The following is a 71,457-nucleotide window of genomic DNA, read 5'->3' as shown; positions in this document are numbered from 1 at the left end:
TCAGTGTCTTTGATCAAGCAACATCGACCAATTTTTTCCGAGCTTTGCATTTCTTACAATGAAAACCATCGAGGATGCAAATGCAGCAGCTAAGAAACTCAATGACACTAAGTTTCAATGCTAAAGTTCTTTCAACAAATTAGGTTTCTTAAAGGACTAATGAACTTCATGTTTTTACGGGGAAATCTGACCTATATGTTTTTTATGACAGGAACTCTTGAAACATTGAAACTAACAACGGTCGATTTGTTACTCTAGGCAAGCTAAGGAAATCTGAATTTGTTGACAGTCCCTAAAATATGTATGTGGGTAATCTGGATTCTGGCCTACAATGTAACATCAGATAGCCTTAAAAATTTCATCTCGGAAAAAGGAAAAAGTTCTTTGTGCCAAGGTTTTAGGGGACCTCAAAATCCAGCGGGTTCTTAGGGACCATCGCACATGGTTTACATCTACAACCTGCTTCTGCCCAATTTCCCCTCACCATTAAATCTTGCTTCGATGCTAATTTCTCCTTTGGACTGCACCTCCGGTGCTTCTATAATTTTAATTTCTTCGACCAAATCTTTTTAGTGATCCAAAAGGAAAACAATTGTGGCCAGATCCATTAGCACCATGGCTGAATATTTTCAAGTTCAACTGCTGCATGTAAGAATCTGCGATTATCTCGTTTTGTAAAATTCAGTAGTCCAGTTTCTTTTCAATTGTCACAAGATATAGTATGAAAAGTTTTCATACTGTATGTTGTGACAATATGAGTTTAGTTTCCCTTTCTCACGACCCAATACATAATGCTCACTAAGAATATGGAATTGGATTATTTTTGTTTGTTCGAGAGAAGGCTCTCAGAAAATGTCTGATATCCTGCATGAGCTCGTTTTCAGATGGATGATATCCTCAGGCTGCAGTTAGAGTAGAAGCTGCTATCTCATCTTTCCACAATGCCCTGATAGTTCAATATATGGCAATATGTAGTGGAGATTTACTTCATCAAACTTTGCTTGTAGACAATGATACTAATCTAAGTAAATACCCAAAATTTGGTATTTAAAATTGTAGGACCATATCAACGTTATCTCCTATTAGTATTCTAAAATGATATATGAAATTGAAAAATGTTGATCAGGTTGGTACCTCTATCTGGACCTATTATCAAAAGCATCCATGATATCATTTTAGGATATTGATCATGTGAATATATAAAATGATATAGTCATACAATTTTAGGAACTAATTTGGATATTTATTCTTTATTTTCAAATATTGAATTCCCTCATGATCAAGTTTTCTTAAGGTTTATGATTATATCTTTCATGAATCATGTTACAAGTGTCCCATCTCCAAATATTTCATAGAATATCGTAAGATGACCTATTATCACAACCCCAATTTTATTCTTTGCATTTTTATTCCTTGCATGTGATGAATAAGTAATGATCTAACCCGAACTCAAGGTAAGTCAGTCAATACTGTGAATGTGATGAATAATGATCTAAGCACAACTCTGGAAAGGTATGTTTTTCCTGAATAAAAAAACAAAGAATAAATTTGGGGTTGTGATAATAGGTCATCTTATGTTATTCTTAGCATGTTTTTCAGTTATTTTCAGTAGGTTTTACCAGCAGAATATAGGAGTATTAAAGCAATTGCAAATGATTTTGGGGCATTTGTAATGTTTTCTATATTTGAGTCTATAATTTTGTTCTTCACGAGACATAGATATTGTAGGATGTTTTAGATGTAATTCACGAATAAATCATGCATATCGGCAAAGCAAGACATCTGATGATTTGTGAAGTCCTTGGAAAGATGAAAAATGAATATTAAAGAGACCTTAGAAGACTTTACAGGGGGGGGGGGGAATTTTGTTTCAAAGTACCAAGATATCTTACATAGAAGCAAACACATAAAAAGGCGAAGAAACAGGCATTTTCAGCACCGGACGCACTCACAAGCGCCCCGATGCCCAGAAGAGGGCGCCAGGCACACATGAACTTCCACTAAGGTGCCTGGCGAATGGAAAGGAGGTACCCGACGCCTAGAAACAAAACACATGCCCTTGGCGCTAATGCCTTGCAGCCCAAGGCATTGTTTTGTTACTTTTTGTGCCCAAAAACCCGTGTTTTTAGCCTAAAATCATGTGGAAACTTTCCCTATAAATACCTGCTTCCTCATTCATAATTTCTCATTCAGAACGAAGCGGTTCAAGAGGAAGGAAAGAACTAGGAGTTTCAGGAAGGAGTTTCTCTCTCCTCACTCCAAGTTTTTCTGGGGTATGTTTTATTTCTTTTGTAATTTGTTTTTAGTTACCATGAGTAACTAAATCATTTTAGGCTAGGGTTCTAAGATGAACCTCTATTTTATTTGTTGGATATTTATTTTATTCAATTATTTTATGTCAGTATTTAGTTTAACAGTCGTGCGTAAAATTTGTCTCCTCTAGAGCATAACCTTGATTTAGGCACTTAGGTAGTGGTAGGTCCTAATAATGATATTTATATCTTGGTATCTATATATGTCTAGGGGTGTAACAGTTCGGTTTGGATCGGTTTTTGGTCAAAAAAATGTCTAAACCAATGAAATCTTCATAGGATCGGTTTGGTTCGGTTTTTACTATTTTTCAAAAAAGAAACCAAACCAAATTAGTTGGCTTGGTTCGGTTTGGATCGGTTCGGTTGATCGGTTTGTTTGAAAATACAATTAAAAAAATTCATATTTCTACAAATATTTCATGTATACAACATATTCAAATATTTCATAGAACTTTGTTTTCCTTGTTCTTTGTTTTTCGAACTACTTTGTATAATTAACATGAAAAAACTAACATGAGATGGACAATCTCATCGACGGTGAGGAATGGTAGATTAGGTGTGAGGGATGAGATAAGATGATGATTGGAGAAAGTGAATGAATTAAGGAGAATTTTATGTTGGAATTTAATTTTGAGTTTAATCATAAGTGTGTGTGTGTGTGTGTGTGTGTGTGTGTGTGAGGAAGGATATTATTACTAAAATGGGGAGTGAGGTTAGCATCGGTTCGGTTTATCTGTTCTTTGGATCTCAAAATTAAAATCCGTGAACTGAACCAAACTATATCGGTTTTGGTTGGTTCGGTTTGGTTTTGAACCGAACCAAAGAAGGTTGGATAATTTTTCGATTTGGTTCGGTTTGGATTTTCGGTTTCATCAGTTTTGTCCAAACCACTTACACCTCTATATATGTCTAACCAAGAAGTAATTAATTATTAACTAATGAAACAAACTGAAAGCGAGTGTACCCTGATAGTAAGTACTTAGGGAGGTGACATACCTGATGTGCGGATTAAGCAAGAGTACCAAATCGTTTACCAAGTAATAAAGTGATATGTAGAGTATCATATCAACAGGGATTTTCGTTTCGTCCAAACAATTCGCGTTACTTATTTTTAAGTTGACAATATAATAAAAGAGTTAAGGGTTAGAAGCTTGCAATTTTTATCTGTTTGCAACATAACAAGTTTACCTGTTTTTGGTTAAAGAAAATTAAGCAGTGGTTAGAATTCTTCAAATATATCCCCTCTATTTATATTGTTGGATATTAACTAATAGTCATGTCACATTTATTTATCTTAGGTAGACTATACAAGTGATGAGGCCGTTGGGACATTACTAACCTAATAGCTCAGAAATTGCACCTGCTGATTACACGATGATCCTTACGTGTGGGATCTATACTTCTCGGTCAATTAGGTCTATCCCTCCAACATTTGGTTGCACCTGCTGGTCACACGGTGATCCTTACGTGTTGGGTCTTACCACCTCAAACGTAATTGAAAACATAGAATTTATGTTGCTTTCAACCATTTCCCAAGGCAATGAAGGCCAAGGTTCCTTAAATCGACTCATCTATGCATCTTAGGACACTCATAGCACACTCTCTCTCGCACTTAGTAGTTATATAAATAGGCAGCCCTATCAGCGTCTACCTTACCAAGGGTTTAAGAGAATGGTTCTATTGGGCTACGACATATTTCCTTCAAGAAAACACTTGTTTCCTTAATTACTAACTAGTTACCTCCTAGGTTCAGTAGATTTTACTCAATATTAGTAATGTCACCTTCTAAGTACTTACTACCATATGGATAACTCGCTCTCGGTATCTTTCGCTAGTTATAACTAATTACTTCCTAAACAGATAGATAATAGTAGCAAGATATAAATATCAAGATATAAGCATCAGGATAGTAATATCAATATTTTGTCATGTCTTAACCTAAGTATCTATTATAGGAATGCACCTACTACGTAAATAAAGTAAGGAGTTTCCTAATAAAACTTAATAGCGAACAAAAGATAAATAAAATAAAAATGACATTAAATTAAATAAATATCCAACAAAAATAAATAGAGGTTCATCTTAGAACTCTAACCTAAAAAGAATTAGTTACACATGGTAACTAAAAACAAATTACTAAAGATAAAAACATACCCTAGAAAATCAAGGAGAAGATAGAAACTCCTCCAAAGCTCTAGAATTGTCTTCCTCTTGAACTGCCGCAATTTTGAATGAGAAATTATGAATGAGGAAGGCTGGTATTTATAGTGAGAGCTTCTACCTGGGTTTATGCTAAAAGTGCGGGCTTTACCCACAAAAAATAGGAAAAGACACTTGCGCCCTACACTTTTCTGATGCATGGGGCGCATGGCTAGCATCCTTAGAAAAAGTGTTTAATCTGAAGAACAAGTGGAGAGAGAGGTTTGGACACTCTAGAGAGAATAGATGTAAATGATTCAGTAGTTTGGGAGTTGTGAGGATATGACTATTTATAGAAATGAGTGCCAAGTGCAAAGTTTTAACCAAAAACAATGTGTTGAATCGAATCACACATATTCTGAATCGTATCAAACATGTGGAAAAGAGTGAACTGGAGATACTAAGATTGACACGATTCAGACTATATTTGAATCGATTCAACCTTTCCCAGATGAAGGTTGATACAATTCAATGGTTTGTGAATCGTATAAATGTCTTAAAAAACAAGTCCATAAAGAATTAATGATACGAATAAGAAGATTTTGAATCGATTCAACAGTGATACGATTCAAAAACATCATGAATCGCATCAAAATGCATGATACAAACCCAACAATGGAATATAGGAAAATTTAAACAATTCAAAATCCTTTGAATCAAATAAAACACATAGGAAAAAATATTCCCACTCAAACTGAAGATTTTTATGCATATTAAAACTTTTAATTGAGATCCAAGAGTCATATGACATGACGACAAAGACTGCTAGGTGATGTGACAAGATTCTACGCCATAGCTACTATTTATATAGACATCATTAAAATAAACTATACCTAATTATATATCTAAACATCATGAAAAATAAACCTAATGTTATAAGCAACTTCAAAAACCCTTAACCTTATCCAGCTTCTTCTCAATATCTCTCTGATCCTTCCTAGCAGCTTCGATCTTCTGGTTGGCCACATCCTCCACTTCCTTAATCTTGGAGGCCCCCTCAGTCTTCAAATTTTTTAGTGCCTCCACTTGACGCTTCTTAGCATCCTCCAGGGTCTTGAGAGCCTTATCCTTATCGTCCTCCCACATAGGATCCCCAAAGACACTAGTATCATTGGTAGTCAGAAGGGTGGAAAGACAAACCATTTGAAAAGAGCTCATAACGCTGTCTGCAAGCATCTTCTACTTGGCAACATGATCTCTGGAGCTAAGAAATGCCTTGTCATGCCCTCTCAGAACATTACTAAATTCCTCCTTTGTGGGGGAGGCTTCCCCACAAATAGACTCGAGAGCCAAAAGGGGAGGATCGGGTACAAAATTCTTCCAAGTCAAGATCTATTCAGCTCCCTTTCCAAGTGAGGATCTCCTATAGGGTTACCCACAAAGGACATATATATGAGAGAAATAAATAAGTAAGACTTATTTATAAAATAATAAGTAGGGCGTATTATTAATTACATAATTAAGTATGACTTATTATTTAATCTATGAAAATAGAGAAATGTGGTCCACCGTATGGTACGATGGGTTTAAGTAAAATATGGTGAGCATTATGGTACGTTGTATTTAAGAGTTTGGCTTGAAGACCACACAAGTGGTTCTATAAATAGAGCCCTTGTGACCGAGCATATTATAGTTTTTTTAAGACACTTAACATAAATCACAAATTTTAGAAACCCTAACCGCAACTCTCTAAACCTAGTCCCTCCGAAGAATAATATAGTTAATGTAAGAAGATGAGCATGAGTGATATTTCTTAGTGATTTAGAGTTAAGATTACTTTAGTGATGCTTCAAGCTCGTCTGTTTTTTTTTTGTTGGAGTGTAATCTATTCTTAAATCTTTCTTGTCTATCAATTTAGCTTTTCATGTTTTCATTTATGTTTCATTTCATCTTCATCTTCGTGGTCAAGCTCACCATGAGTTAAACTCCTTCTTGTGGTTTACATATGATGAGGTTTATATTATTCGCTTAAGATTTAAAGAGCTATAACTTCATGCTTCTTTCAAACAAACTGTTTTGAATCAAAATCCTTGAAAGTAAAAACTTGATCAATTTTATTTTTAATGCCAAGTTCCTCTGAAAGCTACCTTTTTTCATTGTTCATCGCTATTATTTCTATTTAGGTATTTTGACCCTTCTTTATTATGAAGAGTGAAAAAGTAAAAAAAATCTAATGAATGTTTGTTCGAGATCAAAGTATAATTGGTTAATTGAGTGAGCTAAAAGATAAACTTGACGCACCGATCTAGCTTCGAGACATTTAACAATAACTTCAATTTAATAAACATTTTTTTAACTCTTAAGTGTTAAAAAACATTGAATTGATGTTAAAAAAACATCAATTCAATAAATTTTTACTTATAAAATGTTTCATCCATTTTTTACTGATTACATGTAAAAGAAGAAAAAATGACTCACATTTCAAAGTTTGTTTATGCTTTGATAATCTTTCTTTCTTTATATCTCGTGGTAACCGATGGCAGTAAGTAATTTTTGACATTATTTTCTCATTTTCTTATTTATATTAGAGATAACATAATATTTCATACTCCTTTAATGAAAATTCTTTTTTGTTATTTGACATTGCAGTGCGAACATCACCTATGAAATGCAAATATCACTTTGATTGTTTCGAAAATATGCTAGAACTTGGGTGTAAATTTCCTGAAGAAGAGCCGTTTTGCAATTCCGTAACTTTAACTTGTGTGTGCTTAAAAATGTAACTGTTATAGTATGTATAATAATTATGTTACATATAATTTATTTTTATGTCATAATGTTCTTACTTTAATAATATCCTATGCACTTTGATCTATGTTTATGTTATCTTTGTGTTGTTTAATTGCTCTATACTTTTTTCCAATACTCAGGTTTTATCCTTAATTGGGTTTTGGTCTAGTCCCCCAATATTTGTAATTATCATTTTCCTTTTAATTATTATAATAATTTTAGAATGCTGCAAATTATAGATTATAATAATAGGAGGCCAACATAGTTTAGATGTCATGTTTTTCATTTGAACTTTGTTTTTCCTTTAAGAAATGTTTTGCCCACCTTTAAATCTCTTTGACAAAAATAATGTAAAAAATAACAATGTTATTACATAATTATTAGTCACTTTAATTAATAATGCCGATATATGATTATTAATATTTAGTATTTATTCGTGGGTCACAAATATTTATTATCTATTCTACTTATAGTTCAAATTAGTCAAGGTTGAGTTTGTTGAGAATAAGATACTCAACAAGGCCAACCACTATTTCAGGGCCAAAATTAATTTCATGGAAATTAATAATTTTGAATTAAGAATGTTATTGGCAACATTTAAAATTTCATTGACGACATATATAAAAAGAACTCATTTATCTCGTTTTTTGCATAACTTCTTGACCAATTATTGTTTATTTTGTGGTTTTGTATGTTTGTGATGACTAATGGTTGATTTTTAGCATTTTCAAAAAATTTGGCCAGAATGGAGGGTAAGTAAATTTTCATGCTAATAGTTGGATTTTACTCATGTTTGACCCCTACTCACTAAAAAGGTCGTAACATGGTTGAGCCTTATCCAATCGAAGCATGTGACCATGTGTTTGAAAGCTAACAAGCATAGCTACGACTTCGGAATTTCGAAAGATTGATTCAAACGATGAAATATGGGATTTTTTTGCCACATCCAATAGAAAGGATTGAAATCCTTTACCCTTTTTAGATTTTATCTGCGAATATCGGAGAAATTGCTCCAAATGACTTTTCTTAACACCGAGAGGCAAAATCGAGCCTCAAAACTGAGAGGCAATATCTCGTTTTTTTGCATAATTTCTTGACCAATTATTGTTTACTTTGTGTTTGACATTTCAAGGAAGAAAGGTGGAAATGTAGAGTTGAAGAGCCAACGTAGTGCTTGAGGAGAAATTACTAATACCTTAAGTAATTAGTTTAAATTCCCCTAACAACCATAATGTAAACATAAAAAGTTCTTACTCAAAGGCTAACAATAATACAAAATCATGTTATATATTAAGTTAATTATATTGTTTTAGTATAATATTTAGTCAATATACTTAGGATTCAGTTTTCTCAAGTCGTGAGTTGTGATTTTGGATTCACATTTTTTGGAGATCGGTCGATATATTCGCAACAGTTGTCGTGTTGTGGTTTGTGGGTAATGCTCCTATCGTGTTGCCTCATGTAACATCCCAGCCTGCTTTTAGGATTGCCGACTGACACCATAAACCAACATGAGTCTTTTCAACGTGTTAAATTATTCTACATAATTCACTGGATGGAAAGCATTAGAAATACATGTTTTTCTTAAACTTTTCTCTAATCTAGTTTAACAGTAAACTACCAACAAACCCGAGCTAAGCACGGGGTTTGTGTTCCAAACAAGATGAACATTGAAGCGCGAGCTATGCGTTAACGCAATTAAAAGTGAGGATAGAAGGAAACGGAAACAAAAACTAACCAATTAAACCAATTTGATCAAAACTTAAACATAAAAAAACTATAAAAAAACGGAAAAGAAAACTTACCTAACCTAACCTAATTATTCAAAAAATAAACTCTATTGATTACCTTGGAAATATCACCAATCTCCGACAACGCCGCCCAAAACTTGTTGTTTGATTGACAAGTGCACCAAATCATACTCAAGTAATAAACTAGTAAGTTATCCTCTCCATATGGATTGTCGTTCAACTTGATAATTAACTAAATTTATTAGAAAAACAAATAAAGTAAAAGATTGATAGTGGTTGGAGGGTTTTAATTGTTTTTTTAAAGCCAAAATTTTAAGATTAAATTAAAGAAAATTTGAACCTAACAATCAAATTTTGCACTCTCTTTTTTTTCTTCTTCTTTTTAAGAGGAACTTTGTATAATGATATAAATAACTATGTAAAAAATCTTTTAAAAATTTACAAGTTTATGTATGATTTAATTTTACAAGGACTAAAAGTATGTGTTTGTCCCAATTAAATTGAAATTTGTTTAATTATACTTAAATTTTTATATTATTAAATAATTTTTAATAGATTTGTTAAAAACATTATAATAATCTCGTTTATAAAAAATTAGAATTTTTTTAACGTGTAATAAATTAAATATGAATTCTTTTAAACGTCAAAATTTCAGGATAAAACTAATTGAAATTGGACTAAAAATGAATATCATATGACGATTTAGTTTGTATTGTTGCGGATTAATGAGTTGTTTTCAAATTTTATTATTTCTCTAACCTAATGAATTGTTTTTACTATTTCTCTAGCCTGATGAATATTTGTCATTTCATTCTTCAATCTGCATTTTGCATTTTTTTTTACGTATTTATCTTTTTCATGGTTACATAATAGATTGGTCGAAAAAAATGGTTACATAATAGATAAGTTTTCTTCAATATATGATTATATTTTACATGTTTGTTTTGTCAGGCCAAGCACTAGAGACATTTTAACAACAAATATACATTCGTGGACCAATTGAAAAATTAACCTAATCATGTCTATCAACATGTGTGTTCTAGATTCATATGGAAACATTTTATAGGGTGGACTCCTAAACACAAGGAATATTTGTGATAAATTGAGGTGATTTTCTATGCTTAGCTCGGATATGAAGATAATATATGAAAACTCTTCCTCTCACTTATTCAAATTCACTTCTATTTAATGATGTGAAAGTTGATTGTTTACGGATGTGAAATGTAATTATTTAATGATGTGAATGATATATAGATATACATATACATATATATATATATACACATATATATATATGTATATATATATATGTATATATATATATGTGTGTATATATATATGTATATATATATATATATATTTGATTGATGATGTTTTCTGCATTTAATCTCTGAGTCTATTCATTATGTTTATGCAATCTTCTTATTTTAGATATACGCACCCCGATTGCGGATTGGACGCATGTACCCTTTGTTGGTACAATTATTCAAGACGAAGAACTTTAGACAATGAGAGCTTGGAGTACTGATGGTTGGATATGGCAAGTGCACCAAATCGTTTACCAAGTAATAAAGTGATAAGTAGAGTATTGTATCCACATGGATTGTCGTTTAGTCCAAACAATTTGCGTTACTTATTTCTGTAAGTTTGGCGATATAAAGGATAAAGAGTTGCAATTTTTATCTGTTTATAACAGAACAAGTTTACCTGTTTTGATTGCAGAAAGGTAAGCAGTGGTTAGGATTCCTCGAAACCCCCAAGTTTATATTGTTGGATGTTAAGTAACAGTAATGTCGCGTTGATTTATCTTAGGTAGACTATACACGTTTTGAGGTCGTTGGGACGTTTCTAACCTAATCGGTTTATCCCTCTGATGGCTAATTGCACCTGCTGATCGCACGGTGATCCTTACGTGCATGGTCTTGCTAATTCAAAGGTAATTGAAATATAAATTTCAATTGGCATCCCAGTTTTTCCCAACGCAATGAAGTCTAAGGTTCCATTAGTTCAACCCATCTATGAATCTTAGGACACTCATAGCACACTCTCTCTCTCCGCTCTTAGTAGTTCTACAAACGGGTAGCCCTATCTTGTCTACCTTACTAAGGGTTTCAAGAGAATGGTTCGATAAAGGTTTATTCCCCGGATACTCTTGTTCCCCTAATTACTAACCAGTTACATCATAGGTTCAACAGAGTTACTACTCAGTCTTAGTAATGTCACCTCCTAAGTACTTACTACTATGGTCAACTCTCATTCAGTATCTTTCGCTGGTTACGAACTACTTACTTTCTAGACAGATAGTTACTAGTATAATGCTATAAATATCAAGATATAAGCAGCAAGATAGTAATAACAATGTTAGGTTATGTCACAACTTAAGTACCTAATTTAGGGTTACCCTCCTTTGAAATAAATCACTAAATTAGGAACTTAAAAGCGAACAAAAAATAAATAAAATAAACAACATTATATTAAATAAATATCCAAAAAAAAATAAACAGTGGTTCATCTTAGAACTCTAACCTAAAAAAATTTAGTTACACATAGTAACTAAAAACAAATTACTAAAGATAAAAACATACCCTAGAAAATCAAGGAGAAGATAGAAACTCTCCTCCAAAGTTGCCTTCCTCTTGAACTGCCACAGTTCTAAACGAGAAATTCTGAATGAGGAAGACTAGTATTTATAGTGAGAGTTCTACCTGGGTTTGAACTAAAAGTGCGGGCTTTACCCAAAATAAAAGCAGGAAAAGACGATTGGGCCTCTCATTTTCAGATGCACAGGGCACAAAGCAATTATACTGGTTCATTCCACAATCCGGAAGTAGTCCACTCCCCCTTGCACTTCCAAGGAGATTTCACTAAAATGTAATATCTGATTACAATTGCTCAAGCACACAGCAAGAGACTTCCTTTGCTCAAGCACACTTCGCAAGAGTCTTCCTATGCTCAAGAACACAATCAAGAGACTTCTATGCTCAAGCATAACTGCAAGAGACTTCTAGACAAACAAAATTACACAGAGTTCTCATGCATTAGGGACTTATTGATATATGATGACATCCTGTCATTATGTAATATTAGGGACTTATTGTGACATTTTGATAGAGTTCTCATGCAATTTATACTGTTCTGGAGTGCAAAAAGCTTAAAATTTGAAGTCTGTTCGAAGGAAATCGCGCCACGCCAATTTCAAGCCGTGCTGCGATTTTTGAAGCAAAATTACACACTTCCTGTAAAGAGGAAATCGCGGCACGCCTATATACATGGCGCGGCGCGATTTTGATGGGTCAGGCCCATGACTTCTATAAATACTGCACTCAATCTGAAGAACAAGGGTTACGATTTTGGAGAGCAAAGTGCGATTTTGAGACATCAGAGACGGCTAGAAGGGCGATTTCTTCAACCTTTTACCAATTCATGTATGTTTTAATTATTTCATTGATTATGCTATTTGTAAACTCGATTATGAGTAGCTAAATCTCTTAGAGATTAGATCCGAGATGAATCTTTGTAACCCTAATTGACACATGTTGCTGTGAAACTCTATTTTGTTTATGAATTCAATTCTAGTTTATTCAATTCAATTGTTCTTAATGCTTTTTATATCTTGATCACATATAACTTGATTTCGTGAGAATGAATGACCACTGACCATGGCTTTCAACTTAGACCTAATTGAATTGTTCTAATAAACAGGGTTAGTCTAGGAATAGATAATCGTTTGTTAGTGATAATAGGTTAACGTTCGGTAAAACCTTCAAGAATTATTAGACCACCTAAGGAATTAGGGGCTGTAGTTTAAGAAGAGGGTCCTAACTCAAGGGATTGATTAGGGCTATTTTGTTAATCATCGTAAATTAGAAAAGGATTCATAACAAATAGGTGTAGTAGACCAATTAGGGGAACTTAGAGGATTCGACGGATCTGATCTCATCTTTCTCTCATATTTTCTTAACAAATCTTTATTTTCTTTTATTTGATTTCATAAAATCAAACCAAATCTTCCGCCTAGTGGCAAACTAAAAATAAACTTTATACATCCTAATTATATAACGCAATTGAATTATTGAAGTTAAAAACAGTCCTCGTGGGATCGATATTTTTACTACTTCGATAGTATTTGGTGCATTTGCCAAACGTCTATCAAGTTTTTGGCGCCGTTGCCGGGGACTGTTGAATTATTTCAACAAGGCAATTACGTTATAATTTAGGGTTTTTGCAATTTAATTTTCTGTTTTTAATTTTAATTTTTCTGTTTTTATATTCACTTGATTACTTTGCGTTGTGCAGTGCTACTAAGGTATTTTGCTGTTTATGCGAGGTAAACAGAGCTCAGACGACTTAGAGTACGATCCGGAAATTGAAAGGACTGCTAGAGCACTTCGGAAAGCTGTCCGGTCGCGAAGGTTAGCTCAGTCCGTTCCACCGGGTGTTCGAGAACAAATACCGGAGCCACTCTCAACTGAATCTGAAACGATCTCTTCTCCTAAATCTGCAACTATGGAAGGAGAAGGAGTTGTACCACCGAGACCTAAGCTAGGAGACTACGGATTAGCCACTCATCGCGGTCAACTGACCCATACTTTTCAACCAGCTAATCCCGTCGCTTTCAACATCAAGACAACTGTCCTTAACGGTTTGAGGGACAAGCAATTCGATGGGACTGAAGCTATGAGTCCTCATGAACACTTGAGCCGCTTTGCTGAAATTTGCGAGTTTTGTGTGCAACCAGCCACCGTGACTGAAGCACAAAAGAAACTAAGGCTATTTCCTTTCACCTTGACGGGAAGAGCAAAAGATTGGTTGCTAACAATTCCAAACGAGACTGTCCAAACATGGGAAGAGTTGGAGCTGAAGTTCTTGGAGAAATATTTCCCTATGTCTAAATATTGGGAAAAGAAGATGGAGATCTCTAACTTCAAGCAAGGAGAAGGTGAATCATTGTATGATGCTTGGGAGCGATTCAATTTGCTTCTTAAGAGATGCCCTAATCATGAGTTCACCGAGAAGCAATACCTCCAAATCTTCACTGAGGGGGTGACACCAAACACTAGAATGTTCTTAGATGCTTCCGCGGGAGGTAGTCTCAAAAGCAAAACTGATCATGAAGTTCAAGCTCTAATTGAAAACATGGCTGGTAATGAGTATCGTGATCAAGCTAAGAAGAAAGAAAGAGGAGTGTTTGGGGTAAGTGAGCAAACTGCTATCCTTGCTAACCAAGCAGCTATGAACAAACAAATCGAAGCTCTAACTAAGGAGTTTCAAGGCTTTACCTTGGCTCATAAGCAACAACAAGTAGCTGCAATCAAGTGTGACTTATGTGGTGAAGAACATCCAAACGGTGAATGTGTTCCAGAAGGATCAAGTGAAGAAGCTAACTTCATGGGAGGTTATCAAAGGCAGAATCAATACTACAATTCGGGCATCAATAAGCATCCCAATCTAAGCTACTCAAATAACAATGCTTTGAACTCTCAGATGCTCACTCCTCCTCAACAACAACAAAGGAAGCCATCAGCTCTTGAGGAAACTATGATGAACTTCATGAAGATGACACAAGGAAACTTTGAAGAGATGAAGAAGAGTCAAGAAGCTGAAAGAAAGAACAATGAAGCTTCTAGGAAGATGCTTGAAACTCAACTGGGGCAATTAGCTAAGCAATTGGCTGAACAAAATAAAGGCGGATTCTCAGGTAACACTAAAGACAACCCTAAGAATGAGTCTTGTAATGCTATTGAATTGAGGAGCAAAAAGGTTTTGACACCTTTAGTTCCAAAAGCTCCAAAGAAGGTTGATGAAGTAGTTGAGGTGGAGGAGAATGATGTAGTTGAAAAGAATGATGAGGATGTAGTTGAAAAAGACAATGATCATGGAGTAGTTGAAAATGAAAGGAAGAAAAAAATAGAGGGAGAAAAAAGTGAGAAGTTAATTGATGAAGATTCAATCTTGAGGAAGACGAAGAGTCAAATATTGAAGGATGGAGACAAACCACAAGTTATTCCAGCATATGTGAAGCTTCCATACCCCCACCTTTCAAAGAAGAAAGAAAAGGATGAAGGTCAATTCAAGAAGTTCATGCAACTTTTCTCACAACTTCATGTGAATATTCCTTTCGGCGAAGCTCTTGATCAAATGCCGTTATATGCTAAGTTCATGAAAGACTTGTTGACTAAACGAAGGAAGCCTAAGGATGATGAGAACATTGCACTTTCTGAAAATTGTAGTGCTATTCTTCAAAAGAAGCTGCCACCTAAGCTGAAGGATCCTGGTGCTTTTACTATCCCTTGTTCAATTGGACCGGTAGACATTGGAAGAGCTTTATGTGACTTGGGAGCAAGTATCAACCTGATGCCTCTTTCAATGATGAAGAAGCTTAAGTGTGGGGAACCAAAACCAACAAGAATGACCATTACTTTAGCTGATCGGTCAATCTCTTATCCTTTCGGTGTGCTTGAAGATGTGCTAGTCAAAGTTAACGACTTGGTGTTCCCAGCAGATTTCGTGGTCTTAGACATGGCTGAAGATGAAGACATGCCACTCATTCTAGGAAGACCTTTCCTTGCAACTGGTCGTGCTTTGATTGATGTTGAACGTGGAGAGTTAATGTTGAGGTTCCATAAGGAGCAGGTAGTTTTCAATATCTTTGAGGCAATGAAGAACCAAGATGAGAACCACAAGTGTTACCGGATTGACGTTGTTGAAGAAACAGTCGAAAAGAACTCCCTTGAATCTCAACCTATTCAACCTATGGAACGAGAAATTGTTAAGCCTATTGAAAGTAAGGAAGTGGTTGAAGATGTTGGGGTGCAAGAGTGTGTTAAGCAACTTGAAGTAAGCACAGATCAAATGCAACAACAATCATCAGAAGACATCATTGACAATAAGTATGGGGGATTTGGAAGTTGGAACAACATGCCTAAGACTACTTTCACTAATCCTTGTAGCGTGTTTGCTTATAAGAAGATCCCCTTTGGAATGCATAATGGGCCGGTTAATTTTCAATGGTGTATGCTTTCTATCTTCTCTGATACAATAGAAAGAGTTAGGAGGTACTGTGACAAGCCTGTTGATGAAGCTGTGGATCTAAGGAAGTCTGGTGCACAAGGAACTTTCAAGGGTAAGGAACAAAAGCTGAAACGGTACCATAAAGGAGGACTCCCAAACAATGAAGAGGGAGAGACATCAACTGATCCTTAGGGATAGTCATCAGTCAAGCTAGTGACGGTAAAGAAGCGCTGGGTGGGAGGCAACCCACTATTTATTTTTCAGGTATGATTTTATTGCTTTCAAAAACAAAAACACAAAAATATTTTTTCTTTTCTTTTAATACAAGGCAGGAAAGTTTTAAAAATTTGTTCAAGGATACCTCTTGCCAAGAAAATCATGCAAGGTACTGATGTCTTGCATGATTCTCTCCTAAAAAGTTTTTCAACAATTCAATGAACTCAGGCAATTTTTCAAGAAAACAAAATTTTTGGCCTGAGGAAGCAAAGAAAACTCCATGTTTGTTCAAAATCGCGCCGCGCCTATATATGGCCGCAGCGCGATTTTCCAAGAGCCAAGCATGACTCCCTGTTGTACCAAAATCGCGGCACGCCTGGTCATTACCGCGACGCGATTTTGGCTGTTATATGAAAAAAATAGCCGTTGGACTTATAACCGTTACTAGCCATTACAAATTTGCCCGTTATTGCCCGTTAAACTCAAAATCGTGCCGCGCCTATATATTGGCGTGCCGCGATTTTGCCCAAACAGCCCTATAAAAACCTCACTGTTCATCATCATTTTCATTCCATTCTTCCTACCTTTCTCTACCAAAACTTCCCTAAACTTCCATTCACGAATTTTTCTCATCTTCATCTCCTTTTTCACTTCCTAAACATCATCTACCCACAATCCTATCATCAATTCATCCATCCAAACCACCACCAAACCCCCATCATTCCCAACTTTCCCAAACTTCACAAAACTTCCCTTTCACCATCTTCCTAAACCACAAATGGCCTCCAACCAAAGAAACACCCGCTCAAAGAAAGCCACTAACCCCAAGCCATCCACAAGCAAATCCAAACGCCCTCGTGCCGCATCCGAACCACCCGAAAACGCCATCCATTTCATCAATGACCAAGCACAAGAGTTCCATCAATCTATGAAGAGTTTCGAAGTCATAGGGGAGAGGAAGTTTGATTTCACAAAGCTTGTGAAATATCCTTTCTTTGAGTCTGAATTACGAAGGAGGGGGTGGACGAGGTTGAATGAGATGATCGATGAAGCAAACAACAAAACGGTGATCGTCGAATTCTTTGCAAATGCAAGGGTGTCCGATACACCCTTTCAATCTTTTGTTCGAGGAAAGTATATTGATTTCAGCCCAGATGCTCTCAATGCATGGCTGAATGTTCAAGCACCGGAGGAGTGTTGGGTTGAAAAATTGAGGAGGGAGAGATTTGCCATTACGGAGGATACCTTTGATGAGATCATCACCACCATGTGTAGGCCTGGGTCGACTTGGAAAAAGTCCCGGATGCTTACCTATGCAGAGATGCTGCCGATACCCAAGGCGTGGGTATCCTTTTTGGTCCAGACCCTTGAGAGTGCATCTTGCACTTCTGAAATTCCTCTCAAGAGGGTGCTTGCTGCCTATGCCATCATCAAGGAGTACCCTATAGATATTGGCCGCCTCTTGGCCAATAGTCTTCATGACCTAGCAACCGGGAACACCACACAATTGGGGCATGGAAGCTTGATTAATTGGTTGTGCGAGCAAGAGTTGGTGCCAGCTTATGATAGTGATCTCAACACCAGCAATATGAAGCCAATCACTGACTCAGTCATTGATGGGTTTGTGAAGAAATATGAGGGCTACATGAAAGAGAGAGAGAGGGAGGCAGCAAGGCAACAACAAATGGAGCAAGGAGGGAGTAGTAGCCAAGGGGGTTATGCTCCTCTTCACCCAAAGCTTGAGGAATTCATGCATGTGCAAGCTAATTGGATGAATGAGACTTCGGACCAGCTGTGGGTGAACCGTCCTAGGTTCTCAGCTGCGTTTGCTGCGGAGGCTCAATTGCATATGGGTCCGATTAGTGGGTCTTATGAGAGGTTTGGAGGCTCCCGTGAGCGCATGGAGCAATATTTTACACATCAAGAAGAGTATGGGCTGCGCATGAGGAGGGAAATCACTGATGATTTCAATGCCACCGAGCAAGATCACGGGGATGGCATTTTTGAAGGATTGAGGACACCGGGGGCTGGACACTCGGATGATGATGTGAACATGGGCTGATCTACTGATGGATTAGCATTTTCTGCTTTGTATTTTATTTTCAGTTATTTTTCTTTTGATGTATTTTCTTTATTTCTTTTTAATGTCGAAGTCCATTGAACTTATTTCCCTATTGTAATTGCTCCTGCACTTGTTTATTATTAATGAATTTGTTTTGTTTCATGTGACCTATTCCAGTTTAGTAACAGTTGTTTGATGAAACGGTATTCCAAAAGTTCTAAAGGAGGGGTGACTTGATTCAAAGGCGAAGTGTACGGCGTTGCTAGGTAGTCACATACTCCCAGAAATCTCAGCCATAAGGTTCATTGCCAAATCTTGTTTTTCAATTTACTTATATTTAGATTAGTTTTCCATGCAACTACATTTCTAGAACTTGCATTGTTTCTCTATTATTGATTGGTCTTTGTCAATTACACACTGAGGCAAAAGTGCTTGGTCCTGTGAGCCTTTTTGAAGCCTACCCTGTTTAATTTGTTGAATTTATCCTTTCTTAACCAATTGTGAGCCGGTAGGATTAGAACTTTTTGTTCGGTGACAAACTACATTACAAGCCTAGAGACTTTTAGGACTTGTCCCTTAATGTATTTTCTGAGTTAAGGCATTGTAGAATGTTGCTAAAGATTAAGTTTGGGGTTGCTATTGGAATTTGCAACCAACTAAGTTTGGGGTGGGGGTACTAGAGAATAAGAGAACAAAAAAGAAAAGAATTATGAAATTGTCATGCAAAATATACACAAAAATGGTGTATCAAAAAAAAAAAAGAAATTGAATGATGAAAAAGGGACAAAACATTTAAAATCCGAGTAACTTCAAACTCGATTGTCTCTAAATGTTAAAAATATTCTCTAGTACCTTTGCATTGATTGTTATTCCACAAGGTGAATGATTGAAGGATTGAATTTTGTGCTTTAATTTCCGTAGGAATGCCTAACTCAAATTTTGTGTAGCCTACTTATCCAAATATATCCCACCTTTCACCTAAGCCCCGTTATAACCCTAAAGACCTCAAAAGTGTGTAATGATATTGACTTTGATTGATGTTTGGAAACTTTTCAAGCGTATGGTAATATGTAGACCTGCATGTCGACTGGTAGAACCCTGTTTCAATTTGATGCGAGGAGTTGTGAATTGGTGGATGCGAACAAGTCAAACTAGCTCATCTTTAGCTAGAAGGAGAATGAACTTTTTGGTACTATCGTTTTGTCAGGTAACTGTTATTTTACTGTCGTTTGTCACGGTTGCAAGCAAATTCCTTGAGGACAAGGAATGGTTTAAGTTTGGGGTTGTGATGACATCTTGTCATTACGTAATATTAGGGACTTATTGTGACATTTTGATAGAGTTCTCATGCAATTTATACTGTTCTGGAGTGCAAAAAGCTTAAAATTTGAAGTCTGTTCGAAGGAAATCGCGCCACGCCAATTTCAAGCCGTGCTGCGATTTTTGAAGCAAAATTACGCACTTCCTGTAAAGAGGAAATCGCGGCACGCCTATATACATGGCGCGGCGCGATTTTGATGGGTCAGGCCCATGACTTCTATAAATACTGCACTCAATCTGAAGAACAAGGGTTACGATTTTGGAGAGCAAAGTGCGATTTTGAGACATCAGAGACGGCTAGAAGGGCGATTTCTTCAACCTTGTACCAATTCATGTATGTTTTAATTATTTCATTGATTATGCTATTTGTAAACTCGATTATGAGTAGCTAAATCTCTTAGAGATTAGATCCGAGATGAATCTTTGTAACCCTAATTGACACATGTTGCTGTGAAACTGTATTTTGTTTATGAATTCAATTCTAGTTTATTCAATTCAATTGTTCTTAATGCTTTTTATATCTTGATCACATATAACTTGATTTCGTGAGAATGAATGACCACTGACCATGGCTTTCAACTTAGACCTAATTGAATTGTTCTAATAAACAGGGTTAGTCTAGGAATAGATAATCGTTTGTTAGTGATAATAGGTTAACGTTCGGTAAAACCTTCAAGAATTATTAGACCACCTAAGGAATTAGGGGCTGTAGTTTAAGAAGAGGGTCCTAACTCAAGGGATTGATTAGGGCTATTTTGTTAATCATCGTAAATTAGAAAAGGATTCATAACAAATAGGTGCAGTAGACCAATTAGGGGAACTTAGAGGATTCGACGGATCTGATCTCATCTTTCTCTCATATTTTCTTAATAAATCTTTATTTTCTTTTATTTGATTTCATAAAATCAAACCAAATCTTCCGCCTAGTGGCAAACTAAAAATAAACTTTATACATCCTAATTATATAACGCAATTGAATTATTGAAGTTAAAAACAGTCCTCGTGGGATCGATATTTTTACTACTTCGATAGTATTTGGTGCACTTGCCAAACGTCTATCAATATACAAAGAGAGGTGCTCACAACACAATCAGATACAGACTCTAAGACTTAAGAATTTCTAAGATAAGAACTTTGAGAAACAGAAATTCTAAGTGAATGCAGAACAATTTCAGCAGAGGTTTGGCACTTGTAAAAATGTTGAGAGTCTTTTGTTCAGCATTGCCAAAACTCTAAGTCCTCACTCCTTTATATAGAGGTGTGAAAGAGACGTTGTGAAATTTCCAGCACATCCAAAGAGTCGTTGTTGAAGCTTAATCTTTCACCAATGATCTTTTGCCTGATTTCGTTGTTGTCCTATGAAGTACCAATTTGAAATCCATTCCCATTGTTAAGGAACATCTTTGCAGGCATGGCTGTATTCTGGAGCTGTTTTCTTGTCTTGTAGCGTTGACACAAAACAGAGTAGTGGAGAAGGTGGTTGTACAGTTCGTACATAGTACAATGTCAACGCTTTTGATCCTTTTGCAAGCAAATGCCTTCAAACACCTTTGAAATGACCGTTTCAAAGTTCCACATGTCTTCTGCAGTGTTTTCGAATCCAATAGACAACTTTTGAAGTGTTGCTCATTGAATCTTCAGCTTGTGGTGATAATCAGCTTCTGATGAGCTTTAGCTTCTGATGACGTCGCTTCTGAACTATCCGCTTTTGATGAACTTCAGCTTCTGATGACTTTCAGCTTCTGATGACGTCATCATCATTCTTCAGGAGCACTTCCCTTCAGATGCTTTAAGCTTCCTTTTTGTTGATTCCTTAGCTCTCTTTTTGTTCTTCAGAACCTTTATATGATGTAAATTTTTAACTATGGTCCTGTACACTTGAACAAATATTAGCTAGTGTAATTTAAAATTTTTAATACCTTGTTATCATCTAAACTCTTTAAGGTTCATTGTTAAACACATATTATTCCAACATACTCTTCTTAGCAGGCTCATGTTCATTAAGACTGATCTCATGAACTTTGAGAGAGCTGACAAGATCTTCAACACTTAAAGTGTTTAAATCCTTAGCTTCCTCAATAGAAGTAACCTTAGGTCTCCATCTAGCAGGAAAGCTTCTTAGTATCTTGCTGACATGATCAGAAGCAACATAACACTTCTTCAGTATTTGTAGTCCAGAGACTAAGGTTTGAAACCTTGAGTACATCTACTCAATAGTTTCATCATCCTTCATCTTGAACAACTCATATTGATGAACCAGCATAAGAGCTTTTGCTTCTCTGACTTTCTTGCTACCTTCATAGTTTGCACAAAGAGAAGCAAACATTGCTTTAGCAGTGGATTTGTCACTCATCTTCATATACTCTGCTTTAGGTATAGCAGTGACAAGTGCTCCTCTGATAATATGATGTTTCTTGTAAAGTTTCTTCAGAGCAGGAGTATGTTTCTTTCTGTCAACAGCAGCTCCTTCTTCATCAAGGACCAAGTCACCAACACCATCTTCAAGTATGTCCTATAGTTCTTCATCTAAACCCATGACATAGTTGTAGAAGTTGGTTTTCCACCAAGAAAATTCTTCAGGATCTCCATTGAACTTGGGAATCTTTCCAAAGTTAGATTTCTTGCTATCACCATAGTTATATGGAACAACATTGTTGTGCGCAGGTCCAGCATTGGACGAATCATCAGCCATGTTTTTCTCAGATCTTTCTATGTTACACTGTTAAGTGTTAAGACAACAGACCAAGGCTCTAGATACCAATTGAAGCTGAGAAAAACACAAGAAGGGGGGTTGAATTGTGTTAGCTTTTTTTACGTTTTATCCTAAGCTGAAACTCACTGGCCAGAAGCAAATAGAGACTGCTTCTAAAGTGATGTTCAGGACTAACTTGCAGTGGATTAAAACACACACAGAGAGAGAGAGAGAGAGAGAGAGAGAAAGAAGAAAGACACAAAGCAATTATATAGAGACTTCAAATTGCTCAAGCACACAAGCAAGAGACTTCTGACGCTCCTGAGCACAATCAAGAGACTTCTAATGCTCAAGCACAACTGCAAGAGACTTCTAATCAAACAGAATTACAAAGAAAAATGTTTGAGGTTGAACACTTGATATACAATCAGTGGTGTTCACAATACAAATCAGATACAGACTCTTAAGACTCTAGAATTCCTAAGATATGAACTTTGAAACAGAAATTCGAAGTGAACTTTGAAATGCTGAACAATTTCAGCAGAGTTTTGGCACTTGTAAATTGTAGTTGAGTCTGATACCAATCTCTAAGTCTTCACTCCTGTATATAGAGGTGTGAAAGAGATGTTGTGAAATTGCCAGTACATTAAAAAGAGTCGTTTGAAGCTTGATCAATCACCAATGATCCTTTGCCTGATATGGTAGATGTCCTATGAAGGATCAATTTGAATTGCATTCCCATTGTGAAGGAACATCGTTGCAGGCAGAGCTGTTTTTCTTGTCTTGTAGCAGAGACAAAGTCAGAGTAGTGGAGGTAGTGGTTGTACACTTCGTACAATTGTACTTTTGTCAACGCTTTTTGAAGATAAGCATCCAATGCCTTCAAATCCATTCAAAATGACTGTTGCTTCACATTTCCAGTCTTCCACAATGCTTAGACGACTTCGAATCCATTAAACAGCCCTTGAAGCTTTAAGTCTTGCATTTCCTGATGAAGTATAGCTTCTGGTGATCTTTAGCTTCTGATGAACTTGCTTCTGATGAGATGCTTCTGATGACATCATCACTTCAGGAGCACTTTGTCTTCAGGAGCACTTTTGACTTCAGGAGCACTTTTCTTCAGACGCTTTAAGCTTCCTTTTTGTTGATTCAATAACTCTCTTTTGTTCATCCAGAACCTATTTAAGATGTAAAATTTTTGTCTATGGTCCTGTACAGTTGAACAAATATTAGCTTATCCAATTGACAATTTTTAATACTTTGTTATCATCAAAACTCTCAAAGGTTCATTGTTAAACACATTTTGTTCCAACATTCATAATTCTTCAGATGTTCTTGATTTGCCGTTTTGCAGAATTTCTTCGTGAATTACTTCAAAAAAAACCCCTAAAATTGCTATGTTTCGGAAAAACTAGAATTATAGACTAAAATATAGAAAACATTACAAAAATCCCAAAATCATAGGCAATTTCTCTAATACTCCTTCTTTTTACTGCTAAAATCTACTAAAAATAACTGGAAAAACAAGCTAAGAATAACGTAAGATGACCTATCATCACAACCCCAAACTTAGACTGTTGCTTGTCCTCAAGTAATGAACGAAAAATATAATTTATTCTTTTCATTTTTTCAGGAAAAACATATACCTTTCCGAGAGTTGTGCTTAGGAATCATTCATCACATTTATAGCAGAGCAGCAACTAACTTACCACGGTATATTCAAGCAGGTTCATCATATGTGTTAGATAAACTATCTCAACATTTACCTGGAGAACTCCCATCAACCCAATCTAACAAAAACTCACAAATAGCCTCTGAAATAGTTCCTGACATCATTGTTTCATAAATCCAACAACAACCTTTACCTACACCACAAAAAGTGTCTGAACTATGCACTGATATCATAGTTTCAAAAAATCAACAACAATCAAACTCACCCCACAAATAGCCTCTGATACAACAACTTCTGAACAAGTTGTATCAGAAAACCAAACAACAACAACAACTACATCTGAACAACCCTCTCATCAATCAGTCTTTAATACATCTTCAGTATCAGAAGACAAACCCTTTATTATTCAACCATTACACTTTGTCAAACCTGAAACCATACTTCATCATAACAACATTTATGATGTAAGTGTAATGTTTAGAAACCCCTTGTCACCTAGGAGTCAACCTATCCTGACCTTAGCCACTGATGACAATACAAATGCTATGGAATTATCTGATGATGAAGAAGATATTCCAGAAATCATTGTCACAGAAATCCAAACCATGCTTGTAGCCTCAACAACACACCAAATTACCATTTCACCTCCATTATCCTTAACCTCTAACCTGGTTCTTAGAGAGATGTGCAATAATATTTTCAATGATCTGGAAGATCTTGTGAACTCAAGGAATAAGACTAATCACTTGGAGATTTATGAAGATAAGTGGAATAACCTCAAAGAGCTGGTGAATAAAACTTTTGATGACCTTCTGACCCTGTCCATTCAAGCTCAGAAGCAGGCTCTAAGAAACTGGTTTAAAGAAGTGGTCAAGAGTATGGAAGTTGTGGAGCTCAAAAGTTCAATCAAACAATTATCAGACTCTCCACACTTCATTGATCACACTAAAGAAATTCCTGTAGTAGTCAAGATTGGCCTTGATACTTCCTGGATTACAAGCATGTTTATCAAACCAGAGAAGGTATTAATTAAAAGTCTGAATCTTGATGATCCTGAAGAAGTGAAATTGATTGAGAAGCTGCAAGAAGACCTGTTAGAGCAGAAGATGATTTCTGAGAATTTACAGACTCAATTAGATGAACTTATAGAAGAGAAGAGGACACACAGTTTGAAGCAAGAGGAGCTTGAGAGGAATCTGAAGCTGCAACATGAAGAAGTTATGGCTAAGCAAGAAGCTCTGGGAAAGAGAATTCAGGAGAAAAATTTGGAATCTTTGAGGAAACAAGATGAAAACAATGTTGGGATTGCTGCTATTATGAAGATGATGAAGAATCAGCAATGTTAGACCCTTAGTTACACAACCTTGTTGCTTATGCTTATGATATTTTAGCTTATGATATTATGTGTTTATGCCTCTTACAGCTTTGTCTCTGATACAATATTATTTCTGATGCTTTAATATTTTGTTTTTATTTTATTTTGCATCTGATATATATTGCTTAAAATTATTCATGTTTTTATTCATCTTTTCTTACTTTTTTTCTATCTTTAGTCTTTTTGTTGATGACAAAATGTGGAGTAAGATATAATAACATTTAGGCACTCATTCCACTAAATTAAATAAAATTAATTTAGGAGAATCTTCTTCTCATCTCTTAGTTTTTGGATTTCTTGTGAATTAATTATGAGTGACGTTTTTGTGCTTAAAATGAATTTAAATTGAATAGAACTTAGGGGGAGCTTACAAAACTCACCTTAAGGACTATAAGACTCAAGAGGAGCTTACAAACCTCATACCCTAAAACCAAATTGTTAATTAGATTAACAACGAATGACTACTAATACTAATGTTTGTCATCATCAAAAAGGGGGAGATTGTTTGAACAAAATGTGTTTAACATTGCCTCTTTAAGTTTTCATGATAACAAGGTGTTAAAAGTTCAATTAGATATGCTAATATTTGTTCAGGTGCGCATGACCATAGACTAAAATTTATAAGTCTTAAAACAAGGCATTGGTTCTGAAAGAACAATAAAGAGCACAAGAATTTTCAAGAGAAGCATTGTTGCAAGTCTGAGTCTGAAGACATCTGAGTCCGAAGACCATCAGAAGCTAACTGCCAGATTCTAAAGTCACCTAGAGTCTGAAGTTCGTCAGAATCTGAAGTGAATAACCTGAAGTTAGTTAAATGGATATTTGAAGACACAAGTGTGCAAAAGGAATAGAAGACTAACTCAAAGGCTATCTATTTTAGAGGAATTAGAAAGCATTGGATGCTTATTCACATAGAAAAGATAGTGGAAGGATAATAGTACAATTGTACAACCACCACTTCACTACACCAACATTTCATGCGCATAGTACAAGCAACAGTTGTGTGTCTGCTGGTTAATTCTCCATACAAGGAATGGTTTTCAAATTATTCCTTCCTAGGACATTAATCAAATCAAGCAAAAAATCATTCGTGATTGATCAAGCTTCTAGACCACTTTTTGGTGTGCTGGCACCTTTACAACGTCTCTTTCATAACTCTATATAAAGAAATGAAGACTTGAAGATTAGTAGAGACTCTATAACATTTAAATTGTGCCAAAACTCGTTGTAAATCAAACATTTAGAATTTCTTACCAACTTTCATATCTTAGAAATTCTAGAGTCTTAAGAGTCTGATTTGTTTTGTATTTTGAACACCACTGATTGTATATCAAGTATTCACACCAAACTTATTTATTTGTAATTTGTTTGTTTAGAAGTTTCTTGCTTTTTTGCTTGAGCATAGGAAATCTCTTGCTTGTGTGCTTGAGTATTTGAAGTCTCTTGCTTGTTTGCTTGAGCATTTGTAATCAAATTGAATTATAGTGAAAATCTCCTTGGAAGTGCAAGGAAGACTGGACTACTTCTGGATTGTGGAATGAACCAGGATAATTGCTTTGCGTCTTTTTCTTCTCTCTTTTTATCTTTACTCACTACTACAAAATATATATTTTACATCATAGGGATTTTAGTTTTCACATCAGTGGCAAAATAACTGAAGGAAAACATACACATTGTGAATTTTTACATCAGTTGAAATATGCACATGAGGGGAATTCTTAATAGCATGGACCATTTACATCAGTGGATTATTGGAATGAAGGGAAAAAAACGCGGTGGCATTTTCGCAATATGAGTAAAAACTTTGTCTATTTTTTTTCACATCATTGGGTGAGAAATGCCTGATGTAAAACCACACTTTTACTTTGACCTTATCCTTTCATGTATCGTAATCCACTTTCCCTTCACTCATTCAATCACCGTTCCATTCACTTTCCCTTTCACTACACAATCCACCACCGTCCTCTTCTTCTTGTTCTTGTTCGATTTTCTGCTCAATCAATCGCAGCGCAGCCTTGGTCAATTCACCACCGTCCTCTTCTTGTTCGATTTTTTTTAGGGTTTCAAAGAACAACAACACACCAAAACACTCGCGACGTTCTCAACTTTCTCGTGATTTCTGCTCTCAACTTTCTCTCTCGCGACGTTCCTCTTCCTTCTCACCTTCTCGATTCCATTTCTTCCATTCGCGATCTGTTCTTCAATTCGTTTCTGGGTTTTCTCAAGGTGAGTTTCTAGGTCGATTCCGTACTTCCAGTTCGTTTCAAGTTCTGATTTTGAGAGGTTTGCTGAGGTTTTAGCTGGGTTCGATTGGATTTCTGGATTTTCTCTCTGATTTAGATTTCTGACTAGCTTCTGCACTATCAAACAATTCTGTTTATTTTTGTTGTTGGTTGTTGTTGTTGTTTGGCTGATTGTGATTGTTGCTATATGCTTCTTTGCTTACTCTCTTAACAATTGCGAATTTGTTTGTGTTTGAGCAGGATGGAATCACAGATTAAGCACGCTCAAGTTGAGAAAGTTATGGGTCGTACTGGATCCAGAGGACAGGTCACTCAGGTTAGAGTCAAGATTCTGCATGAGAATCGCTACATCATGAGGAATGTGAAGGGCCCCATTGGAGAAGGAGATGTCATTGCCCTACTTGAGTCTGAGAGAGAAGCAAGAAGACTCCGATAGAAGAGTAGCTTTTCTCAATGGTTTGGTGCAAGATATAATAAAGCAATGATTGTAAAATAGCCATAACTTATTTATGTTATTTTGCTTGTCTTCCACACTATATTGTTTTAACTGTTGAATGATATGGTTAGTTGAATTGTACCAGTGATTGTAGGGATTCAGAAGGCAATTACGCTGAAGATTATGTTGGGTCAAACAAGGTATACTATGATGTGTTGCTGTTATATTTGTATAACTTCACAACAATGCTTTTTTTTTTTGTGTGAAGGCGTTTTAAATTGAAGTCACAATATCATGATATAAATTAGTGACTAAAATTAATTTTGTCGAGAATTCTCTTTGCTCACTATTGCAACTTATTCTTCAACTAATGATCAAACTCAAATCAGGTGATGCTCATCAAAGCATTGATGGCTGCTCATGATATCCTGCTTGAAGATCTGAGAAGAATAAGCACAGGCATTGACCAAGCTATTGATTTGACTGAAATCGCGTTTGAATCAGATGATACAAAATGGTTTGATTCAACTCCACCAGCACGTGTCCAAAGTATTGATGGTGAACAATCACCTCAGCTGCCTGATAGGGAAGAAGTCAGTGTCGTGGTCCTATTCTTTCAATGTCAATGTTGTCATTATTTGTTTCTTCTTTGTGTTTTATGCTATTTGCTAATTTAATACTTAAATCTTTTCTTAAACAGGATGCTACTCATAATATCAATTATCTAACCGAGAAATCAGTTCAACCTTTTTCTTGGGATGATCATTTGTTAAACTCTTTTCAGTCTCTAGCGAATCAGCTCTTATATCTCTGGAATGTATTTCTGAAATTCCACAAGTTTGTTCACCTATGTCTAAATAATTATTTAAGTTTGACATTTAAATCCTTGTAGCACTTTTTTTCCATAAATCATTGTTTCTTCTTCAGTTTTACATTTCATTCTGATCATAATAACATACTGAAAACTATATTGATAATTTTTTCTTGGTTTGAGATTTATATTTGGCATATTATAATTTTTAATGCAAGGTTTCTATTAGCAACATGAAGGCATAGCAAGAATGTTATCTTGTGAGAAAAGGTGCAAACTTTGAGCTTAACATCTCTTTTCAATCCTATTCCTTTACTCAGGGAAAACAAAACAAAAATACTTGAATTTCTGCGCAAATCCTGGGCAGTTGATCGGGGAACTGAATGGTCAATATGGATGGTGTACTCAAAGGTTGCGATGCCGCATCAATATATGCACAACAAAGTTGAGGGGACATCATTGCACCATAGCTTACACAGAAGTTCATTAAATACAAGAAGGCTGATCGATGATGTAATTATCTATTATATGTTGTACAAGATTCAAAAAATTTATTATTGTCTGCTCTGTTTGAAATTAACTATTATATTCTTCAAATATGTTATTTCTTTTTTTCTTCTGTTCAGCCTATTCAAACTGCAATAATGCGTGCAGAACTTCATAGGCGAGGTATATCACAAATGAGGGTAAGTGATTGTGTTTGTCTAGAATAATTTATGATCTTCCTGTTTCGGCTAGCTGACTGGAATTTATAACATATGATTTCGATGCAGATCAACAATCGGGCGCTTCAAGACATATATATATTTGGAGATCCTTTGCTTGTTCCTATTATTATCGTAGAACGCGTGACAAACGTGTACCGTTCTGCCAGTTTGAATTCAAACTTCATTTCTGTGGAGAATGATGCAAGGCATGTCCTAACCAATGGTTCCAGGTCCACAAACAAGTTTAGTGGGAGTATCCAGCAAAATGGGCATGTTTTGAGAGTAATTGTTTTTGTTCATGGGTTTCAGGCATGTTTCGCACACCTGCAGTCTCTTATATCTTCTTGATCTGTCTTTGGTTTTCTTTCCTTATCTTGTTACTTCGTCACCTTCAATTTGTAGGATTTGCAAACTACTATCTTGGGCCCCTTGTTTATATTTTTTTGTGATGTTAAATTTTGATCCTAATATTACTTTTAGCACTAACCACCAAAGGCTTATACCACCAAGGCTTAGGGGACAATTTCATTGAGTTCATGAGTATTTAATTTCACAAAGCAAACAAGTGTTGTACATTGTAATCTTGTTTTAAAGCACTTATTGTTAGGTATGTTGAAGTGCCTAAATGAATACCGACCATCTTGTGAATCCGAAAAATATAAATATCACCCTTTTTAATGGACATTCAAGTTATACAGCTCTGAAATGTGATCCTAGGTGTGGATGTATAAATGTTCCCTTCAATAAACTTTCGCTAAATCATTAGTGACCTATAAGTGACATGGCTTTTTTTATGTTTTAATCTTGATCATTTATGATAAGATCCAATGGTCAAGATTAACTCTTCTCATTTTCGTATAAAAATATCTATCTCACTTGATATATCTCTCTTACACACACAGACACACACACTGCTAGCTATATATTTATGCAACTTTGCCTTTAAACTTGATCAGTTTTCAAGAAGACCTAGACTCGGCACAGGAAATAGAGACGAGAGCACAGCCATACAATCTGACTGCGCGCTGTGATGGGACTGCAATTCTCATTCTATACGGTCTTCCAAGGTAATAATTCGATGTTTTTGTTACTTTTACAACTTGTATAACAAGCACAAACAATTCCTCCTAGTTGCAGACTGTTAGACCCAGATAATATTTTACGTTTGTCAGAAGCACTGTGTTTTACATGGTACACAATTTATATCTGGTTATTAATCTGAAACTTACATGGCTGAATAAAAAAAGAGGTGCTAAAATTGCTTCCCCCTTGATATCCATGGGGTTTAGCTTTTGTGAATGAGTCCATGAAAGAACCTTTGCGTTCTTTTGCAGTTAGGAAATAGAAATAAGATATTTAGCAGCGACTTTTTCTCATCGACAATCAATTTGTTGTCAATAATATGCCTATAGCAACGACTTATTTAAGTCGTTGTATTAAGTTGTTTTTTTTCACAACAATTTCGTTATCGTTGGGAAAAATGACTTATTCCAACAACAATTATTATCGTTGGAAATAATACAATTTTTTGATATACATATAGCAACGACTTATTTAAGTCGTTGTAATAAATTAATTTTTGTCACAACAATTTTGTTATCGTTGCTAAAAATGATTTATCCCAACAACAAATATTATCGTTGGAAATTTATATGCATATAGCAACGACTTATTTAAGTCGTTGTAATAAGTTTTGTTTTTCCTAAAATAAGTTTTTTTTTTTTCACAACAATTTCGCTATCGCTGGCAAAAATAACTTATCCCAACAACAATTATTACTGTTGGAAATAATATAATTTTGTAAAGTCTATTAAGTTTATCCAAATTGGTAGACTTTTTTTTATATTTTTAAGGAATCCAAGTTTGTAGACTTGTTCATTGCCACTTAGTTTTAAACTGTAATTTTGTTCTATAAAAAAGGATATGGAGGACAAGCATCACATATGTTGCAACTAATTAATATTAAAAAAAAAAATCAAAGAACACGTATTAGGAAGAAAAGAAAAAAAAAAACTAAAATTCACCCCAACAAACATTGAGAAAAAAAATGTTTCACGTGACATAAAAACAAAACAAAAGAAAAAGAAGAAACTAAGACTTCTCCCTCTTTCTCTTCTTTCTCGCCAGCCATCTCTAACCCCAACCCTCAACCCATTCTTTCACTCAAATTTCTCCATGCATGTCTTTTATTCAAGCTTCTTCTCCACCTAACTGAAGGAATCAAAGGGTAAGTTGAAGGAATTTTTCTATCCCCTTTTCTTCTCTCAACTTTTCCCTCAAAATCTCATGATTTTGTGTTGAATTTTTGTTGTATTAACTGAAAATTGCGATGACAGGGATCAGTATAGAAGGAATTGGAAAAGGCAAGGAGGTTTTAGAGAAAAAAGTAGAAGTTGGAGGCCTTAGACATCAAGAGAAGCTAATTTGAGGTGAGTTCCCTAATTAGGCTTAAATTTCTTAGTTAGGGGATGTAGATTGAATTATGATGAAGAGATATTAGATTGTGTACGATAATTGAAATCTCATGAGCAAATATTAGATTATGTGAATAATCCTGCTGAAGTAACAAAAGGGTCAACAAAACACTTATGATGCAAGGGAGAGTCTATAGCTCAATAACGTCAGAAAGCTCAAAAAGTGATTATTTACGAAATTGATAGCAAGGGAAAGTCTATACCTCAAAAGGGTCAAGATCAAGGAACTGTATTACTTTTGTAATAAGAAAACTGTTTACCAGGTGAGATGTACCTTATCAAAACCTCCAAAATTATGCATCGTATCAAAATAAAAAGAAAAGATAGCAGTATAAGAAAAGCTATTAGTTTTCTAGTAGCAAAAGTTGGATGAAAAATCCAATCTAATACATTAATAATAACAAAAACTACTTTTCATTCTTTGAAAACCAATTTAGAGAGATATGCAAGTTCATACAAGCATACAAACATCAAAGATAATGATCTTTGCACAATGATCTTTAACTTTTCCAGTATCAAATATTAACACGCACATGCATTTTACTTATGCTTTGATTGAGAAATTAAAATTGAAAAATGCATATGTTGTTCACATTAAAATCGAATCAAAACCATACAAAGCAAGCCATAGTTGTGAACTAGATAAACGCGAATGCAAGAATCAACGAATCTGGTTGTATAATAACTAAGAATAACATAGCAATTTCTCAAGCAAGCATTCAATCGACCATTACTAATTGAAACAAAGGCTTGAATCAAAATTAGACAATTATTAGATAATTGGTGATTGGATTATTAATTTAATTTCCTGGACTATATATGTATATATAGTGAGCTGCTGTGTGCTTTTAGAGGGCTGTTTTGAGGGTTGCTGTTTTGGATTTTGTGGTTCTGTTTTTTCTGTTTTGGCAGCGTAGTGCCCTTGGCAATCATGCTAGAGGTGCTTTGTGTTTTCTGGCTGGGCAGCAGGGCCTGTTTTCATGAGGTTATATTGTTGAGGTGTTGGTTTTTTGTCTTGGGCCGCCTTTTAGCTCATACGCTTGGGTGTTGTATTGCGTTTTTTTGGACCAAATTATTTTATGAGAATTACTTTTGAATATTTTAAGTTAAATTTATGATTTGTTTCCATTAGGTTTATAACACATTGAAATAAAAACAAGCTTTTAATGCATTGAATTTGTCACATATTTTTAATGTTGTGCATATTTTATGATTGAGAATTATGTTTTTTATGGTGAATTTGTCACATTCTTATGAGAATTATATTTTGTATAGTCAATGTTTCATTTGTCACATATTTTTAATGTTGTGCATATTTTATTTTTGAATCGCAGGATCGTGTGATAATGCCTAAACAAAATAAAAGATGGATCAACCTTAAAGATAGAAGTTTACCGGAGTATTTAAAAGGAATGGATGACTTTTTAGACTTTGCTTTTTCTGGGCCCAACCCTCCAAACACAATCAGGTGTCCCTGTTGTAGATGCAATAATATTAAATTTAAGACAAGAAGTGAAGTGGATCGTCATTTACTTGATTTTGGATTTGAACCAAGTTATGATAATTGGGAGTATCATGGAGAATCGTCGGATGATTCATCAAGTGACAGTGATTTGAAGGATGCAGATGACATTGGCTGTGGTGCTGATCATGAAAGGAGCGATGATGCTCAGACGTTCAACATGCTTTATGACATGCATCAGTCATTTAATGCGAATAGAGAAAATGTGTTTGATCATCCTACATCTAGTAATAGCAATGAAGAGCCAAATAAGGAAGCTAAAAGATTTTATGGATTGGTAAAAGATGCTGAACAAACATTATATCCAGGTTGTAAAAAATTCTCCAAATTATCTTTTATTATACGCCTTTTTCAAATGAAATGTCTGTATGGATGGAGCAATACCTCACTTGACTCACTTCTAAAGCTATTGGCTGAAGCTTTTCCCGAAGGTAATGTGCTTCCTGACTCAATGTATGAGGTTAGAAAGATTATCAAGGATCTTGGACTTGATTATGTCAAGATAGATGCTTGTGATAATGATTGTATTTTGTATAGAGGAGAAGACTATGAAAATCTTAATGAGTGTCCTATTTGTAAGAAAAGTAGATGGCAGAAAGATAAGAAGAAAAATGTCCCTAATAAGATACTTCGCTACTTTCCCATAAAACCAAGACTACAAAGGTTATTTATGTCAAAACAAATTGCAGAAGACATGACTTGGCATAAGAAGAAGAAAATTGATGATGGGGTTTTAAGACACCCAGCTGACTCTTTGACTTGGAAAAGATTTGATGATCAACATAAATCTTTCTCTAAAGATGCACGTAATGTGAGACTTGGCCTATCATCAGATGGTTTTAACCCTTTTGGTATGATGAGCACCAATTATAGTATGTGGCCTGTGGTTTTAGTTCCTTACAATTTACCTCCCTGGTTATGCATGAAACAACCCAATCTTATGTTATCGTTACTTATTCCCGGTAAAAATAGTCCTGGAAATGACATTGATGTTTACCTTCAGCCACTAATCGATGACTTAAAAGAGTTATGGGATGTGGGTATTGAAACATATGATGCTTTTTCAAGATGTAATTTTCAATTGCGTGCAGCCTTGTTATGGACCATTAGTGATTTTCCAGGTTATGCGATGCTTTCGGGATGGAGTACTAAAGGAGCACTAGCTTGTCCTTGTTGCAATAAAGATACTACCTCTTGTCATTTAAAATATAGTTTCAAGCAATGCTACATGGGCCACCGTAAATTTTTACCCAGTGACCACCCGTGGCGTAAAAATAAGAGCTCATTTGATAATACAAGGGAGGTTAGACAGGCACCACAGCCATTGACTGGAGAGGAGGTCATAGCACAACATGAAAAAATACAGCCGGTTATCTTCGGTAAAACTAAACAAAAATGAAAGAGAGAGGAAGGGGAAAAGCATAATTGGAAGAAAAAAAGTATATTTTTCGAATTACCTTATTGGAGGACTGTATTGTTAAGGCACAATCTAGATGTGATGCACATAGAAAAAAATATTTGTGAAAGTGTTATTGGAACATTGTTGAATATTGAAGGCAAAACAAAAGATACTTTCAAGTCTCGAATGGATTTGAAGCACATGGGATTCAAGAAGCCACTTCATCTTATTAGGAATGGAGATAAGTATACCATGCCCCCAGCACGTTACACAATGTCAGCGGCAGAAAAGATTAAATTTTGTCAAGTGTTGAAAGATATCAGGTTTCCCGATGCTTATGCCTCAAATATTAGTCGTCGTGTAAATGTAAATGAATGCAAGATTTCAGGACTTAAAAGTCATGATTACCATGTCCTTCTTGAGAGAATCATTCCACTTGCCATAAGAGGATTACTTCCGAAAGATGCGTGTGACCCATTAATTGAATTGTCTTTTTTCTTTGGTGAGTTGTGCTCTACAGAGTTAAAAGTGGATGAATTGGAGAGGTTAGAAAAGAATATTGCAGTGACTCTTTGTAAACTAGAGCGCATTTTTCCACCGTCTTTTTTTGATGTTATGGTTCATTTATCGATTCATTTGGCAAATGAAGCAAAGCTCGGAGGTCCAGTTCAATATAGATGGATGTATCCTGTTGAAAGGTTAGTTTACATAACATTTTGATGTCTGCATTTTAATAAATCTCTCTCTCTCTTTCTCTCTCTCTCTCTCTCTCTCTCTCTCTATATATATATATGTGTGTGTGTGTGTGTGTGTGTGTGTGTGTGTGTGTGTGTGTGTGTGTGTGTGTGTGTGTGTATGTAGATGTATGATTATGTATTTACCTGTAGATTTTTACGAGTACTAAAAAATTATGTGCGTAACAAAGCACGTCCAGAAGGTTCCATAGCAGAAGGGTATGTAGCTGAAGAGTGTATGGCATTATTATGTGCAAGATATTTGATTGATATGGATTCTAGATTAAATCGACCAGATAGATATATGGACTATGTAAGTGATGATTGCACAAATTTATCCGTGTTTAAAAACAATGGCCGGCACATTGTGGGAGAGTCTTGGGAAAACATGAGCCTTTCTGAAATTCAACAAGCTCATTTTTACATATTACAAAATTGCGAGGAAGTTAGACTTTGGATCGAGTAAGTATGTTTACTCTAATTTTTAATTAATATAAAAATTATAATTAATAGTATTTCTAATTAAGTTGTATATTTTAACAACGCTAGGGAGCACATGATGAAGGTAAGAAATGAAAATAATAGAAATGTTGAAAAGAGGCACATGGAGCAATTTCCCAAATGGTTTGAAAATGAGGTAACATTCATCTATTATGAGAATTTGATGGCATTAATGTTATATTGCTAACTTAAACATCCTTTTATCAATTGAATTTTTTTAAACAATATTATGCAGGTTATTCGATTACAACAATTACAAGATGGAAGGATCAATGACCAACTAGTTGCATTATCAAGAGGGCCAGATTCTCGGGTACTAAATCATAATGGGTACATTCTTAATGGTTTCAAATTTCGTACACAGAGTGTTGAACAACACTTAAAAACCCAAAATAGTGGTGTGGTGGTGAAAGGTGATGAGTTGACAGGACATATTGACTATTATGGCATGATTCAAAAAATCACCGAAATAAGATATTTAGATAATAACTTTGTGATATTATTTAAATGTGACTGGTTCGAGGCTCCTTCTCAAGTTCGAAATCAAGGCAGAGGATATAAAAAAGATGAGTATGGATTTATTAGTGTCGATATCACAAAGTTATATTACGCAAATGATCCATTTGTCCTAGGTTCTCAAGCTGAGTTGGTTTATTATGTGAAGGAGAACGCCAATAAAAATTGGTATACGGTGGTAAAAGTCAAACCCAGAAATTTTTTTGATTTTCCACAAGAAGAAGATGGCTCAGATGCATATCAGTTGAATGAGTTCACCAATACAGATATAGCAATAGAAGCATCTTTAGTGGACCAAGGAGATGTTTTAAATAGGGATGATATTGGTGGAACATGCTTAGATGAACATATTGTTATCAAAGAAGAAGAGTCCAAAGAATCAGTCAATGCAAATGCAAGTGATTCTGATACTGATGATTTTGAAGTTGAATATTCCACGGATGAGGATGATTACTCAGAGAATGTAGATTCTGACTCAGAATAAAAAGATATTTTTACGCAATAAAAGAATTTTTTTGGGATTATCTATTTTGTAAATCTTGTATTGCTTAATTACAATTTCAGTTGACATGATGATTTATGTATTGCTTATTTCTTCAAACAAAAATTATGAATAGCATAAGCCATAAAAACAAAATGAGGTATATTTGCATATACAAATCAAAGGAATGATTATTATAATCAGACACTTTGTGTTAGGTATGCCACTCGGCAGGGATACTTTTGGCTTTGCTTTCGAATTTTGTCTTTGTTTGTTTTTTAACTTCACTTTCATCCATTCTAGGCACATCTTGGGCTTCATAGGGATTTTTTATTGATATTTAATTTGGGTTCTTAGAAAAAACAGATAAATTAAATTCTATTATAGTTCCTTTAAATATCTTAAATAAAAAAAGGTTAAGTAGGCTTTTTTTTAAAGGATGTTAAGTAAGGTTTGCTCCTTATTAATATCTTAAATGCTATATGTGGTTCCTTTAAAAAATTCATCAAGTTTTGGTCATCTAAATGTTTTCATCACGACTTTTGTTTTCTGTTTTTAAGTAAACTCATGTACGATTCATATTTTTTAAAGAAATTTTATAAAGATGTTTAGAATATTATAACAATTTTTCCAACGAAAATTCATATTTAATCCATCCATTGTTAAAAAATATTAAATTTGTGAAAAAAATCCAATAATATGGAAAGATCTTTTTACGCAATAAAAGAATTTTATCGGGATTATCGGTTTTGTAAATCTTGTATTGCTCAATTACAATTTCAATCGACATGATTTATGTATTACTTATTTCTTCAAACAAATATTATGAATAGCATAAACCATAATAGCAAAATGAGGTATATTTGCAATGACTAAAATCGATGAAAAGATTTTTATATTATAAATACTAAAAGCAAACATTGATATATTAAATGAGGGAGTGGGAGCGGTTGACGCTATTAAATTTTGGGAACGAATGCGGCATAAAGTCGGTAACACAGAAAGTATCTCTTTATGGAGTGTTCCTTGGTTAGTGAAGTTCTTTTGTGGAGTAGATTTAGGCGCCGGAGGGTTAGGAAGTTCTTTTGTGAAGTTCTTTTATGGTAGCTGAAATGAGTATGTTAGGTTGGAGGGTTGATGGAAGGGGTTGGAAGTGGCGACGGAGACTGTTCGCTAGGGAAGAGGAGCAGGTAGTGCAGTGTGATTCTCTATTCGATAACATTTTTTTCATGCATGATAATGTTTTGCATAAGTGGATTCGGAAACATGATCATGATGTTGACTATTGTGTAAATTGTATTTATAGTATTCTCAATCAGAATGACGAAATGGGTAACAATTTGCATAACGACATAATTTGAAACAAAGCAGTGCCTCCAAGTGTCGCTTCTTGCTTGGAGGCTTTTTAATAAACAGATTCCCACCATGTGGGATAATTTGACTCATCGGGAAGTTGTTTTGTTAGTCTCGTTGTTGCATTCACGTGGCTACGAGAATGAGTAATCAATTAACTATCTATCTATTTATGGAGTGTAATTTTAATAAAGTATTTGGCATCTTCATATCTTTGATGGTTGTTGATTTATGCAATTCAAGATGTTTAATGTTTGATTTTCATTATTAGTGGTTTAATCGGTCACTTTGTATTAGGTATATGCCACTCAGGAGTGATGCTTTTGGCTTTGCTTTCGAATTTTGCCTTTGTTTGTTTTTTTACTTGACTTTGATCCATTCTAGGCACATCTTGTACTTCATAATAAGGATTTTTCAATTATTTTAATTGGGTTCTTTAAAAACAGATATATTAAATTTTATTTATAGTTCCTTTAAATATCTTAAATAAAAAATGGTTAATAAGTTTTTTTTAGAGAAGGTTAAGTAAGTTTTGCTCCCTATAAATATCTTAAATTCTATTTATAGTTCCTTTAAAAAATTCAGCAAAGTTTTGGTCCTCTAAATGTTCTTCATCACGGCTTTTGTTTTTTGTTTTTAAGTAAACTCTTATGTACAAGATGTTTAAAGATGTTTTATAAAAATGTTGAATATCATAATAATTGCTCCGACAAAATCATATTTAATTCATCCATTGTTAAAAAAAATAAATTTGTGCAAAAAAATTCTATAATATCCAAAACAAAACTCCATAAAATAATTTAAAATTTCAAAAAATACATATGATTTTATTTAAAAGTAGGGAGTAAGAAAAAATTGTGATAAAAAACATTTGGGAGCCAATATATATATATATATATATATATATATATATATATATATATATATATTATGTAACCAAAATCTCATCTATGGAAAAAGTTAACGATTGCTCCCGGAACACTTTTTAAACACTTAAAGTGGCAAGATTTTATGAAAGTTTGTGCATTTATTATATTGGAAATTAAAGCCTTTTTTTTAATAATTTCTTTAATAAAAATGCTTAAAGAGTGTCCTGGGACTATGAGAAATGTTTGTTTTTTTTAAGAAAAGACTATAAGAAATGTTAACGAGTGTCCCAGACACTTTTTAAACACCTAATAGCCATAAACTTATTTAACAAAAAAACTTAATAGAATTATAATTTTTAACAAAAAATTGGCGGCATTGTTTAGCGCTAAAATAATTGAGCACTTTCTCTAACTCTTCGGTAACTGATACCCATTATCTCCTTCTACTCAAACATATACCCACTAACGTTTCTTCAGTGAAAGCAAGAAACTCTGCACAATATGGAGGTAATGAGAGAGACCAAGCAACGCTAGAGTATTTTGCAGATTCAGATAAATCGCCTTCAAATCTCTTTCAATTTCTTGCAGATTCATAGTTCCCATTCGAATTTCTTTCACATTCAGAATTCAAATTTCTTCCCCAGGTAAGTATTTTGCTGCATCTGAAATATAGTTTGATTTCTTGAATCATTTACATGCTACGTTTTTCCTTTGATCAATTTTGGTAAAATGTTTGATTGCATGAATGGGTTGTTTATGGGTTTGTCAATGATTTGTTTCCGCTGGCTTTCTCTCTCGATCAAAATCTAGGGTTATTTTTGTTTGACCGTGAATGTTGCTAAAAGGGGAAGAATTGGGGATATGAATGAATTGTGGGATCCGGGGGATTGCCTTTTAAGGTAGTGGAGTCCGAAGGATTGCCTATTGCGGTTATTTTAGCGTAGTGGGGTTTGTTTGGTTCAAGGGATTGGGGGCTGTTGCTGTTTTATTTCTGCAGGGTCTGTTAGCAGTTTCTGTTGTTTTCTGATACTGCTTTTGTTAACCTGTTGTGGTGAATCGGCAAGGCCTGTGGTTTTTTGCTCCTTCTGGTGGAATGTTCAGCTGTTACTAGGCTGCAATCCTGGGTTTCAGCTGCTGTTCTGTTATTTAAGTGGTGGATAATGATTAGTTTTAGCTATGGTTGTGTATTTTGGTGGGTTTCATCAGATTACAAGGCCATAACTTGTTACCGTCACAGTTTCGTTTATTTGGGGGATTGTTTTCTGCCCCTATTGTTTCTCTATTACTACTGCTTGTATTTTTCATTACTTGGATGTGTTGTTTAATAAATTTTGCAGTTATGAAAAAAAATTACTCATGTCACAATATCAAAGTTAGCGTTGTGTTCGGTGTCTGTATATCTATGTGTCGTTGCTTCATAGACAAGTTGTGCTGATATGGTTTTGTTCGTGATAATTATTTGATGATTTAATATAATGTTATTTATTTTATTTAGTTATGGCACCCCCAAATCATGATTCAGAGACACAACTTCCAAATTCTTCAAATAACAATATAAGTCAACATCAAGAAGGTACTTAATTGATTTTCTTACTTTAATTTTTATTGTTCATATACTATTTGTTCTTATATTTTTATCTTGAAATTTCACATTATACTTCTCTTCATTTTCTTTTTTGATTAAAAATGCTACAGAATGTTCTAATGCACAAAAAGTTGGAAGGGGAAGAACTATTGGCTTAAGTGTTGCAAAAAAGAAAAAAAAAGAGCGCTACTGGAAAATTGCATGTTGTTATTCCGACAGATAAAATGGTAGCTGTTGGATCAGGAGCTGCTAATTTTGTGACTGAGATCTCTATTGTTGTCCTAAAAAATGCACCTTTTAATGTCAAGAAATGGAGAAAAATTCCACAAGAGACAGAAAACAAGATAGTAGCAAAAGTTTTGGTAAATCATAATCTTGTGCCTTTTTATTTTATTTGATTGCTTTTATAGAGTACTCACTATAGTTTTCATTTTAATTGTTGAGTGCAGGATACTTTTGATATTGATAATACAAAGCATAACAGAGATGTTATTATTGATACTGCTAAAAGACTATATCGAAATCATAGATGCAGATTTCATAAACACTTTAGCCAATACAAGACAAATGAGATAGCTTTGGAACATAAACCAGATGATTTAAGTGACGAAGATTGGAAGTACTTGGTAGATTATTTTTCAAGTCCTGAATTCAAGGTATGTTTGTGTTAGATTTACTATATAAATATAGGTAATTTAATTCTATATGTAAACATCTACTATATTTCTACTTGTGTTATTTACAGGAAATTAGTAACAGGAACAAATCGAATAAATCTAAACAAGTTATTAATCATAGATGTGGAAGGAAGTCATTTCAAGCTGTTAGCTATGACGCGGTAAAATATAAAATATCAAATCTCCTTTTTTTTGGTATATTTGTCATTGACTTGATAACTTATATGTATTATATTTTGTGATGATGAAAATTTGCTTTTAGAGAGATCCTGAAACCAAAAAGGAGCCCAACTATAAGGATTTATGGAGAATGACTCACACAAACAACAATGGAGAATGGATAAATGATGCTTCTAAGGAAGTTCATGTATGACATCCTTTTTTGATTTGTTAAACATATATAATTGTGATTAATTTTTTATTCTAGTTTTAATTTATAATTTACATTTTTAAATAGATGAAGGTTGAAGAAACTTCTTCAGTTTACTTAGAAGCTGGATATGCTGATAAAGATGTTATTGCGAATACTGCTTTTGAAGCAGTTGTGGGAGAGCGATCGGGATATTGTCGTGGCTTAGGAGCTGGAATTAAACCCCAAAAAGGAAAGTCTGTCACAGGTTTGCAAGAACAATTAGAAAAGGAGCGTGAAAATAGACAAGATATAGAGATGAAGTTAAAAGAAGTAGAGACTCAACTCGAAAAGGAGCGAAACATGAGAGAAGAAATGACAGCAAAATTTGAAGAGAGTCAAAGGCAACTAGAAGAAAAGATGGAGAAACAATTTGAGGAAAAAATGGCAAATATGTTTAGTCAAATGATGAATTTCCAAGTAAGTATATAAATAACCGTAGTTGGTGCAAAAATATAATAAATTTTTAATTTTTTATTATATATTAAAATCTCTTTGTTTATTTTATTAAATTTGTCATGGGTGTTATTTTGAACATTTTTACAGGGTATCGGTGGACAATTTTCTAGTGCACTTAATATAATGTCTGGAGTTGTTCACAAGGATAATAACACGACTTCAGAGAAATTGTAAGTAATTTTTCTTGACTTTTAGCATACAATTTTGTCCAAATTTTATTTCGAGTTGAGATGGATTGGTGGAGACACGATTTGATGCATTTGTGAAGATATTCTAATTGAGAATTCGTTTTAGCAATTCGTTTTTGTGCTCAACTGTGATGTTCATTTTGGTGTGGTAGTGATTACTGTTATGGTGCAGTAGTGATTACTTTGGCCACTGTTTTCCTTGTTTTTAGTGGTGTTCTGCTGTGTAGTTTTTCTGTTCAACTGGCTTTTGGCCTTTTATGTATACTGCCCTCTTGCCCTGTAGGAATTGCTAGTGCCGAGCAAGCACGCGTAAAATTGCTTCCATTGTTTCACAGTGTGTGGTTTATGATTTTAGTTAGATGCTATTGTAACTATCTATGTGAGTTCAAATTTGAAAAGTTATATTTGGTATTAGTTCATAATGCCTAGATGTCGGTAAATGGTGATGATGTTATGTTATGAATTGAACACATCTATGTTGGATAGTTAGTGTTGAAGCTTATACTGAATAATAGTAAATTCAAGTATGTGTAATGTTAAGTAAATTTGTTGGACTATCAAAGTTGAATCGTTGTGGTATCATGTACTTTTTTTCCTAAGAATCAATGGCTTATTTTGGAAGTATAATGTAGTAAGCATTTGTGGATGGTGCATCCCACACTACTATGCTTTGTAATGAATCTAAAAACTTGGTGTTTGTTTCTGCACTCCTACATTATTTTTGTTTGCTGGTTTGACATAGCTAAATACAAGTTTGGATTTGGTTAAGATACACATAATGAATATATGCTGAAGTTGGTGGATTAATGCTTCAGCTTGTTATTGTTTTTTGGGTTTTGCTAATTTGACAGACACATTTGAAACATATTCTATATGATATTTGTTTTATGCTTTTCTTCCATTCATTAATTGTATAAAAAAAACACATTAAATATTAATTCGACTATGTTGAAATTGCAGGTCAAGTAAGGATGATTCAACTGCTTCACAAAAGAAGATTCAAAGAAAAGCTACAAAAAAGAAGAATTAATATTGTTGTGGAGCCACAATTTTATTTGTTATATTTGTTAAGTTTTGAAATTTTTAGTTTTTCTTTTTTATGAGAAAACCATTTATGATTATTAGTTTTTGTGTTAAGGATAATTTATGGCATTTTATATTTTTAATGTTATAGTACTTTGCATATTTACATTAAACTTGTTCATTTTTTACATTAAAAATATTATGACTTTTTTTTTTTTGAAGAAAAAAAATATTATGACTTATATTCTAATGTAATTTACTTTTGAATAGTTATGACGATTTAAATTACAAATGTGATTGACACTAATTTTATTAGAAAATAAAAGTCAAAAATAATCATTTTTATTAAATGACATAGGTTGTTGGGAAATGTAATTTATACCAACTACTCTGGTTGTTGCGATTAATAGAAAATAGCAGCAATTTGTATTGTTGACAAAACACAACTTACCGCAACAACTTTAGTTGTTGAGGAAAATACTTAATCGCAACGAATAATTATTGTGACATTAATAAAAAATAGCAGCAATTTGTATTGTTGGCAAAAAAGAACTTATCACAACAACTTTAGTTGTTGGAGAAAATACTTTATCGCAACGAGTATAGTCATTGTGACATGTGACATAAGTCAACAATAGTTGTAGTTGCAAAAACATTAGTTTTCACAGCGACATCAAGTGTTGTTGCAAAACTTTTCGCAACAGCACTTATGCCAACGACATGCAGCGATATTTTTTTCGCTGGGAAAAGCACATTTCGCAGCAACTTTTCATTTTTCTCAACGACACATGTCGCTGCCAAAAACCTTTTTTCTTGTAGTGGGAAGTTGAACAAAAAATAAAAAAAGGAATACTACTGCCAAGCATGTGTTGCGGTTTTGACATTAAATTGTATAAGAATATAATAATGCTTCATTGTCACATAAGATTCTCATCTGAATATTTTAAAAGTTTTTTTTACTTCCGTTGTAGATATTTTGTGAGGTTTTTTTTTCTTCCCTCTTATTGCATCAGCATCTTTGTTTCCGTCCATCCCTTGAATGAATCAATTTATGCATGAATTGTTTTTTTTTCACAGATTACTTACCGGATCGATTCTAGCTCATGAGATGATGCATGCATGGTTGCGGCTGACAGGTCTATTTCTTTCTCGATTTCTTTTTATTGGTATTCATCTAGAAAGTCATTGCAGTTCCAGGCGTACATTTTCTGTGTAACATCAATCCCATTTTAAACTATCACACAAATCATCAATCACCCTCTAGAACTTTTCCTGTTTTGTGGTGTAGCGTGAGAGTTCTTCATTCATTATCAAATTGTTTCATTAACATCACCGACATATCGAATTTTGTTGATTTATTATCAATCACCCTTCTGTTTTAGTGTTTTAATTTTTTGGGGTGTGATTCAGGTTGTGTATTAGTTGATCAAAGCAATGGCTTTCAAAGAAATTCTGGTGTATGGATGTTTTATTTTATCTGATATGGACCTCTGCTTCAACAGAAACCTCATTAAGGTTTACTCTCCTAGATCATACTATTAAGTTTACTTTAAATGAAACTTATTTTAATTGACTGAGTTGTATAATTTTGATCCATAATAGCTAGAACTAGATATTTTGTTCCCTTGTTGTTGATTTTATATGAATTTGGGAATAAAAATGTTTGGTTAGGTTGTAATTATGTAATTATGTTGTGGCTATGCTTGATTGGGGTATATATATAATTTGATAAATATATATTATGCCCAAAGATGTTATAGATTTACGTTGATATTACTATAATATAACTTCTTTGATTGTATTTATATATGCATGTACTTTTTTATATAATAAATATTGATGTAGCATAAAAATATCCATAATTTTTTTTTTCTTATTTTTAATATAAAAGGAAAGAGGTCTCAAGCTGATCTGGTAAGCAGTATAAAAAAAAAAGCATTTTTTTTAAAATTTTTTTGGATTTCACATCAGTGGGTAAAAGGACTGATGTGAAGTATACATGTTTAACTTCAGTGTCTACCATAAAACTGATGTGAAAACTGCAGGGTTAAATTTCAAAGTGCGTCTATTACATCAGTGCAAGTGGACCTGATGTAGAAATTCAAGATTTCATATCAGTCGCAACCTGATGTGAAAGGATGTGGACTTACCACATCATATCAGTTTACATCGGTTACAAACTGATGTAAAAAGTCGTTTCCAACTGATGTAAAAAATAATTTCTGTAGTAGCGACTTTATCCGCTGCATTAGACTCTGAACTCTATCAGACTCGGGACTTAGTTTAAAAAGAAGAAGGGTAAAAGGACTGATGTGAAGTATACATGTTTAACTTCAGTGTCTACCATAAAACTGATGTGAAAACTGCAGGGTTAAATTTCAAAGTGCGTCTATTACATCAGTGCAAGTGGACCTGATGTAGAAATTCAAGATTTCATATCAGTCGCAACCTGATGTGAAAGGATGTGGACTTACCACATCATATCAGTTTACATCGGTTACAAACTGATGTAAAAAGTCGTTTCCAACTGATGTAAAAAATAATTTCTGTAGTAGCGACTTTATCCGCTGCATTAGACTCTGAACTCTATCAGACTCGGGACTTAGTTTAAAAAGAAGAAAAAGCTAACATAATTCAACCCCCCCCCCCCCCCCTTCTTGTGCTTTTCTCACCTTCAGACATCAGAGTATGAAGACCGTCTAGTCTAAAGTTCACACAGAGTATGAAGTTCATCAGAGTCTGAAGTGAATAACCTAAATTTAGTTATTTTTGAAGACACAAATACGCAGAAGGAATAGAAGACTGGAGCAATGGATATTTCTAAAGAATTAGAAAGCATTGGATGTTTATCCATAGAGAAATGACAAAGAAAGGCCAATAGTACAATTGTACAACCACTACTCCACTACTCCAACATTTCTTGTGTACAAGCTACAACTGTGTCTCTACTTGTTAATTACCTATCAAGGAATGGTTTTTGAATTATTACCTCCTAGGACATTAACCATATCAAGCAACAGATCATTGTTGATTGATCAAGCTTTTAGAACGATTCTTTGATGCGCTGACACCTCTACAATGTCTCTTTCATACATCTATATAAAGGAAGGAAGACTAGAAGACTTTGAGTTACTCTACAACATATTAACTGTGTCAAAACACTGCTGAAACTGTTGTGCATCAAACACTAAAATTTCTTAAACTTTCATATCTTAGAAATTCTTAAGTCTTACAGTCTGAACTGTTTTGCCTTGTGAACACCACTGATTGTATATCAAGTGTTCAACCAAACCTATTCTTTATAATTTGTTTGTTTAGAAGTTTTTTGCTTTTGTGCATGAGCATAGGAAATCTCTTGCTTGTGTGCTTGAGTATTTGAAGTCTCTTGCTTGTGTACTTGAGCATTTGTATCTTATATTTTAAAGACAAAATTTCTATTTGTAAATTTCTTAACCATTGCCCTAAGTGCACTGGTTAAGAAGACTCGTATTTTTAATATATTTACTATAATGTTCGCACAAGTCTTTTAGCAGTTATAAATACAAGAAATTACAAGAAAAACAAAAAGAAGAAAAAAAAAACAGATAGACTCGCTAACTTAATTAAAGAATATAGATAGAGACAAATTGTTACTAAAAAATAAAATAAGATAGTGAGAAATTTTTTATTTACTTACGAAAGGCGAAATAAAATTAGACTAGTTATTAATTGATTGATAAGTTTCGTTCAAAAACAAATTAATCGATTGATAAGTTGTTACTTATTAATTGATTGATAAGTTGTTACTTATTTAAATGACGATTGCACATATAGGGACTGCGTATAACCAAAGTCTTCAAACCTTGCCCTAGACTTGAATAAGTTTTTATCTATTTATTTCGAACTATGTCTATTTATCCTAATTCACCATCATATCCTTCATTGAATAGGTTCTCTCCTTTGTTCCTGATTTATCAAAGGTTAAGCTCACTTCCTTGTGTAACTTGAACTCACTAGAAATAAAAATGATACCGCTTTCATGTCCATTATACATGAAACTGAAATTTTCCAAGACTGAGAAAGAAGGTACCGAATTTTCTTTGGACCAACCTGAAACCATTCCTGATGGTGTAGTGGACTTTTTGCTTCAAAACTCACCATCAGCAAAGGTTACATGCATCATACACTGATTAAGGTGAAATATATTATCAACTTTTTAAATATATTTTGTATTTAGTTTAGTTTTTTTCCTTCTTTGATAGTCTTCGGATTTACTTCTTGATGTTGTACTTGTTTGTTAAAATGATAAATCACCTACATTTTCAGCCTGTAATCTAAATTGTTTACGGTGTTACTTTTTCAGCTGGACCAGAACCAAGATAAGTTATAGAAGACGGGTTTTACAAAAAAGGCACGGTGGGGGGATTCAAGAGCTACATGGATTTGTTATGCAGAAGTTTTTTTCAGGAGATTGAAATCAAAAAAGTCCTTGAAATGTGGAGGCCTTAACAAGAATACTTTTCCCTAGAGAAATCTGTCAACTAGCTAGATAATCCATGAAATCAAAATTGTATTTATTTTCTTGCTTTGTTACTATATTACAGTTTATAATTTATTTCATGATTCTACTTTTTGTGGATTTATATTTATATATTTGAATATTTTGGGGTCGTGTGTTTGATCCTTCTTTTTTAATTCAAAGAGCATGGTTTGACCTAGGAAGCACAGATAAAACTCTACGATTACAATTATCATGGTGTACGACACTCAAAGATTTAAGATAAGTGTCATAAATAAAATTGTTTTTCTCTTTACTTCGATATTCCGTAGATCGGTGCCCAACACTTATATAACACTCATACAAGGCGTATTAAACAACTAAGACAAATGTCTTAAACTGTTTTTTTTTTTTTTTGCTTCCACACACCATAGATACAAGAGTTAAATATATTGATCAATGATGAATCATAAACATTAGAATTGATTACAACATTTTTAGCTTTTTCGATAATAGATGGATAAATGAAGGTCAAATACTACACTCTATTGTTTTAGAACTTTTTTGAATGAAAGAAATTGTTCGTGTTAGATAAACATATATGTATTTTGATTCTCAAGTTAAATCTCTTTTATTGACAAACTAATATATGGCGGTGTTGGTGTCCGTGAAGGAGTTTGTGTCAGATGTCTGTGTAGAAGTCCGTGCTACGGGGTTTGAAGTGAATTAGAGTCTTAAATATCCAACTATTTGGTTACAAAATTGTGGGTTTAATGTTGCTACTTCTAAAGATTTTCTTTTATAAGTTTATTTTTGTTTATACTTTTTGGTCTGCAAGGCAAAATCTAGGTAGTCAAAAGCAGCATTTTGCGCCATGGTCAGGTAAGTGTGGGACTAAACAGTGGTTGGACGTTACATTGTAGCCAGTGGTGTTGCGAATTTCAGTGTACGAGGGAGAAACAGATGACAAAACTAGCAGTTAGAAGACGTGAAATTCTATCTCGAGTTCGCAGCAGTTAGAAGACGTGAAATTATATCTGTGTCACCTTTCTTTGGTTGGTTATCCCATTTGAGCTGCAAGGCAGGATGCATATTATAGAAAACTAAATGCAATTATGATTGCCAGCACCCTATTTTCTTTCCTCGGCAATGGTCACATTCATATGAAAATATCAAAACTAGCAAAATTTTGTCTCTTCTACATCATAAACCTAATCATTTTCAACTGATAGAGTTCCACGAAGAATCATGAGAGTTACGGTGCTTGATCCTCAGGGTCCCCTTGTAATCGAGAATGATTTCGAGACCTCACTACTTTCGTCATGATTGTATCAGTCGAAAGGCATGACTTGATAGTAGTAATTGGGATTATCCGTCATTAAGGCTGTTTTGGGAGAGTCTTTTGGATCCTTGAGGATCTGTAGATGAACGATTAAAAGGTTATTTTGCTTTGATTAGTATCAAACATATTCTGAATCGTATCAAACATGTGGAAAAGAGTGAACCTGGAGATACTAAGATTGACACGATTCAGACTATATTTGAATCGATTCAACCATTCCCAGATGAAGGTTGATAGGATTCAAGGGTTTGTGAATCGTATAAATGTCTTAAAAAAACAAGTCCAGAAAGAATTAATGATACGAATAAGAAGATTTTGAATCGATTCAACAGTGATACGATTCAAAAACATCATGAATCGTATCAAAATGCATGATACAAACCCAACAATGGAATATAGGAAAATTTAAACGATTCAAAATCCTTTGAATCAAATAAAACACATAGGGAAAAAAATTCCCACTCAAACAGAAGATTTTTATGCATATCAAAACTTTTAATTGAGATCCAAGAATCATATGACATGACGACAAAGACTGCTAGGTGATGTAACAAGATTCTAGGCCATAGCTACTATTTATATAGACATTATTAAAATAAACTATACCTAATTATATATCTAAACATCATGAAAAATAAACCTAATGTTATAAGCAACTTCAAAAACCCTTAACCTTATCCAGCTTCTTCTCAATATCTCTCTGATCCTTCCTAGCAGCTTCGATCTTCTGGTTGGCCTCATCATCCACTTCCTTAATCTTGGAGGCCCCCTCAGTCTTCAACTTTTTTAGCACCTCCAAGTGACGCTTCTTAGCATCCTCTAGGGTCTTGAGAGCCTTATCCTTCTCGTCCTCCCACATAGGATCCCCAAAGACACTAGTATCATTGGTAGTCAGAAGGGTGGAAAGACAAACCATTTGAAAAGAGCTCATAACACTGTCTGCAAGCATCTTCCACTTGGCAACATCTGGAGCTAAGAAATGCCTTTTCATCCGCTTAGAACATTCATAAATTCCTCCTTTGTGTGGGGAGGCTTCCCCACAAATAGACTCAAGAGCCGAAAGGGGAGGTTCGGGTACAAAATTCTTCCAAGTCAAGATCTATTCAACTCCCTTCCAAGTGAGGATCTCCTATAGGGTTACCCACAAAGGACATATATATGAGAGAAATAAATAAGTAAGACTTATTTATAAAATAATAAGTAGGGCGTATTAGTAATTACATAATTAAGTATGACTTATTATTTAATCTATGAAAATTGAGAAATGTGGTCCATCGTATGGTACGATGGGTTTAAGTAAAATTTGTTGAACAATATGGTACGGTGTATTTAAGTGTTTGGCTTGATGACCACACAGGTGGTTCTATAAATAGAGCCCTTGTGATCGAGCATTATAGATTTTTTAAGACACTTAACCTAACTCACAAATTTTAGAAACCCTAAGCGCAACTCTCTAAACCTAGTCCCTCTAAAGAATAATATACTTAATGTAAGAAGATGAGCTTGAGTGATATTTATTAGTGATTTAGAGTTATGATTACTTTAGTGATCCTTCAAGCTCGCCTGTTTTTTTTTTTGTTGGAGTGTAATCTATTCTTAAATCTTTATTGTCTATCAATTTAGCTTTTCATGTTTTAATTGATGTTTCATTTCATCTTCATCTTCGTGGTCAAGCTCACCATGAGTTAAACTCCTTCTTGTGGTTTACATATGATGAGGTTTATATTATTCGCTTAAGATTTAAAGAGCTATAACTTCGTGCTTCTTTCAAACAAACTGTTTTGAATCAAAATCCTTGAAAGTAAAAACTTGATCAATTTTATTTTTAATGCCAAGTTCCTCTGAAAGCTAACTTTTTTTATCTTTCATCACTATTATTTCTATTTAGGTATTTTGACCCTTCTCTATTATGAAGAGTGAAAAAATAAAAAAATATCTAATGAATGTTTATTCGAGATCAAAGTATAACTGGTTAATTGAGTGAGCTAAAAGATAAACTTGACGCACCGATCTAGTTGCGAGACATTTAACAAGAACTTCAATTTAATAAACATATTTAGGTATTTTGACCCTTCTCTATTATGAAGAGTGAAAAAATAAAAAAAATCTAATGAATAATTGTTCAAGATCAAAGTATAACTGGTTAATTGAGTGAGCTAAAAGATAAACTTGACGCACCGATCTAGCTTCAATTTAATAAACAGTTTTTTAACTCTTAAGTGTTAAAAAACATTGAATTGATGTTAAAAAAACATCAATTCAATAAATTTTTACTTATAAAATGTTTCATCCATTTTTTACTGATTACATGTAAAAGAAGAAAAAATGACTCACATTTCAAAGTTTGTTTATGCTTTGATAATCTTTCTTTCTTTATATCTCGTGGTAACCGATGGCAGTAAGTAATTTTTGACATTATTTCTCATTTTCTTATTTATATTAGACATAACATAATATTTCATACTCCTTTAATGAAAATACTTTTTTGTTATTTGACATTGCAGTGCGAACATCACTTATGAAATGCAAATATCACTTTGATTGTTTCGAAAATATGCTAGAACTTGGGTGTAAATTTCCTGAAGAAGAGCCGTTTTGCAATTCCGTAACTTTCACTTGTGTGTGCTTAAAAATGTAACTGTTATAGTATGTATAATAATTATGTTACATATAATTTATTTTTATGTCATAATGTTCTTACTTTAATAATATCCTATGCACTTTGATCTATGTTTATGTTATCTTTGTGTTGTTTAATTGCTCTATACTTTTTTCCAATACTCAGGTTTTATCCTTAATTGGGTTTTGGTCTAGTCCCTCAATATTTGTAATTATCATTTTCCTTTTAATTATTATAATAATTTTAGAATGCTGCAAATTATAGATTATAATAATAGGAGGCCAACATAGTTTAGATGTCATGTTTTTCATTTGAACTTTGTTTTTCCTTTAAGAAATGTTTTGCCCACCTTTAAATCTCTTTGACAAAAATAATGTAAAAAATAACAATGTTATTACATAATTATTAGTCACTTTAATTAATAATGCCGATATATGATTATTAATATTTAGTATTTATTCGTGGGTCACAAATATTTATTATCTATTCTACTTATAGTTCAAATTAGTCAAGGCTGAGTTTGTTGAGAATAAGATACTCAACAAGGCCAACCACTATTTCAGGGCCAAAATTAATTTCATGGAAATTAATAATTTTGAATTAAGAATGTTATTGGCAACATTTAAAATTTCATTGACGACATATATAAAAAGAACTCATTTATCTCGTTTTTTGCATAACTTCTTGACGAATTATTGTTTATTTTGTGGTTTTGTATGTTTGTGATGACTAATGGTTGATTTTTAGCATTTTCAAAAAATTCGGCCAGAATGGAGGGTAAGTAAATTTTCATGTTAATAGTTGGATTTTACTCATGTTTCACCCCTACTCACTAAAAAGGTCGTAACATGGTTGAGCCTTATCCAATCGCTACACCATTTTTCAGTTTAGGCAACGTCACAAAACCGTGGCTATAAGCGTCAATACCGTAGCCAAAACGAACACGCCACGGATATCCGTGCGTGGTATATACGGCCGTTGCCTATTCGTATAGGCCACGGTTATTTCACTTTAAGCCACTAAATGCTACAACCGTCGCCTAAATGTATGAAGAGGCCACGTATTAGGTAATCGTTTTAGACCACGGTTTTGTTTTGTCCACGGCTTGCAGTCACTGTTTTAGGCCACGGTTATTCCTAAAGCCACAATGAAAAACCGTGGCAACAAGGGTTTTTTAAAAAAAAAAATTTATATTACAGGCGTATCCCCCATATATCCTATGGTGATGCTGCATTTTTCAAAATAATAGTAGCCTGGCCCTTGATTCTGCACATACAAGATGCACACAATAATTTGATTTTTTTTCAATTTGAATACATCAAATACTTCAAACAACAATCTTGAAATTATACAAGTTTTTTAATAAGTACATGCCAAAAATAACATCCAAATGTCTAATGAAGTGGTTACATCTTAAATCAAAATTATCATCGATTGACAACACACTTCAACTTATAGTAGACTTTTGACACCTAAACTTCAAGACTTTCAACATGCTAATGAGACCAAGGCTTTTTTCAAGTGTTGAATAAATTCTTTCTTGAATAAATAAAGAATAAATAATGAGGAAAACAGTCATGATAGTTAAAATTAATTAAACTACAATATACTCTTTTTCCAATTAAACTCGTCTAATTTTCTCCGAGTCTCCAAACCATATCTTCTTGTGAATCTCCGCATCTTTGTCTGCAACATAAAAAAATAAGGTCAAATAGAAGAATATCAGTTGATGCCAAGCAGTCCAGAAACAATCTTACTCACTTTTTCAATTAGCATAGGCCAATGCAACCTACAAAATTAAATATAGATCGATTTGCAGAAGGTAATAGCCTCACCATTCAAATACAAGATTATGGTAATACATTACATTGAACCAATCAATTTTAACTGTGGAAAACAATAATTGTAATGTTAAATCAGGAATAAATTTACATACTTTTCGGTTAAAGATTAAATAAGGACGCATAATTGTTTGCTCCTCTTCTTGAGAAAATTGTTATCTCTTAATGAGATCTTAAATAGTTGGTGCACATTACTCTATAACTACTTCAAGATAGTTAAGACCCACAAAATTGCAAAAGAAAAAATGAACTATGAAGAATCTATGAAGGATAGATATTGACAAGACACTGACACTACTATTAAAAAAAACAAAGGACACCGGCACACCGCTGCATATATATTTAGTTCCCTAAAAAATATATATATTAATTTAGTTATATAGGTATCAGACATCGGTTCAAGGAGTGTCAAAGTAAAGGAAAAAACTATTTTATTTTGGGCACTTACGTGACTTGTCTGACACATGTAGTACGAGTGTCAAACAAGTGTCGGACACCACGACACATCTAGATAGTAGGAATATTTTTTTCTGCTCATTCCTATTAGAAAATTGTTAGGAAGAACCCAATATGCCCATTAACAAGTCATTGGGGGTGAACACTCAATCCACATGTTAAACTCCTCATCATTAACATTAAGACTAGAGAAATTATCCAAATTTGACATTATTGACACTTGAACCAAACTCATCAACATCAGTATCTTTTTCAACATAAAAAAAAATCATGATGTAGCTATCATATCAACACTAGGAACAATTCCACAAGTTATAAAATAACTTAATCCTACACAACTAAAACCTCTAATACATTTGTTAATGTTATACAACTTTTAAGCAACTATCAACAAACCCAAAATACCCAAGCTCATAAACTTACGCCCAAAATAGAAATTGTTTATTGTATAAAAATAACCCAGAAAAATCCAATTTTAGATTCAAGGGAAAAGGGAAAATTAGAGTAACAAAATAAAATAAAATAAAAAAACTCAGTTTTTAGGCATAAATGAGATAAGATAAACATTCAATTAACATAACAGTCCAAGTCACACAAAAATTGTCAAGATCAAAGCCAATTTCAGATTATATAGAAAATAAAATTTAGGGTTCATTAGGAATTTAGATTTTTTTTGATTTTCAAGTATAAACTGAGCAATTTAAGGAAGGAGGAGACTTACCCTTGAATTGAAGATTACCACAACGCCGTACGAACTTCGACACGGTGGTTCTATCAAATTAGTGTGCGACGAAGAAGATATAAGGGTGAAAATGATGTGTTCAAAATGAAGCTCTATTTAGTTCAATGGAAAGCTTGTGTGAAGAGACACTAGAAAATGGTCTTAATTTCTCCTATCAATGCATGGAAAGGAGTATGGTGGTGGTGTGGTTATGAAGAGAGAAAGGGGCTTAGTTTTTGTGGCTCTCAAATTGTGTTCTACTGTATCGATGGAGATAACAAAAGAAAAGAAAAAAATAAAACAAAAAGGATAAGTGGGTGGGGTTAAATTTTGAGAAGGCCATGAAAGATAAAAGATATAAATTATATAATCATTATTGTGTGGTTAGTATATCATGAACGTGTAACATGAAAGAAGGGAATGTGAGAAATAGAAATAAATAATTATTTTATTTTATTACGTGTACATATAACCATTCAAAATATTTAGAATTGTTATATCAATTAATATTTTTAATTTACGTGACAATATAGAATGTTTTGATTGGTCATACGTGTAAAGTTTTTTGAATTGTCAACCCACCACCATTAAACTCCTTAATAATGGTTGAGATTCCATTTTTTCAAATAAAATAAAATATTTTGATTGGTCGTATGTGCAAAGTTTTTTGAACCGTCAACCCACCACCACTAAACTACATAATAATGGTTGAGATTCCATTTTTTAAAATAAAATAAAATAAAAGAAAATATCTTTAAATTAATAGGATTAAAAAGATAAAGCTATTAGAAATAAATTATATCAAGCTAACGGAAAGATGGACTCTCACGTGTATGTCTTACAAGTACAAACATTTGTGACTTTCAAATTGTAACCAAACTTTTGTCAATAATACTTTTAATTAAAATTTAAAATAATATTTTTAAAGGATAAAATAACACAATAAATAGTGCAATGAAAGTGTAAAATATATATACCTATAATTTTAATCTAAATTAAAATTTCATAAAAACTATTGTTCGTAATGTACACACATTATCACAATAAAATGAGCAGTCAGATGGACATAGAGTGTCTGCCTAAACGCTAGTAATAATACACACACACACACGTATATATATGTCCCACGAAAATAAAACTACTCGACTATAATATGAAAAATAATATTCTTTATAATACACAATATCAACAATATTATACACTATAAAATATTTATTTTAATCTTATTTGCCAAATATACTTTATCATAGTATATGTTTTTTTAGGTGTTTATCGTAGTCAGGGTTGGCCCAAGGTTAAGCCACCTAAGTAAGGATTTTAGGCCTCAAGATTTTGGATTAAAAAAGTGCTTAAAAAGTTAATTTAGCTATGAATATTTGGGGAATAGTCACTTTAGTCCTTGAATGCAGAGAAATTGCAAAACAGTCCCTGAATGTAGACTTTGTTGGTCAATTTCAAGGACTAAAGTGACTAACGGAATCTGCATTCAGAGACTAAATTGACTAACAAAGTCTACATTCAGGGACTATTTTGCAATTTATATGTATTCAGGGACTAAAGTGACTAATCCCCCTAAATATTTTTTTTGATTGATTTTTTTTTTTTGTGGTGGTCGAGGTTCGAACTTTGAACCTTGCATATATTATGCATTATCCATACCAATTGAGCTAAGCTCACGAGGACTTAACTATAAATATATAATATGACTTATTAATAATCATTATCTTGCATAGTTGGTCAATTTTAGAGCCTCAAATTCTTTTGGTCCTAAGTTCAAATCCAAGAATCAACAAAACTTGATTTACTATGCTATTACTAAGCATTGTGTTAATTTTTTTTTTTAATTTCAAACGACCTCATTATAAAATTTGCTTTAGGCCTCTTAATATGTTGGACCGGCCCTAATCATAGTTTATGTTCAAATTGTGATCTCTTTTTTATTAAGGGTAAATTACACAAGAGATGTTTTTAAAGTTATTTAAAAAGTTGATCCTTTAAGTTTTTTTTCGTACCACTTATATCCTTTGAGTTATTTAATTGTTATAAGTTGATCCTTTAAGTTTGTTTTGTACCACTTAGGTCATTTAAATTATTTAATCGTAAAAATTTGAGGAATTTCAAATCATAAAAACAATTTTACATTATAATTGATTAGGATTGGATCCAGTTTGTTGTTATATCATAAAAACAGTTTATATTACAATTTTATATCACAAAACACAAATTAAATATGAATTTTCAACCTTTAAAAATATAAAAGTTCATATTAAATTCATGTTTTGTTAAAAAATTCTAATTTTTTTTGGGAGATATTTTTATAATATTATGAAATTTTTAGCAAAATTTTATTCAAAAATATGAATTCTACATATGATTTCACTTTAAAGGATGGACCAAAAGTGAACATGAAAAATTTTATAGGAACTAAAAGTTGAAAGAAATTTTTAGATAGATTAAAATGAAATGTTGATATATTTATAGAGACAAAATATATATTTAACCCTGATATTTATAGGCACTTGACAAAGTATTAATATATTGGGGTGCCTACTTCGTTGCTACTCTCTCTATCCTCTTTAATGTTATTTTGCTCCTAATTTAGTAAAAAAACAATTATTATATTTTATTTAATTTTTAGATCAATGATTTAGTTGTAGTTGATTATTAAACCTTCAAAATTAGAAAGATAAATGTGTTTAAGGTTTATGTGACATAATATTTTTAGCCCACAAAAAAGAAAAGGGAAATTCGTAGGTTATGAAATATTTTGTGTCCTTAGATTGCAAATATTATTAGCAACGGTTATTCAATGTGGTATAATATTTACCAAAACCGTGGCAAGAATAATTTTAGGCCGCGCTTTTATAGATGCAGCCTATTCAAAACGAAAGGGCAACTCCCAAACTCCGTTGCCTAAGAGGAATAGGCAACGACTACGTTATTCCCACGGTTTTAGAATCGTGGATATATCTAAATAGGCGACGGATTTATACTACTCACCTGACAAAGTATAGAACCCTGCCAACGTGTAAAAATCCGTGGCCTATACACCTTTAGCCAACAGTTATTCAGCCGTGGGCTAAATTTTCGTTGCCTAAAGCCTAAAAATTTTGTTGAGAATAAGATACTCAACAAGGCCAACCACTATTTCAGGGCCAAAATTAATTTCATGGAAATTAATAATTTTGAATTAAGAATGTTATTGGCAACATTTAAAATTTCATTGACGACATATATAAAAAGAACTCATTTATCTCATTTTTTGCATAACTTCTTGACCAATTATTGTTTATTTTGTGGTTTTGTATGTTTGTGATGACTAATGGTTGATTTTTAGCATTTTCAAAAAATTCGGCCAGAATGGAGGGTAAGTAAATTTTCATGTTAATAGTTGGATTTTACTCATGTTTGACCCCTACTCACTAAAAAGGTCGTAACATGGTTGAGCCTTATCCAATCGAAGCATGTGACCATGTGTTTGAAAGCTAACAAGCATAGCTACGACTTCGGAATTTCGAAAGATTGATTCAAACGATGAAATATGAGATTTTTTTGCCACATCCAATAGAAAGGATTGAAATCCTTTACCCTTTTTAGATTTTATCTGCGAATATCGGAGAAATTGCTCCAAATGACTTTTCTTAACACCGAGAGGCAAAATCGAGCCTCAAAACTGAGAGGCAATATCTCGTTTTTTTGCATAATTTCTTGACCAATTATTGTTTACTTTGTGTTTGACATTTCAAGGAAGAAAGGTGGAAATGTAGAGTTGAAGAGCCAACGTAGTGCTTGAGGAGAAATTACTAATACCTTAAGTAATTAGTTTAAATTCCCCTAACAACCTGATAGAGCCAAACCGCAAGTGCACGGCCTATCGAAGTAATAGTAGTAAGTAAGAGTATCGTTCCGCTAGGGAGTTGGTCAATCTAATTAGCCTTTAGATATTGATTAGAGGAGAAAGAATTAAGAAGTTGGAGAGTGCAGTTTTTTGAAAGTAAATAACAATAATATTAAAAAGCCTCGGGATCATTGGTTCATCATAATAACGAATCTTTTCACAAGCAAGCCTTAAACTTATAATTAAACGTTAATCCTAATTACTAAGGACAAGTTTCTCTTTAGCATATCACAGCTCCTCTCGAAGTCAGTGAGTGTATCCCTCCAACAATCACACCTATTCTCATGGGTGATTGCCTTTGGGACCCTTGAAGATCGAAACTTTATATGTCCCAAGGTTTGCTAGACTATTCTCATGTTTCGCAAACCTTGTCTAAATTCACTTGATCGGATATCAAAGCTCCGCGTTCGCTTTATGAATTGATATCTGTGATGATGAATTAACCATTATCAAACCCTCCGCGTTCGCTTCCACAGTTTGATAATAATTAATTCATGTTAAAACGGTGAATTTAGATTAGGAATTAGGGTAACAATTAATTAAGGTTTAAGACTTGGCTTGATCCGGATTACGTCGTTAGACTTATCCAACGATCCCAAGACAAAGAAGTCTACTCACTCATGTTCATCGTAGACATGGGGGAAGAAGAGAGAATGCGATAAAAGTAAATTGCAAAGAAAGTAAAAGGGAAAATAAAGACTTTTATTAAAATAGCAATTGAAATAAACAAAGTAAAGGATGAATGTTTATGGTGGAGAGCTACTCTATTTATAGCTTTACAATCGACTTAGAAACTAAGCAACTAAAAGGGTAAAACAGTAAAGCTGCAACAGGGTAACTTGGGCCCGAAGAAAAAGCAGCAAAAGAGGCTCTGGGAGGTGGCACGGCCGTGCCACATGTTGGCACTGGCCGTGCCAAGCTTCTGACTTGGTGGGAACATATTTTTGTTCCATATCTTCGTATTTTCGCACTGTATTTGCTCCAGTCCTCTTTCTTTTGCTCCAAGACACCTTCCACCATATATTCGTTCCTAAAATAAAATAAAAGACAATTTAAAGTAAAATATTCTAAAAGGAAATAAAATGCAATATAATTAAATCAAATCTTTATTTAAAACTAAACTAAATAAGGCAATAAATAATACTATCTATGACTCATCAAACTCCCCCACACTTGAATCTTTGCTTGTCCTCAAGCAAAAGGCAGCAAACATAGCAGCAACAAAGATTGATTTATGGCAATATTTAAGAACATAAGTCTCAAAGAAAGGTTTTGCCTCAAGTACACTAATTACAATTTCAAATACTTCTCATGAACCTATTCTACCCAACATCAAGTCTCAAGTGAGTGTGTGTGTGCAGTCCAACCCTTTTCTTGCTCCTGTATAAGACAGATATTATGAGGAATAGGTTCTATCCTTAGTGCTAAAGTAACCGAGAAAAGTCCTTTCTTCATTTCATATAAGAGTGATGGGAATTTAAGTTAAACATTAAATTAGATATAACAATTAAGCACAAGGGGCTGCAGATGCTTAGGGGCTATCTATCCTCGTAGGGAGTCTTCTCGGATGTAATTGTCCTTTCCCCCTAGATTCAAAATCACCCTAAGTAGTGCTGCAAAATTATTGTTTGTTTCATCTCCGCGTAGGAAGTCTTTTTGGATGTAATTGTCCTTTCCCCCTAGCATTGATGAATTTGTTTCACTTTAGGTTCAAATTAGGGAGTCACCACCACAATTAGGAAGTTAGGGATTGTCCTTTCCCCCACATGTTGGTGCCATTCTCCCGCCCCATTTAACATTAACAAATTAATAAGAATATAACAATTAAGAACAATTTGATTAATTTTCCCACACAAACTTATACTACTTTTACTCTTAAGACTTTAAAGGGTCTAAGTTAACACTAAAGATAGAACGTGTTCCTTAAAATACCTATTCATACATTTACTCAAGGATTGCAACCGGGTGCTTTTCTCATTGGAGAATTTTCACAATAAAACATGATATGGGTATAGCAAGAACATAAGAAACACAAGAAACTACTTTCGTGTACAAGAAGCAACCTAAGTAAGAGACAAAACAAAAATTTTCATGCCATATTTACATTAAAAACAAGCTACTTAGTTACGCCTCTTGCTATAAAAACAAAACAAAAGAATAAAGTTCAAGGGAGTTTGGGAACACTACGACTCTAGACACTTTATTAGGCCCCCCCCACACTTAGGGGAAGCATTGTCCTCAATGATTCAAAAGAAAAAGAAATTAAAAGAAGAAGAAGAAGAAGAAGAAGTAGAAGAAGATGAAAGAAGGAGATGAGTAGAAGAATGAGAGAGAGATAGGGAGAAGAAGAAGGGAAGAGAGGAAGAGGAAAGCTCACATTTGTTTATTGAGGTCCGTAAGGAGGACCTTGAAGTTGGAGGTGTTGCATCATCCGACGGAGCATCTCATTATTTTCATCATTGACACGGTTGCCCCTTTGAACTTCATTGCGAAGGCCGGAGATCTCAACACCTTGCCTTTGTTGCTCGGTGCTCATCCTCTCGATTTCATTGTGAATCCATGTCCATTGTTGATTTTCATGAAGCTCACCGGTTTCATGGCCATGGTGCCCCTCTTCATGGTGCAAGTTAGCACCTTCTCCTTCATCATGGTGCAAGTTAGCACCTTCTCCCTCATCATCACCAAGAACCTGCACATCATTATCATACAACCAATTTTCTTCCACCTCGGTGGTAGTCCGAGATGGGTTAGGCAATAAAAACATGATCGGCACATTTAGCTTAAGTTGGTAATGGAGGGGTGGACGATGTTTGATGAAATTCATAGCAATAAGGGTTTCTATGTTAAGCCTATTATTTCCCTCAATTGGTTTGATCCCCTCATCTTCACCCACTCCAAAACACCTAGCTATATATGTAATGATGCCACCCACCACTATGTCTCCTCTACCGGCCGGTCTAGTACCGACAAAGTCTAGGTGATCAATCAGATAAAAACAGGTATTGACGGGGTGGTTGTGGAGCATTGCCCAAAGCATGAACAATTCATCGGTTCTAGTGTTTCCTAGCTCGGTTCTACCCCAAATAGTGCAAGCCATTACCCTCTGAAGGTACCTAAGTACGGGGTTGTGAATATTGCTAGCTTTGTTCGCCCTAGGGACGTATTTGTTAAGACCGGTGATTTGTTTCCAAAAGGCAGCTGGGTCATAGTTATCCGGTTTAAGGCTGGGGTCCCAATGATCATGAATATATCCCTCATTTGCAAAGCCTAAGGCATCACAAAAGTGCTGAAGTGACATGTCATAATCAATATTCATTAACCGGAAAACAACTCTATGGTTAGGGTTATCAAAATTCATCTTATCTTTAGTAAAATCTATTGAGCTCAAGAATTCATAAGTGAAATTTTCATAACCCCTCATAGGTTTTAGCAATTCAGTCCAGCCTAACTTTCCTATCAACCTAGAAACATCATCAAGCAGCTCTAGCATATCTAAAGTATGGGAATCAGGATAACGAGAAGGGTGCAGATGTTTAGAGATAAGATTTTTATACCTGTCCCTTTGCTTGTTGTTTTTGAACTGGATCCCATGATTCTTCACTTGGGCTTGCTTCTTTGGGGGAGGTCCTCCTTGAGAGCTTGCTGGTTCTTTACCACTTCTTCTTGAAGCCATTGACCTTTGGTAGAATTGGTTTTGAAGGTTTAGGGTTTGGGAAAATTTTTGGTGGAAAGGATTGGTTTAGGGTTGGGGTTGATGTTTAAGGAAGTTTTGTTGGTTTGGATATGGAGATTGGTTAAGGTTTTGTGGTGTTTGGGTTAGGTTTTGAAGGATTAGGGTTTTGGTGAATTGTGGGTTTGGATGGATGAAAGATGTTTTTGATTGGTGGTTTTTATTTTGGGTGAAGTTTGTGGTTGATTGGGGAAAGAATGGAGTGATTTGGTTAAGAATTGAGGGAGATATGAAGGTTTGAAGGTTTGAAGGTTATGGTGGTTTAGAGAGAAGTTTGAAAGATGAAAGATGGTTGTGGTTTGTGAATGAGGAAGAAGAAAGAAAAATTTGTGGGTATATGTGGTGTAGAGGTCGGGCACGGCCGTGCCATCCTTGGCACGGGCCGTGCCAACATTCTGACTTCAGTGGCCCTTTTTTTGCTTAAAAACTTGGCACGGCCGTGCCATACCTAGCACGGGCCGTGCCACCTTTCTGGTCCTGGGGGCTTCAAAATTTTTCAATTTCTTGATTTTTTTCGAATCACACTTGGACAATTACCTACAAAACAACTTAAAACAAAGAAAAACAAAACAAAAGCGATTAAATGCGTGGGTTGCCTCCCACGAAGCGCTCTTTTAATGTCATTAGCTTGACGGTTAGAAAGAGTCCTTAGAATGGATCAAAGATATCATATTGTGTAGATGACGCTATAAAACGTTCTTTCACAACATGATCGTTAAGCATGCAACAAGAGTAAAGAGCGGGACCCTTCATAACGTTTTCCAACTCGTATCCTACCATTTTATCACTCACTTGAAAGACTATCCTACCAAGTTTCACATCAATGAGAGCTCCCGCAGTTGCGAGGAAAGGTCTACCTAGGATTATAGGGACGTCGTCGTCCTCTTCAATGTCAACGACTACAAAATCAGTGGGGATGTATATCCCCTCTATCTTAATAGGTATGTCCTCGACAAATCCTACAAGTTTCATGGTAGAACGATCAGCTATCTTTAGTTCCATTTTGGTAGGTTTCAATTCTCCCATCCCTATCCTTTTAAAAAGAGACAAAGGCAGCAAACTAACACTAGCTCCTAAGTCACATAAGGCTTTGTTTATGGTTTCATTCCCAATTTCACATGGTATGGCAAAGCTACCTGGATCTCTAAGCTTAGGGGGTGCTTCTTGGATGATTGCACTAGTTTCCTTAGCTAAGGCTATTGTCTCATTATGCTCTATAGCCTTTTTCTTTGAAAAAATTTCCTTTAAAAACTTGGCATATAGAGGCATCCTAGACAAAGCTTCAGGTAAGGGAAGTTTAATGCAAATCTTCCTAAGTATGTTAACAAATTTTTCAAACTTACCCTCTAATTTAAGCTTTTCGGGATTTAAGGGGGATGGAGTTTTGTTTTCTTCAAGTGGTTTAGCTTCTTCTATCACAACTTTATCACCTAAGGGCTTGACATTCTCTTTCCCAATGTTTTTAACCTTAGCAAAAGTTTCGCCTAACTTACTACCCCTAAAAGATATGACATTAACTTGGGCTTTGGGGTTGGCTTCGGTTTGACCAGGAAAGGCTCCCGGTGTTTGGGAAGATGTAGCCACTTGTTGGGCTATTTGAGCGATTTGAGTTTCAAGCATTTTAGAGTGAGTAGCAATAGAATCAACCTTGGTATTGAGCTTGGAAAGAGAATCATTCAGAAATCCAGTTTGGTTTTTGAGTTCTTGAAGTTGTTTGTTTTGGTTGGCAATAGAATTTTCCAACAAAATTTCCAAATTGGATTTTTGAGTGAATCTTTGGTTGTTTGCATAACCGGGTGGTGCTACTTGTCCATAGGGATTTTGGTTTTTATAAAAATTTTGATTTTGTCGCATCCCTTGGTTGTATTGAGCATAATTCATTTGCTCAACACCATTAGTAGCACTACCTAGTTGGCAATCAACACCAGCATGACCAGTTATACCACATATTTCACAAGAAGGAGTAGAAGCAGAATTGATAACACTAACATTGAATTTTTCAAGTTTTTCAGTTAGTGTATCAATTTTAGAAGCAAGGTGGTCATAGTTAGAGACTTCGTGTATACCTGCCTCCTTTTTGGAGGGTGAAGAACTAGAGATGGCTCTCTCGTCGGTCCATTTGTAATGATTCTGAGCCATGTCTTCAATTAGGGCATACGCCTCCGTGTAGTTCTTGTTCATAAGTGCTCCACCTGCAGCTGCATCAACAGACATCTTAGTGGTATAAGACAAGCCATTATAAAAAGTGTGGACTATAAGCCACTTCTCTAGGCCATGGTGGGGACAAAGTCTTAGCATTTCTTTGAAACGCTCCCACGCCTCATAGAGAGATTCCCCATCTTTTTGATTGAACCGCGTGATTTGGTCTCTAAGTTTAGCGGTTTTAGATGGTGGAAAGAAACGGGCAAGGAATGCTTGCCTCATCTGATCCCATGAAGTAATGGAACCGACTTCGAGGGAATGGAACCAAGCGCTAGCTCTATCCCTTAAGGAAAAGGGAAAGAGATGAAGTCTTACGGCTTCTTGGTTCTCCTTCATGGTTCCACTAATTCGTAGGAAAACAGAGATGTGAAGATTGGGATCCTCTGTGGGGGATCCCGAGAATTGGTTTTGCTGCACCAAATTAAGTAGGGCAGGCTTGATTTCAAAGTTGTCATCCTCAACCGTTGGGTACACAATAACAGCTTGTGGCTCAGCCGTAGACGGCGTTGCATACTCTTTGAGAGTGCGATTGGCCATGGCGGTGTTATTTTGTGCTGCTCTCCTCCTTCTATGTAAGAACCTTTCGATCTCGGGTATGAATACCGCTTGATTTCTAGTTCTTCGCATACAAGGTTGAGAACCCAAGAAGTTAACGATAACAGAAAAATAAAAAGTTAAAAATAAAAAGAAAAAGAGAAAGAAGAAGAGAGAATTCTAATCACTAAGAAAAAGCTAATTAAATTAGTTAACTCCCCGGCAACGGCGCCAAAAACTTGATAGAGCCAAACCGCAAGTGCACGGCCTATCGAAGTAATAGTAGTAAGTAAGAGTATCGTTCCGCTAGGGAGTTGGTCAATCTAATTAGCCTTTAGATATTGATTAGAGGAGAAAGAATTAAGAAGTTGGAGAGTGCAGTTTTTTGAAAGTAAATAACAATAATATTAAAAAGCCTCGGGATCATTGGTTCATCATAATAACGAATCTTTTCACAAGCAAGCCTTAAACTTATAATTAAACGTTAATCCTAATTACTAAGGACAAGTTTCTCTTTAGCATATCACAGCTCCTCTCGAAGTCAGTGAGTGTATCCCTCCAACAATCACACCTATTCTCATGGGTGATTGCCTTTGGGACCCTTGAAGATCGAAACTTTATATGTCCCAAGGTTTGCTAGACTATTCTCATGTTTCGCAAACCTTGTCTAAATTCACTTGATCGGATATCAAAGCTCCGCGTTCGCTTTATGAATTGATATCTGTGATGATGAATTAACCATTATCAAACCCTCCGCGTTCGCTTCCACAGTTTGATAATAATTAATTCATGTTAAAACGGTGAATTTAGATTAGGAATTAGGGTAACAATTAATTAAGGTTTAAGACTTGGCTTGATCCGGATTACGTCGTTAGACTTATCCAACGATCCCAAGACAAAGAAGTCTACTCACTCATGTTCATCGTAGACATGGGGGAAGAAGAGAGAATGCGATAAAAGTAAATTGCAAAGAAAGTAAAAGGGAAAATAAAGACTTTTATTAAAATAGCAATTGAAATAAACAAAGTAAAGGATGAATGTTTATGGTGGAGAGCTACTCTATTTATAGCTTTACAATCGACTTAGAAACTAAGCAACTAAAAGGGTAAAACAGTAAAGCTGCAACAGGGTAACTTGGGCCCGAAGAAAAAGCAGCAAAAGAGGCTCTGGGAGGTGGCACGGCCGTGCCACATGTTGGCACTGGCCGTGCCAAGCTTCTGACTTGGTGGGAACATATTTTTGTTCCATATCTTCGTATTTTCGCACTGTATTTGCTCCAGTCCTCTTTCTTTTGCTCCAAGACACCTTCCACCATATATTCGTTCCTAAAATAAAATAAAAGACAATTTAAAGTAAAATATTCTAAAAGGAAATAAAATGCAATATAATTAAATCAAATCTTTATTTAAAACTAAACTAAATAAGGCAATAAATAATACTATCTATGACTCATCACAACCATAATGTAAACATAAAAAGTTCTTACTCAAAGGCTAACAATAATACAAAATCATGTTATATATTAAGTTAATTATATTGTTTTAGTATAATATTTAGTCAATATACTTAGGATTCAGTTTTATCAAGTCATGAGTTGTGATTTTGGATTCACTTTTTTTGGAGATCGGTCGATATATTCGCAACAGTTGTCGTGTTGTGGTTTGTGGGTACTGCTCCTGTCGTGTTGCCTCATGTAACATCCCAGCCTGCTTTTAGGATTGCCGACTGACACCATAAACCAACACGAGTCTTTTCAACGTGTTAAATTATTCTACATAATTCACTGGATGGAAAGCATTAGAAATACATGTTTTTCTTAAACTTTTCTCTAATCTAGTTTAACAGTAAACTACCAACAAACCCGAGCTAAGCACGGGGTTTGTGTTCCAAACAAGATGAACATTGAAGCGCGAGCTATGCGTTAACGCAATTAAAAGTGAGGATAGAAGGAAACGGAAACAAAAACTAACCAATTAAACCAATTTGATCAAAACTTAAACATAAAAAAACTATAAAAAAACGGAAAAGAAAACTTACCTAACCTAACCTAATTATTCAAAAAATAAACTCTATTGATTACCTTGGAAATATCACCAATCTCCGACAACGCCGCCCAAAACTTGTTGTTTGATTGACAAGTGCACCAAATCATACTCAAGTAATAAACTAGTAAGTTATCCTCTCCACATGGATTGTCGTTCAACTTGATAATTAACTGAATTTATTAGAAAAACAAATAAAGTAAAAGATTGATAGTGGTTGCAGGGTTTTAATTGTTTTTTTAAAGCCAAAATTTTAAGATTAAATTAAAGAAAATTTGAACCTAACAATCAAATTTTGCACTCTCTTTTTTTTTTCTTTTTCAGAGGAACTTTGTATAATGATATAAATAACTATGTAAAAAATCTTTTAAAAATTTACAAGTTTATGTATGATTTAATTTTACAAGGACTAAAAGTATGTGTTTGTCTCAATTAAATTGAAATTTGTTTAATTATACTTAAATTTTTATATTATTAAATAATTTTTAATAGATTTGTTAAAAACATTATAATAATCTCGTTTATAAAAAAATAGAATTTTTTTAACGTGTAATAAATTAAATATGAATTCTTTTAAACGTCAAAATTTCAGGATAAAACTAATTGAAATTGGACTAAAAATGAATATCATATGACGATTTAGTTTGTATTGTTGCGGATTAATGAGTTGTTTTCAAATTTTATTATTTCTCTAACCTAATGAGTTGTTTTTACTATTTCTCTAGCCTGATGAATATTTGTCATTTCATTCTTCAATCTGCATTTTGCATTTTTTTTTTACGTATTTATCTTTTTCATGGTTACATAATAGATTGGTCGAAAAAAATGGTTACATAATAGATAAGTTTTCTTCAATATATGATTATATTTTACATGTTTGTTTTGTCAGGCCAAGCACTAGAGACATTTTAACAACAAATATACATTCGTGGACCAATTGAAAAATTAACCTAATCATGTCTATCAACATGTGTGTTCTAGATGCATATGGAAACATTTTATAGGGTGGACTCCTAAACACAAGGAATATTTGTGATAAATTGAGGTGATTTTCTATGCTCAGCTCGGATATGAAGATAATATATGAAAACTCTTCCTCTCACTTATTCAAATTCACTTCTATTTAATGATGTGAAAGTTGATTGTTTACGGATGTGAAAAGTAATTATTTAATGATGTGAATGATATATATATATATATATATATATATATATATATATATATATATATTTGATTGATGATGTTTTCTGCATTTAATCTCTGAGTCTATTGATTATGTTTATGCAATCTTCTTATTATGCAATCTTCTTATTTTGGATTGTGAATGATATTCCTCGAACCCCCAAAGTTTATATTGTTGGATGTTAAGTAACAGTAATGTCGCATTGATTTATCTTAGGTAGACTATACACGTGTTGAGGTCGTTGGGACGTTTCTAACCTAATCGGTTTATCCCTCTGATGGCTAATTGCACCTGCTGATCGCACGGTGATCCTTACGTGCATGGTCTTGCTAATTCAAAGGTAATTGAAATATAAATTTCAATTGGCATCCCAGTTTTTCCCAACGTAATGAAGTCTAAGGTTCCATTAGTTCAACCCATCTATGAATCTTAGGACACTCATAGCACAGTCTCTCTCTCTCCGCTCTTAGTAGTTCTACAAACGGGTAGCCCTATCTTGTCTACCTTACTAAGGGTTTCAAGAGAATGGTTCGATAAAGGTTTATTCCCCGGATACTCTTGTTCCCCTAATTACTAACCAGTTACATCCTAGGTTCAGCAGAGTTACTACTCAGTCTTAGTAATGTCACCTCCTAAGTACTTACTACTATGGTCAACTCTCATTCAGTATCTTTCGCTGGTTACGAACTACTTACTTCCTAGACAGATAGTTACTAGTATAATGCTATAAATATCAAGATATAAGCAGCAAGATAGTAATAACAATGTTAGGTTATGTCACAACCTAAGTACCTAATTTAGGGTTACCATCCTTTGAAATAAATCACTAAATTAGGAACTTAAAAGCGAACAAAAAATAAATAAAATAAACAACATTATATTAAATAAATATCCAAAAAAAAAATAAACAGTGGTTCATCTTAGAACTCTAACCTAAAAAAATTTAGTTACACATAGTAACTAAAAACAAATTACTAAAGATAAAAACATACCCTAGAAAATCAAGGAGAAGATAGAAACTCTCCTGAAGCTCCAAAGTTGCCTTCCTCTTGAACTGCCACAGTTCTAAACGAGAAATTCTGAATGAGGAAGGCTAGTATTTATAGTGAGAGTTCTACCTGGGTTTGAACTAAAAGTGCGGGCTTTACCCAAAATAAAAGCAGGAAAAGACGATTGGGCCTCTCATTTTCAGATGCACAGGGCACAAAGCAATTATACTGGTTCATTCCACAATCCGGAAGTAGTCCACTCCCCCTTGCACTTCCAAGGAGATTTCACTAAAATGTAATATCTGATTACAATTGCTCAAGCACACAGCAAGAGACTTCCTTTGCTCAAGCACACTTCACAAGAGTCTTCCTATGCTCAAGAACACAATCAAGAGACTTCTATGCTCAAGCATAACTGCAAGAGACTTCTAGACAAACAAAATTACACAGAAAATTGTTTGAGATTGAACACTTGATATACAAAGAGAGGTGCTCACAACACAATCAGATACAGACTCTAAGACTTAAGAATTTCTTAGATAAGAACTTTGAGAAACATAAATTCTAAGTGAATGCAGAACAATTTCAGCAGAGGTTTGGCACTTGTAAAAATGTTGAGAGTCTTTTGTTCAGCATTGCCAAAACTCTAAGTCCTCACTCCTTTATATAGAGGTGTGAAAGAGACGTTGTGAAATTTCCAGCACATCAAAAGAGTCGTTGTTGAAGCTTAATCTTTCACCAATGATCTTTTGCCTGATTTCGTTGTTGTCCTATGAAGTACCAATTTGAAATCCATTCCCATTGTGAAGGAACATCTTTGCAGGCATAGCTGTATTCTGGAGCTGTTTTCTTGTCTTGTAGCGTGGACACAAAACAGAGTAGTGGAGAAGGTGGTTGTACAGTTCGTACATAGTACAATGTCAACGCTTTTGATCCTTTTGCAAGCAAATGCCTTCAAACACCTTTGAAATGACCGTTGCAAAGTTCCACATGTCTTCTGCAGTGTTTTCGAATCCAATAGACAGCTTTTGAAGTGTTGCTCATTGAATCTTCAGCTTGTGGTGATAATCAGCTTCTGATGAGCTTTAGCTTCTGATGACGTCGCTTCTGAACTATCCGCTTCTGATGAACTTCAGCTTCTGATGACTTTCAGCTTCTGATGACGTCATCATCATTCTTCAGGAGCACTTCCCTTCAGATGCTTTAAGCTTCCTTTTTGTTGATTCCTTAGCTCTCTTTTTGTTCTTCAGAACCTTTATATGATGTAAATTTTTAACTATGGTCCTGTACAGTTGAACAAACATTAGCTAGTCCAATTTGAAATTTTTAATACCTTGTTATCATCTAAACTCTTTAAGGTTCATTGTTAAACACATATTATTCCAACATACTCTTCTTAGCAGGCTCATGTTCATTAAGACTGATCTCATGAACTTTGAGAGAGCTGACAAGATCTTCAACACTTAAAGTGTTTAAATCCTTAGCTTCCTCAATAGAAGTAACCTTAGGTCTCCATCTAGCAGGAAAGCTTCGTAGTATCTTGCTGACATGATCAGAAGCAACATAACACTTCTTCAGTATTTGTAGTCCAGAGACTAAGGTTTGAAACCTTGAGTACATCTACTCAATAGTTTCATCATCCTTCATCTTGAACAACTCATACTGATGAACCAGCATAAGAGCTTTTGCTTCTCT

At 34.2% G+C, this 71,457-nt stretch overlaps 4 protein-coding genes, 4 long non-coding RNA genes and 2 other non-coding genes across 11 annotated transcripts; 8 read left to right on the top strand and 2 right to left on the bottom strand.

Moving 5' to 3' along the window:
* Positions 1-6,739: 6,739 nt before the first annotated feature.
* Positions 6,740-7,326, top strand: LOC146936381 (uncharacterized). Its single transcript, XR_015030576.1, has 2 exons — positions 6,740-6,993; positions 7,101-7,326. It is a non-coding gene; the product is annotated as an uncharacterized LOC146936381 (long non-coding RNA).
* A 6,566-nt stretch (positions 7,327-13,892) lies between these two features.
* Positions 13,893-13,998, bottom strand: LOC146936380 (small nucleolar RNA R71). Its single transcript, XR_015033820.1, has one exon. It is a non-coding gene; the product is annotated as a small nucleolar RNA R71 (small nucleolar RNA).
* A 13,817-nt stretch (positions 13,999-27,815) lies between these two features.
* LOC146936379 (uncharacterized) lies at positions 27,816-29,895 on the top strand. Of its 2 annotated transcripts, XM_085751256.1 has the most exons (6): positions 28,027-28,219; positions 28,409-28,612; positions 28,720-28,856; positions 29,151-29,343; positions 29,457-29,516; positions 29,604-29,895. In XM_085751256.1, exons 2-6 carry the CDS (start codon positions 28,412-28,414, stop codon positions 29,883-29,885), a joined length of 873 nt encoding a protein of 290 aa, XP_085607382.1. In that variant the 5' UTR covers positions 28,027-28,219; positions 28,409-28,411; the 3' UTR covers positions 29,886-29,895. The 2 variants fall into 2 exon arrangements, 1 of the variants encoding a protein (XP_085607382.1); XR_015030574.1 differs by lacking the exons at positions 28,720-28,856; positions 29,151-29,343; positions 29,457-29,516; positions 29,604-29,895 and having other exon boundaries at positions 27,816-28,219; positions 28,409-28,545.
* A 1,426-nt stretch (positions 29,896-31,321) lies between these two features.
* On the top strand, positions 31,322-34,937 carry LOC146936378 (uncharacterized). Its single transcript, XM_085751254.1, has 3 exons — positions 31,322-31,764; positions 31,874-31,966; positions 33,346-34,937. Exon 3 carries the CDS (start codon positions 33,358-33,360, stop codon positions 34,930-34,932), a length of 1,575 nt encoding a protein of 524 aa, XP_085607380.1. The 5' UTR covers positions 31,322-31,764; positions 31,874-31,966; positions 33,346-33,357; the 3' UTR covers positions 34,933-34,937.
* A 94-nt stretch (positions 34,938-35,031) lies between these two features.
* On the top strand, positions 35,032-37,267 carry LOC146936377 (uncharacterized). The gene is made up of 4 exons (XM_085751253.1): positions 35,032-35,630; positions 35,820-36,128; positions 36,216-36,303; positions 36,403-37,267. Exons 1-4 carry the CDS (start codon positions 35,032-35,034, stop codon positions 37,165-37,167), a joined length of 1,761 nt encoding a protein of 586 aa, XP_085607379.1. The 3' UTR covers positions 37,168-37,267.
* A 3,612-nt stretch (positions 37,268-40,879) lies between these two features.
* Positions 40,880-43,900, top strand: LOC146936376 (uncharacterized). The gene is made up of 8 exons (XM_085751255.1): positions 40,880-40,959; positions 41,082-41,333; positions 41,421-41,627; positions 41,717-41,809; positions 41,911-42,015; positions 42,106-42,477; positions 42,604-42,686; positions 43,665-43,900. Exons 2-8 carry the CDS (start codon positions 41,196-41,198, stop codon positions 43,732-43,734), a joined length of 1,068 nt encoding a protein of 355 aa, XP_085607381.1. The 5' UTR covers positions 40,880-40,959; positions 41,082-41,195; the 3' UTR covers positions 43,735-43,900.
* A 646-nt stretch (positions 43,901-44,546) lies between these two features.
* LOC146936375 (uncharacterized) lies at positions 44,547-45,532 on the top strand. The gene is made up of 2 exons (XR_015030575.1): positions 44,547-44,863; positions 45,138-45,532. It is a non-coding gene; the product is annotated as an uncharacterized LOC146936375 (long non-coding RNA).
* Positions 45,533-51,802: 6,270 nt separating this feature from the next.
* On the top strand, positions 51,803-52,276 carry LOC146936374 (uncharacterized). Its single transcript, XR_015030573.1, has 2 exons — positions 51,803-51,944; positions 52,051-52,276. It is a non-coding gene; the product is annotated as an uncharacterized LOC146936374 (long non-coding RNA).
* A 1,213-nt stretch (positions 52,277-53,489) lies between these two features.
* Positions 53,490-55,511, bottom strand: LOC146936373 (uncharacterized). Its single transcript, XR_015033186.1, has 2 exons — positions 55,185-55,511; positions 53,490-53,852 (listed from the first exon to the last, which is right to left on the bottom strand). It is a non-coding gene; the product is annotated as an uncharacterized LOC146936373 (long non-coding RNA).
* Positions 55,512-65,081: 9,570 nt separating this feature from the next.
* Positions 65,082-65,188, top strand: LOC146936372 (small nucleolar RNA R71). The gene has a single exon (XR_015033621.1). It is a non-coding gene; the product is annotated as a small nucleolar RNA R71 (small nucleolar RNA).
* The last annotated feature ends 6,269 nt before the right edge of the window (positions 65,189-71,457 follow it).

The sequence above is a fragment of the Medicago sativa genome, chromosome 3 (assembly GCF_051527215.1).
Source record: "Medicago sativa cultivar Bolivia chromosome 3, Bolivia_mono, whole genome shotgun sequence".
NCBI classification, from domain to species: Eukaryota; Viridiplantae; Streptophyta; class Magnoliopsida; order Fabales; family Fabaceae; genus Medicago; species Medicago sativa.
Note: the sequence above shows the minus strand (reverse complement) of the source record. Positions and strands in the feature narration are given on the sequence as shown.

Excerpts from the sequence above, each read along its gene's own strand:
- LOC146936379 (XM_085751256.1), top strand. The coding sequence starts at position 28,412 with ATGCTCATCAAAGCATTGATGGCTGCTCATGATATCCTGCTTGAAGAT. Across the intron at positions 28,613-28,719 it reads AGCTGCCTGATAGGGAAGAA|GATGCTACTCATAATATCAA; the intron begins GTCAGTGTCGTG and ends TTTCTTAAACAG. Across the intron at positions 28,857-29,150 it reads GTATTTCTGAAATTCCACAA|GGAAAACAAAACAAAAATAC; the intron begins GTTTGTTCACCT and ends TCCTTTACTCAG.
- LOC146936378 (XM_085751254.1), top strand. The coding sequence starts at position 33,358 with ATGCCTAAACAAAATAAAAGATGGATCAACCTTAAAGATAGAAGTTTA.
- LOC146936377 (XM_085751253.1), top strand. The coding sequence starts at position 35,032 with ATGCACATAGAAAAAAATATTTGTGAAAGTGTTATTGGAACATTGTTG. Across the intron at positions 35,631-35,819 it reads TGGATGTATCCTGTTGAAAG|ATTTTTACGAGTACTAAAAA; the intron begins GTTAGTTTACAT and ends ATTTACCTGTAG. Across the intron at positions 36,129-36,215 it reads GAAGTTAGACTTTGGATCGA|GGAGCACATGATGAAGGTAA; the intron begins GTAAGTATGTTT and ends TAACAACGCTAG.
- LOC146936376 (XM_085751255.1), top strand. The coding sequence starts at position 41,196 with ATGGTAGCTGTTGGATCAGGAGCTGCTAATTTTGTGACTGAGATCTCT. Across the intron at positions 41,334-41,420 it reads AGATAGTAGCAAAAGTTTTG|GATACTTTTGATATTGATAA; the intron begins GTAAATCATAAT and ends TGTTGAGTGCAG. Across the intron at positions 42,478-42,603 it reads GTCAAATGATGAATTTCCAA|GGTATCGGTGGACAATTTTC; the intron begins GTAAGTATATAA and ends ACATTTTTACAG.